This window comes from Rhinolophus sinicus, chromosome 1 (genome assembly GCF_057876585.1).
Source record: "Rhinolophus sinicus isolate RSI-liver-muscle chromosome 1, RSI-T2T, whole genome shotgun sequence".
Classification (NCBI taxonomy): domain Eukaryota; kingdom Metazoa; phylum Chordata; class Mammalia; order Chiroptera; family Rhinolophidae; genus Rhinolophus; species Rhinolophus sinicus.
This window is the reverse complement of record NC_142501.1, coordinates 115,512,545-115,566,867: the sequence shown is the minus strand read 5'-3', so window position 1 is coordinate 115,566,867 and position 54,323 is coordinate 115,512,545. Positions and strand designations below refer to the sequence as shown.

General features: G+C 39.0%; 2 protein-coding genes across 3 annotated transcripts; both read right to left on the bottom strand.

The window, feature by feature from the left end:
* Nucleotides 1-1,131: 1,131 nt before the first annotated feature.
* Nucleotides 1,132-40,047, bottom strand: OPTN (optineurin). 2 transcript variants are annotated; one of them, XM_088788936.1, is made up of 14 exons: nucleotides 39,873-40,047; nucleotides 33,211-33,387; nucleotides 32,341-32,543; nucleotides 28,546-28,719; nucleotides 26,353-26,426; nucleotides 24,186-24,320; nucleotides 16,540-16,642; nucleotides 15,210-15,325; nucleotides 13,745-13,894; nucleotides 13,272-13,365; nucleotides 11,706-11,864; nucleotides 6,802-6,932; nucleotides 5,735-5,817; nucleotides 1,132-2,091 (listed from the first exon to the last, which is right to left on the bottom strand). In XM_088788936.1, exons 2-14 carry the CDS (start codon nucleotides 33,374-33,376, stop codon nucleotides 1,964-1,966), a joined length of 1,716 nt encoding a protein of 571 aa, XP_088645062.1. In that variant the 5' UTR covers nucleotides 33,377-33,387; nucleotides 39,873-40,047; the 3' UTR covers nucleotides 1,132-1,963. The 2 variants fall into 2 exon arrangements, with proteins under 2 accessions (XP_088645062.1, XP_088645066.1); XM_088788940.1 differs by having other exon boundaries at nucleotides 5,735-5,814.
* Nucleotides 40,048-46,122: 6,075 nt separating this feature from the next.
* Nucleotides 46,123-51,425, bottom strand: LOC148759243 (ankyrin repeat domain-containing protein 26-like). The gene is made up of 4 exons (XM_088788927.1): nucleotides 51,236-51,425; nucleotides 49,990-50,060; nucleotides 48,699-48,836; nucleotides 46,123-47,296 (listed from the first exon to the last, which is right to left on the bottom strand). The coding sequence occupies exons 1-4, from the start codon at nucleotides 51,309-51,311 to the stop codon at nucleotides 46,304-46,306; spliced, it is 1,278 nt and encodes a 425-aa protein (XP_088645053.1). The 5' UTR covers nucleotides 51,312-51,425; the 3' UTR covers nucleotides 46,123-46,303.
* Between the last annotated feature and the right edge of the window lie 2,898 nt (nucleotides 51,426-54,323).

The window sequence follows — 54,323 nt, the reverse complement described above, 5'->3', positions numbered from 1 at the left end:
TTGTATATTTTGGGTACTAGTCCATCAGATACCTGTTTTTTAAAGATTTATTCCCAGTCTGTGGCTTGAGTTAGCTTTTGTTTAAGGTGTAAGGTCTCTATCTAGATTCAAATTTTTTTTGCATGTGGATGTCTAGTTGTTCCAACACCATTTGTTAAAAATACTATCTTTCTTCATTTAATTGTCTTTCTCCTTTGTCAAAGACCAGTTAACTATCGGGGTCTATTTCTGGGCTCTCTATCCTGTTCCATTGATATATCTGCCTATTCTTTCACCAACACCACAGTCTTGATTACTATCGCTTTATTGTAATTCTTAAAGTCGTGTAGTGTCCTCCAATTTGGTTTTTCTCCTGCGATATTGTGTTGGTCATTTTGGATCTTTGGCCTCTCTCTAAATTTTAGACTCTTTTTTTGATATCTGCAAACTAACTCGTTGGGATTTTGATTGAGATTGCACTGAATTTATAGATCGGGTTGGGAAGAACTGACATCTTGACAATATTGAGTCTCACTATACATGAATGTGGAATATCTCCCCATTTACTTAGTTCTTTCATCAGCTCTTGTACACATTTTATTAGATTTATACCTATTTCATTTTTTAGGGCTAATGAAGATATATTTTGATTATATATTATTATATTTTTGGATTTTAGATATTATATATTTAGATATTTCGATTATATATTTCGATTATATATTTAGGGCTAATGAAGATATATTTTGATTCCTGTTTGATTCCCTGTTTGATTCCACGTGTGTGTGTGTGTATTAAATCAAGTTCATCTAGGAGAGATTCTTAGGACATAGCCAAATAGAAGAGATATTTTAATTTTCTCTTAAATGTTTTAGGATCTAGATGCATAAGGTCATTGTTTATTTTTATGGCTGACCCAGTATTAGCTACTCTCAGTGAACTATACATTTATAAAATATGGCATAGCCTATCTTTTCACCTCCTTGGCAAGAACAATTTCTAATTCAAACAGCATATATGGTTCTCTAGTAAAAGAATTTGCTCTTAGTCATAGAATTAACAAAACAGATCTATATTAAGTAATAAGCTTATATGAAGCGGAATCCAGAAAATACATTCTATGAAATTAGTCAGTCACATATGAACAGTATGAAAGATTCAAAAGCAAAATTTTATTTTGCAATAATTATTTTTGTGATTATGAATATATAGTCTGATTCAGGAAGAAAATGAATAAATAGCTGTACTTTTTAGAAATGAATAAACTCTCTATTGTACAAGCCCACATACCTACAGCACAATGAAAGAACAAAGATAACTTCTTTGTCCTCTGAATGGTTATGTCAAATCCAATGAACCTAATTTATCTACTTCATGTGTGCCAATATTTTATCCCTTTGTCCTGACAATCAAGTAAAAGCTCAGAGTGCTCACATGAAAAGAGCCACATCATTCCTAACTTTAGTACAATTACTGTGGCTGCAGTAAAACTACAACATACATATATGCACATAACCCCAAACAGATTTGTCTTAAATGAACGAAGAAAAATAACAATACAATTTATTTCAGAAATATTTTGAAGACATTTTTCTTTATGAAATCTGTGACCACTTCATTTTTTCCTGCCTCCTTAAAAGGTTCTTAAGGTTTATAAGTGAGGCATCTTCCATTTAATTACATTTACTCCGTCCCATGACGTCACACGCTAATTAACTACATGAACAGTCAGTGCTCACATAAACTGAACATTAAAAAAAAAAAAGACTCTATTATCAGGAAAGTGGTATGTTAAGGATTCTACTGTGCGACTTTATGGAAATACACAAAAAATGGCCTACGTGGAACATACCAATTTTCTATCTCCTAAAACAAACATAATGAGCAAAAATATGTAAGTGAAAACAAATAACACAAAAGTACAACTCTTGGAGGAAAAAAGTCTGACATTGACCAACAGTTTGGGGAGGTGAAGTGTCAGCACTTAAATGATACAGTCCATGACGTGAATCTGTAATGTATCTATGTCAGGCAGAAGTTCTCCACATTTGGGGCAAGAATGAATCGGCATATTCTGTTGTTGCTGTTGCCGCCAGTTCCTATCCTCAGCTCCTGGGAACAAGCATTAAATGAAATGTTACTCCATTCCTTCCATGTTGTAAACAGTTTTGTTTGATTAATTTGAATAACAGATGGTTAATTTTAACATCAGTTAAACTTTGTAATCAATGCCTACTGGGAAGTGAATCCAGGTTATTTCTGTCTTTAACTTTAACACACAGAGAGAGTATCTCCAAAAATAGTACCCACTTCCCTACTATTTTAGGATTTTGGCTCTCTTTTAGGTTCTAGGTATGTGAAAATATGTGGTTTCACTTCTAGATACAGGGCAAAACATGTTCTAGTAGAAACTAGAATATTTGAGAGAAGGTAAGAGGTAGATGAGGGTATAAGCTAAAGAGGAGGAGAGAATGTGGGAAACATCATGAGCAGAGGTAGCATGGAGAGGTGGGATCCTAGAACAGTATGTACCTGCTCAGACGCAGGGACAATTAAGTTTATTCACAGATAATTTTGAGCACCCTGTGAAATGGAAAAGAAGGATACAGACATGATGGGGTGTCAAATAAGAAAAGTGACAGCACAGTGCATGAGGGGAGTGCCTGGCTGTGTCATACACAAGGTGGTGGAGTGACAGGACAGAGAAAGGCACCTGGCTCAGATTGCTCTGTGCAGACAGCCCCCCTGGATGAGACCAATTCCACTTGAGAGGAGACTTAAGAATGTATAAGGGTTATCCAGCCAAAGTAAGTGAGGAAAAAGAATTGAAGAATGAATCCTGTCATTTCCCCCGATTTTGGAGTTGGACCAAGGTTCAAGTCTAAATCAAAGAATGCTCGAATTAAGCCTTGACTCTAGGTGGGTCTCACATGTGCAAATGGTGACGGATGCTGGAAATCACTTTGGACTCCTGGGGCAACTCCCTGATCTGACATGTCTGGATGGAAGCAAGCCACTGTGGTTTTTCAGAGTCTCCTCCCAGGTTTCCAGACTCTTTCAGCCCCCAAAATGCTTGTTTTTGGAGGATGACAGTAGAGGTAACCTTTAACATGGTTATTTGATTTTGAACATATTATATGAATTGAATAATATGTGAGACTATTACAGATAGTTTGTGTTCAGCAAATTTTAGAAGCATCCTTGAACAGAAAGACTGATCACAAGGCATGATTTCTGATTTAGGGAGCTGTCTAATGGTTTCGTTGTTCTAGATTAGGGGTCAATAAACTTTTTTTGTAAAGGACCAGAGAGTAAATATTTCAGTATTTGCAGGTCATATAATTTCTGTCACAACTACTCAACTCTGCCATTGTAGTATGAAAGAAGCCCTGTGACACTATGTTAACCAAAGGGCATAACTATGTTCCAATAAAACTTTATTTATAAAAACAGGTGACAAGCCAGATTTGGCCTGTGGGCTGCAATTTGCCAAACCCTTCTCTAGATGACAACCAGCAACCCACCAGGCACTGTTGACTCTTCATTTTAAACTCTATTGCATCCATTTGTACCTTTCTTTTTGCCCTGATCTAGGTTTCAAGACTCCGACTGGGGCTGTTGTATCAGTCAGCTACAGATTCCCTCTCCCCTTTTGGCTCTTCACTATAAAATAAGCTTAGTCAGTTTTCATTGTTAACACATCACACCCATTCCCGCCTTTGCTCTTTTATTCTCACACCATACTTGTCTAAATCCTAGCTTCAAAGCCCCCACAGATCTGACCATGCCTAACGCCCATTTGGTCCCCTATGCTGAGCCAAGTGTCTTAGACCAGGGTAGACTCTTAGATGGCTACTGATGACATCGATGATGAAATAAATCGAGATGGGCTCTGGCTTAAGGCAGCTTTGTTAGGAAACTAAAAGAAAAAAAATCTTAAAATAGTCTCTGAAATATTGTTTTTTATAAGACAAAAAAGCTTATTAGGATAATTATGAATAAATTTGCACTTGGTGATGATTTTTAGATTATAAATATAAGTCAAAGAGTCTTTGACCAGTCCTTTTTCCTTTTAATGTAAATAGGCATTTGCCTTATATAGTTACGATGAAGGAAAATCTTCCCCTAACAAATGCAGGTACAAGAGATTGCCCTTTTTGACCCAAGACAATTGTATAGATACTTCTAGATATGAGGTGTAGTGATCTTCCTAGGAAATTTAAAATCAGATTACAGAAAATGCATGGCAGTGCTCAAGTGGGTACATGCAGAGAAGAATGTAGCTTTACTGTTGATGCTAAAAAACACCTGAGGCTAACATTTATGTCAGTTCAAAGGCTGCTACCTCTGCGTATATCCCATGAATACTATGTTTACTTGTAGCCTGAATTACTATCTTTAATATTTACTTTAGCCTATTTTTTCCCTGTAGAAGAACTTTGGTGGGGGCTTCCGGGGAGATGGGAGGTAAAAGGGATACTTAGAGAAATTTCCCCAAGATTTAACAGTTAACTATACATATTATTTCCTTGCTGCTGATAACATTGTGATGTAGTTCCATTTCAATAGTCAGTTGGTATGTGGAAGGACTTAGACTGGTCCAGCATTGTAAAAAAATTAAAGATCCAGTTTTACGTGAAATTCAGGATGGCATCCTAAACCCAGAATTTTCTTTCTGGCATTGCTATTAACTTTTATTCTTGCTACATCAGTCTTTGATCTTTCGAGTTTTGTTTTTTATTTTCATATCTAGTATCAAGGATAACACTTCCCTTTCAGTACTATTAAGACAGTGATTTATTATAAATTACAGAACATTATTACTAGCATATTAAAACCATATAATAAACACAGCACAATACTTTTAAATAGTGTCATAATCAATTTCACTCTGGAAATTAAAATCTGGATGTAGTACATAATTAAGTGACAATCTATTCCATGAAATACTGTGTAGTACTGAAGGGTCAGATAGGCTTGGATTCCATGTCCAGTTCTGCCTGTAACTCGCTTTGTGGTCCTGAGTTATTTAACCTTGTCTTCTGGAAGATGGTGGTAACATAACATATACCTGATGGACTTTTGTGAGGATCACATGAAATAATGTGTATGAAGCGATCAGCGGCCACGCAGGCCACGCATAGTAAACTCTCAGTAAATGGTAGCATTATTATGTGCGTAACACCAGGTAGTCGGTGAAGATACAAGCTCTGAGGGAGCTTATTTAAAAGAGACTTAAATGCACATTTAGAATACGTAAGTAATTATAATATAAATAGCAGGTAGTACTAAAACAGGAATAAAGTGCTTTGGAAATTCAGGAGGGAGAGGTCACATTCTGTTGGATTCACAGATATGGTATTTGAAATGGGTTTCACAGATGGGTAAGAGTTCATTGGAAAGATTGGGGAAAACAAGGATGTGAGTGAGGGAAGGGCATCTAGGTCAGAGGCGAGTACATACAGGTATACAAGCATAAGGCAAGTGCCAGGAACAAGGAGTCATTCCGGTGACTAATTTCTGTGGGGAAATTGAGTGACAGAAGGCGTAAAAGTTTGGCTATGGCAGGCCTTAGTGCCAGTGTGAAGAGTCTGGTCTGGATTCTTTAGGTAATGTATGCAGATCAGTGTACTGTGGAAGTAAGACTGATGGGTGTTATATTTTTGGCAGCTTGATTTGGAATCCCTTATATAGGATGTAGTGGAATATTTTTTCAATCATCTACTTCGAAAACCTAGAATCACACATGACTCACCTCTTTGAACGAGGTAAGCCTGCTGGTCGGGGTCACTGGTTCTCGCCCCATGACGGCTCTGCATTTCCATCAAAGACTGCCTACTGGGATTAAAAGCAACACTCTGTGATAGTCTGAAACCCTGAAATATGACAACGTTAAGCAGACATTCAACAGAAGTATGAGGGAAAAAAAGAGCTGAACTATAAGGCCGAGGTGCACAGAAACCAGAACTTTAGATTAACTTGCGTTGTAAATATTATTGGCACTAGGACATGATATAGTAAAAGTAAATAACAATTAAGATCTAAAAAATCTGTTAGGAAACAACCAAATTGTCCATTGATAGGGGAATGGATTAGACAGAGCAATTAAACAGAATGAATTAAATCTGCATATGAGTATACATAACAGAATTCAAAATCACAATGTTATGTAAAGTGAGTTGCAAAACAATACTTACAGTGATCATTTTGTAACTTAAGTGCACAGAAATCAGTATGATCTTGATTTTACATAGATGTGTATATATGTAAAAGTATACAACAGATGGGGATGCCGCCCCACAAATTCCAGGCATTATGGGAAAGGGAAGAGAGGAATATTATGAGGGATGGGAAACAAAAAGACTTCAACTTCATCTATAACTCCTTTTTTAATAAAAAATATACTTTAAGTAAATAACTGTCAGTTCTGGATGGGATACATGTTGGTGTGTATTTTATTCTCTATATTTTTCTATTTCTATTTCAAATTTTTCTCAAAATGAAAATTTAAAAGACAGAAGTAATTTTAGAAGTATTTTCTTTTAAGACATATTGCAGAATTAAAGAGTTAGGACTATTTCATCCATGACAATGTCAAGATATGACTTCGAAATTCATAATGTCATGTTTTTATAGCTTATCTAAAAGCAAAGAACTTGATCATGTTCCCACAAGACACTGCCAGGCCTTATCAGTCAAACTAAACGTTAGGAACACAATCAAGTGAAGTAGATTCAGAGTGACTCTTATACGTGTAGCTCAGATTAGGAAACATCTCCTAGAGCCCACGCTGAAATGTGCTAAGTCTTCCCCTCACCTTACCTGTCTCCATCTTCGAAAGCATTATTGTCTTTCAGCAAAATTGCCAACTGCAATGCCAGTTGCTCCTTTTCTTCATGAATCTTCTCTCTTGCTGCTCTTTCAGCATGAAAGTCCGAACAGTAAACCTCCATCTGTTTGAAGAAGACACAGAAGTTACTGTCTACGCGATGTGGATTCTCTACAGCTCACCTGTCGATGAGGTGAAGAGGCAGGGCTGCAGCCTGAGATACACCTTGTAAATGACGGGTGCAGGTTCCAGCTAGAAACCAGTGTAGTGACCATAACTTTCCAACTATCTTCAAGTAGAAGACACAAGTTGTGTATGTGTGTGTGTGTGCTTTAAACGGTTAGAACCTGGCAATTACCCTGACATAGGTGGTTTAAGTACTGTATGTTCTATCAATTCAGTAAAATTCTCTGGTCTCTTTTTAAAAAGTAATATTCTGGATTAACTTAAGATAGTAAATGGTTTATTTTTTCTGTCAGGTATATTTATAAAGGCTGGCCTTTAGCTAAATTTAAAACAGTAATAATAATAAGTAGATGCTTTTTATTGAATTCTGTGCGAGGTTCTATGTTGACTATCTTATTTCACTTTATCAAAAATCCTGGAATGTAGAATTGCTATGTTCATTTCACATTTATAAGTTTAATAGCACTTAATCTTGGGGAAATTAGTTAAATGGTCAAATAGGCATTTGAACTCATTTGAAGCCCACATACCTCGGACTCTTCCATATACCATGTCTCTTCCCACAGTGGCTGCCAGCCTCCAAGATGGCTCCAGTGATTCTCACCTCTTGGTATTCTTAACCTCTGTGGTCCCCTCCCACAATGAATAGGGCCAACCTGTGCAACTACTAGGTGTGTGGCTGCTGAGAATAGGTCATAAAAGATGCTCTGGCTTCTGCCTTGTTCTCTCCTGGACCACTTGCTCTTGGGCAAGTTAGTGGCTGTCGTCATATCATGACAGTGCTGAAGCAGCCATGTGGAGAGACTCATATGTGGGCCTCCCACCTACAGCCATGTGAACCATCTTGGAAATGGATCTTCTAGTCTTGAATGCAGCCTCAATTCTCTATTAAGAGAATTGAGAGACCATGAGCCAGAATCACCCTGCTAAGCTGCTCTTAGACTCCTGACCCATAGAATGTGAGATAACAGATCTGTGTGAGATAACAGATGCTTATTGTTTTGGCTGCTAAGTTTGGAGCATAATTTGTTACCTAGAAATTGATAAATATTATGCCATGAGAGCAATTTCTTCAGTTACAAAATTGTAAAAATGAACTACTTAATAGAGAATTGAGCATTATTCCAATCCCAGTTTTTAATTTTCTATATTTAAAATTAGGTTTTTCTTTTCAAATGTAGTGGTTCTTGGATAACAATTTTAATCCATTACTTCTTTAAATAAAATTGATAAAATTTTAAATATTCACAATTGTAGTTACAAAGATTTATGTAATAAAGAAATTGTTTTAAGGGACTTTCTGCCATTTGCAAGTAATCCAATATTTTATGGTTTCATTGATGGATCATGGGTTTTTTTGAGTCAGACCCAACTTCAAGTCAGAGTCTCACTTCTATCCCTTATTAGCTTTGAACTGGGTCTTTGTTTTGCCCATTCCTATATCCCCAGCAGTGAGAACACTGTCTGACATACTACAGATGCAGAATGTGGCAGAAGTACACAACTATGGCATCATGAGGTACCCAAACAAAAGAAATGCTATAAAAGAGTGCAGGTTGAGATTCTATTCCTGTAGCAATAAAATTAAAGCCCTAAGTCCAATCAACCACCTCCATATTTCCCTGGGTTGGCTGCTCTGAGCAGCTAGAAATGAGTTATGAATGTAGGGAATAATAAACTATTGACATTGTTAAAAATAATCTGTTTATCAGATTAGGAAACATTTTGAAAAATGATGCAAAGATGTGGGGAAATAGGAGCACTCATCTACTTTTGGTAAGAGAATAATTTTGGTTGTGCATTTTTGGAAGGTAGCTTAGTAATAATACTTATTTGACTTGAAAACAGGCGTACCCAATGACCCAACCATTCTACTTTTATGTCTTACTACAGGGTCCACAAGTGTACAAAGACATGTTCAGTTCAGCATTGTTGATGATAACAAAAATATTGGTATAACCTAGATGTCTATCAGTAGAAGGCTGGTAAATCATGGTAATGCACACTTTAGAACACTGTGTAACCATTAACAAAACAACACATGGCTGTGAGTAATAACAAGGAGATATGTCCAAGACATATCATGAGTAAAAATGTTGTAGTATAAAAGGTATAGTGTGATCCCATTTTTAATTAAGCAAACAAACAAAATAAAAACAGAATAGGCTTAACTATACACTTACTAATATGAAATTTGGGGGAGTTAGAGTTCCACTTCCTACTTTCTACATTTATGTGTAGTCTAAAAATGTTATAGTATAATGAATAGTAGTATTTATATAATTCAGAAATAAAAACATTTTAGTACCTAAAACTACTTCTGAGATCTCTAGTTATTTAATAAGAAAAAGGTTTCCCTCCCCTTTTTTGTGATCTTATATCTCAAGCAGGATGTATTGTCACTCATAAACTCTCCGTGAAGTGCTCCACTGATCAGTAATCAGAATGAGCTAAAACAGTCACAATAAGGCAACTGTATACAATTCTCCCACAGAACAATAAATGAAGAAATGTACCTTAACTTGTTTTTATGAGGCCAGCTTAACCCTGATATCAAATCGTGACAAGGATATTAACAAAAGGAAAATTCTAGGCCAGTCTTAAGAATATAGAAACAAAAATGCGAAGCAAAATATGAGCAAACCAAATTTGGCAATATATACAGAGGACAAGTCAAGTAATGCAAAGTTTAATATTTTAAAAATGAATGAGATTTACATTAGTAAATTAAAGGAAAAAAGCATATAATGATCTAATTATATCATTATATGAAGCAAAAACATTTCCTAAACAAAATTCAACATCCACTCAAAATAAAAACTTTTAGCAAACGAGGATAGAAGGAACTTTCATAAATCTGATAAGTGATGTTTACAAAAAGCCTATAGCAAACATCACACACTTAATAGTGAAATGTTGAAAGCATAGCCTCTGAGACTGGGAGAGGCAAGACTGCCTGGCATCTCCATAGTTATGTTAATAATATGGGACTGGGGTCCCAGCCAGTGCAATAAGGCAAGAAAAAGAAATAAAATGTAGAACTGGAAAGAAAAAAAACACACACACAAAAAAACCCTGTCATTATTCAAATTATATAATTAATGTACAAAGTTAAAAAAAATTAAATATTATTAGAATTAAAATGTGAATTGAGAACGTTTATTGCATACAAAGTATTTCTATTTAACAACAACTCTTAGAAAATGAAGTTTTAAAATAATGCTATTTATAATAGTATCATCAAAATATAAACTATCTCGGAATAATCTTAGTAAAAGAACAAAATCTCTACTAAGATTAAAAATATCACTGAGTAGAATTAAAGAAGATATGCCATACTCATGGATTGAAAGAACCAGTGTTGTAAAGATATCAATTATCTCCAAATTCATTTACATATATTTAATATATTTCTAATCGAAACTCCAGTAGGTTTTTCTGTGTTATGGAAAATACCAAGTGGATTATAAAATTTATATGAAAAAGGGAAGGAAGACCTAAAGTCCTGTTGAAGAATGTCAGTGAGGTAGGAAGGCTTATTCTACCAAAATTCAAAACTTTCGATGCTTTATAATGAATCAAGACAGTATGGTACCAGAGCAAGGATATATAGAAGGCCCAATGGACAGTATAGAGTCCAGAAATAGACCCATGGGTACATGGACACAATATATGACAAAGAAGGCAGCAGAGTACTTAAGAAAAGATGCCCTTTTAAATAAATGGTGCCAAGTCAACAGGATAGTCATAAAGGAAAAAAATATAAATCTTTACCCTTACTTCACGCCATATAGAAAAGCTAATTCCAGGTGGCTTCTAGATCTTAATGTAAAAGGCAAAACAATAAAATTTTCAGAAGACAATATAGGGGAATATTTTCATGGCCTCGAGGTAGTGAAAGTTTTTTTAAACAGGATACAAAAGTACTAATCATAAATGATAATAAGATAAATTGGACTACAATAACATTAAGAACTTTCATTCATCAAAAGACACCTTTATGAGTGAAAAGGGAAATCACAGGGTGAAGAAGTGTGCAATGAATATAAAGAACTCCTATAAAATCAAGAGAAAAGCCAGCAAACGAGAAGAAAAATGGGCAAAGACCTGATTGGGCACTTCACAAAAAGGGATACCTAAAAGGCCAGTAAACATTTGAAAAAGTACTCAATCTCATTAGCCACTAGGGAAGTGCAAATTAAATGAGACACCATTATATACCCACCAGAATTTTAAAAAATAAAAGTATTGATAATACAAGTGTGGATACAGATGTAGAGCAGTGGGAACTCTGTTGATGGCAGTGAAAACTGGTACAACCACTGTGGAAAACTGACGTTATCTGTTAACATCGGTTCATGCATACTCTATGAACCCGCAATTCCACTCTTAGGTATGTACCCAACAGAAATGAAAGGACAGGTGAACAAAGAGACATGCAGAAGAATGCCAGAGCAACATTAATCATAATGCCCCAAACTGGAAATAACTACCTATCAACTGTAGAATGGATAACTTCATTGAGCTACACACTTAAAAGTATGGTGCACTCTCCACATGTACATGATATGCTTCAATAAAAAAGTTTTAAAAATCATACTGGTAGAAATAATGTAAAATCAAAAACCTTATTTTAAACACCATCACTTTCCCATTTGAGATTGTAAGCAGGGTTGGCCTCACTGAGCTCATGTTTCAGAATGTAACTTACCTGCGCCCTAAGAACTGTCATGGTTTCCAGGTCTTCCTCCTGCATGGCAATAGTCTGCTTCATCTCATCCATTTGAAGCTGCTTGGAAGCCAGGGCCTTCTCTGCCAGTTCCAGTTTTTCTTTTAGTTCCTGCAGCACCACCTTATCCACTTTTTCTGACTAAAAGAGAAGTTTATTCCAGAAATGGTTTTGAAATAATTCAACCTATTTTAGTAAGATACTAGATGGTTTATTTTTTTTAATGATTGGCTCTAAATTTTCTGTTAACTAGTAATGATAACTTTGATAACTTACTCAAAAAGTTGTATTCATGTAACTTAATGGCTTGCAAATAATAATTTCCTAATTTAAGACAATATTAAAAACAGAAAATACTAACAAAGGAAATAATAACAAACTCTGATCTCTGAGGTTATAACTTGCTAAGGTTACTATTTTCCCACTCACATTACTCTTACTTTGTGAAGTCAGTGGAAAAGAAGAAACATGTTTTAAATTAAAAATGCACTAGGTCCTAAAGAGGAACAATAGTCTATTAAAGGATAAATGAAAAAAAAAAGTATTTTTATAAGGATATAATTCAAAGCTTCCACTGTCTTTATTTATTGCAGCTTTATTGAAGTAAAACTGACAATAAAATTTGTAATAAATAAAAAGGTATTAAAGTGTCCAAATGTGATGATTTGATATACATATACATTGTGAAAGGATTCATCCCATTGGGTTAATTAATACATCTGTCACCTCCCATGTTTACCCATGGTGTTAAAATTATCACACCATGCTGGGCATATTACTAACTTAAGTTGTAGCCTAAGTCCAGGGTCTCAAGTTTACTGACAGCAGGCAAGCTAGCCTTGGAACCGTTCCATGCAGCAGACAGCCCTTCTCAGCCCCAGCCAGCAGTCTCACTATGCACTACTCACAGTAAAGTCCATGCTGTCAGCTCTCCTATAAACCCACCCACCGTGAGAAATGCTAAATAAAAGTTAACGCCCTGAGATTAGCACCACCTTTGTACACAAAGCACATTATACAGGCATACCTTGTTTTATTGCACTCGCTTTATTATGCTTTGCAGACACTGTGTTTTTTACAAATTGAAGGCAACCCTCCACCAGCAAAAAGATTACAACTCGCTGAAGGTTCAGATGATAGCATTTTTTCACAATCAGGTATTTTTTATAGCTCGATGAATTTTTATGTATGTTAAAGTATTTTTTAATTAAGGTATGTACATTTTTTTTAGACATAATGCTACTGCACACTTAATAGATCACAGTATAGTGTGAACGTAACTTTTATGTGCACTGGGAAACCAAAAAATTCACGTGACTCGCTTTATTGCGGTGGTCGGGAACTGAACCCTGAGTGTCTCCAAGGTAGGCCTGTACATACGTAGAACATCAGAAGTTATAAGCACTTAGACACAAGAAATCAATTATAAATTGAAAAACAATTTTGAAACCAGATTAGTTTAAGATTAATGCAACTACTTTACATATAAAATGTTCAATAGTTTCTGTTCCTTACTAGCTTATGAAAGTAATTTTTTTCTATGAGTACCTCTTTCCTTTTTAGTTCTTCAACTATTTTCAATGCATTATTATATTCTTGAAGAAGCTTGTTGTGTGTCAACTGTAGAGTGGCTAATTTGGACCTATTTAAAAAGAAATTGAAAAATGGAATCTTGGGAACATAACAGAAACTTAAAGCCTTGCCTCCCAACCTTCTTCTGAACACTCAAGTAGCAAAATCTTCTCTTTCACCTTTCCCATGCCACCACCTACAAGCATTTTCTTACTCTCAAAGAAAATACTTTTTTCCAAAAAAAAAAAGTCAAGATACGATTACAAATCATTTTCATAATTTTGTTATCATAAAACTTAAATTTTATCTCCTCAGAAAAGTCTCCTAGTACTCCTTCAAATAAATAAAAGGGAAACTTTTTAAATTTATTCTCAAATCCAAATTCCAATTCTGTATAAAAGAGCTATTCTATCTTTTAGCAAGCAGTCATTCAATCACGGCATACTTACTTTTCATCTTCTGTTTTTGCTTGCTCCATTTTGATTTCTGATCGCAGGCTTTCCACCTGCAGCTCTAACTTTTTGTTATTATAAACAAGCTCTTGCTTTTCATTCTGCTCTGATGGTGTTGCAGAATTTTTCCTTTCAAGAGCTTGACATCTAAGAAAGACCAAATTTTCATGAGGATAAACAACACTCCTTTATTTCTCAGTGGCGTTTAAACAAATCCCAAGATTATGTAGCAAATACAAAAGGTTTTAGGATTGCATTTTTCAAGGATTTAACAGTACACAATAAAATATTTTATCCTCCTTGCTTCTTTACTAGAAGCAAGTAGTATTTCCAAACCCTTCGTCTAACATAAAAAAGCACAGATCTAAGACCACACAAGCTACCGCACACTTGGAGTAATTGTGTTAAGTAGTCATGCAAATGTATTTTTGTTATTCAGACACAAACCAAAGTAGTAATTGGCTAAAGGTGCCTCTCATATAGTGATCCATGGATATCTTTTATATTTTTAAAAGGGTTCTGTTAAGCACAAAAAAATGACTTCTGACAAAGATTCAATGGGGGGAAAGGAAGCGCCCTAAGTCCTTGTAAAGATCAGAAAAAGAATTTCCATATATTAATAGCAGATATGAACCAATAGTAATCATGGGCAAGGGAGTAGTGCCAAGCACGTGAAACATTGTCTCACTTAATACATTATGACGTGGAATTATGACATACATTTTACAAATGATAAAACTGAGGCTCAGAGAGGTTAAATAAATAACTTGCCCAAGGTAATATCACAATTAAGTTGTAGATTCATATTTCAACCTAGGTCTGTCTGTCCAAAATACTTAGCGTTAGCTGCCATGCTGTACCAGATCACCATAATACCCTGGGAAGTGAAACTCCAAGGAAACATACGCGTGCACCGTTGTGCTGCAAATATGATATGTTTGCCAACTAATCCAAAAGAACAACGTCAACTTAGCTTTCCTCAATTTTGGGCACCTTCTTACATCAAGAGAAACCAGCAAATGCAAAATTCTCAACTTATATATTGGCATTTATAATTGACGGAAAATGAATTTTTTTTCTAGATAAATCTCACTCAAGTTCTTCTTGCTCTTTGCAGGTTTATGTTTGTTCACATTAATGTTGTCAGTTCATGTAAGTTGCAGGAAATCTGGCTCACTGCTTTTTATAAGTCCTCATATAGGCTAATATGCTTAACAAATGTCCCTAAACAGTAGAACCAAGAGTCCCTTGGGCTCCATTACCCCACATTACTACAAGTATTTCATGTTTATATATTAACTTGTTCATTAACCTGACCATTAGTGTTTGCGGAATTTGTACTTTAATTAGGTCTCTACTTTTAGTCCGTAACACAGTAACAAAAGTATGTTTTTATGTAATAATAGATTTTGTAAAAATATACATTTTTTGAAGGAAGATAAAATTTATCTCTTATTCTTACTTTTCTTGAAGTCTCTTCTTCATTAGCTCAGCTTCACTGAGTTTCATATGAGCCTCTTGAAGCTCCTTCAACAGGGTTGTCACCTGCAGTTTCAAGGCTTCCACTTCACTTCCAACCTGTCATAAAGGAAATCCCAAACACGCATATGTGATTCACATCATAGATTAAATGAACCTCTTTTTGAGGAAACAGTGTTACCATTAGTTAAGACTGACTGGTGAATTGATTAAACTTTTGACAATGAATGCCCTAACATCTTGTATGAAAAGAAATGTTGTGGACACACTCTGTTTCCTCTTAGAGCATTAACTGATCAATTTGGATGCACTTGTGATGATGATTTGAATCATAATCAAAATTAATCCTGATCGTGATTCAGGGGATCACAGACCACAGCGGTGTCCAAGCACGATCTAACTTACCCAGTTAGCAACTCAGACCCATATTCCTGGCTGACTCACGTTTCTAGTTTACTCAACTGTTTTCATCATACTGCCTTTTTCCTGGCAGCTCTAGAATTTTTGTCAAGGAGTTTTATGGTGCCTTGCAAGTTTCAGTACTTTTCTATTATTGGTTATCGAATTAAGTTTTAGTCAACTGGGTACTATTATTCACAGGTTGTTTCTTCATCTCAGTTTTCTAAATGTTCTCCATTCTCTAGAAAGTAGGGGTCTTAGCCCACAGCATGGCATACAGTAGGCATTCAATATGTATTTGTTGAATAAATGAATTAGCTAAAGTGCGTATTTTATGTAAATGCTTTCCACGTGGGCTACCTGTGGCTCTTACAACTCCCTAGCTTCATCGACTTTCCCTAGGTTTAAGACTGTGTTTGCAGACTCCAAGACAGTCAGTGAATTGCCATGGAACACTGACTATGTAAAATGAACCTTTCTCATTCAAACTCTCTTATTCAAACCAGCAGTGGGATAGAACTCAGATCTTTCATGTCTACCTCAGTTTCTGAGCCATATCCACAAATGGTCTCATTAGAAAGTGGACAACATTCCTTTGTCATTTAGGGGGCCTGTTCACTTAGGAATTTAGGAGAGGAAATCAATCCAGAAGAGACAGAGGAGTGATTTCCTAGAATCACTATGGCCAGAACACATCTCACTACAATTTACAATAAGTGAAATTCAAATCAGGACAAGGAAATAGCGAAATAGAAAATATTCAATGTTAAAATTATTTCTATATTTCTAAAGCCAACAACACATCACAAAACAACTCTAGCTTCTACACTACTCTTATGTCCATCAGGGCGGTGGAGGGGGGGGAAGGGCAATCTGGCAGAAGGTGAGAGTAGTCTTAGAATCTCAGTACCCACAGTTTCTGTGCCTTTTTCCTCTTCTTTCTCTTTTTCTGTGCTCTCCTCTGTCTGGGTCCCAATCTCGGAACAATCATTGGCTTTCTTTTCAAATTCTGAAACTCTAAAAAATTAGAGAATAAAGAAAAGTTACTTTCTCTTTGGTTCAAGAGGAATAACAATTGCAGAAGCACTAAAAAGAACATTGTTCAAAATCTGGATAAAGGACCAGTGGTTTTCCAAATCTCTCTGCATTCACTATATTAGCTTCGGTTTAGCTTGCATCCTAAAATTGGCTAAAACTGATTTAAGAGATGAATGCATAGGCATAACTCATCTTGAACACTGGAAAACACTGCCTCTTTTCATGTAAGTATAATACTCAGAAATATTTTTAAATTTTGTGTTTTTTTGTGTGCACACATGTGCATGCATATGTATTACATGAGTGTGTGTCCTTTACAAGGATTCAGCAGAGAAGAAAAGACTTTTCCTTTTTGGACCCATCTGAACTTACAAGTCCCTAAAAACAAACAAATGTAGCAACATCCTTCCACTGAATCATAATCACAGGAAAGCCATCTCAATACAAATGAAACAGAGACTTGTGGTTAAAGATGGTAGACTGATTATATGCCTGAAATTTTTCTCCTATCCTGAACCCCACTAAAATGACTTTTAAAAAGCCAAACACCTACAAGAACAAAGAGAAAGGGAGAGGGAATCAGAGCCAGAAGATCTGAGAAGCATATTATGAATGGGAACTGACTTGGCAGCCTAAGAAGGCTCAATCTGAAGCCAACCGTAGGGAGAGCCGAGATGTAACACGATTCACACTATGGGACCCAAAAGGCTCAGGAGTCAGTGACAACAGGTACCTCTGGACTTGGGGATAATGGCGGAGCACATTTAGGAAGAACTAGAAAATTGTGAAATAAAAGGTCTTTGGACTCAGAGACATAAATCAGAGTTGAGGGCTTGGGTTCCCTACGGAAAACACGGGAGCTTACACACAGAATCCCGAGACCCTCAGTCTTCTCTTACTCATCTCAAGAACCCTGACATCTAGGAAAGTTCCCTCCAGACAGGAAACTAAGTTTCCTCTGGAGTATGTGACTAGGAGGAGGCAAAAAGATTTAAAGTTCCTGACCTGGGGCTCACCAAGGAAACCTCCCAGCCAGATCTCCCTACACACGCACACAGTGCTTCAATCAGCTTCCAATGCCCCCTGTTAAATCTGATCAGACAGCCACGATTACCAGACCTTTGAGGAACACCTTAAAATGAAACAGAAAAAAGTAAACCAAAAGGAAAAAACAATTTACTGAAATTAGAATATGCCAGGGGAGTGGGGTAGCCAGGAGGAACTTCCAAGGAACTATCATTAATATCCTTAGAGACACAGGAAACACTATAACCATAAAAAAAAGTAACGCTATAAAAAAGGAACATTCAAAGGACACCTCCCCCAAAAAAGGAAGATGAAAGTTGATCAAATGTATCAGAAAGGAGGGGAGAGAGAGAGAGTGAGAGAGGGAGAGTGAGAGAGAGGCGGAACAAAAAGTTAAGAAAATTAGAGGATTGGTCCAGGAGGTCCAATTCAAAATAAGAGTAGTGCTAGAAAGAGAGAACAGAGAAAACTGAGGGTAAGAGATTATCCTTAAATTAATTCAAGATCATTTCTCAAGAACTGAGGGATACGAGTTTGAAGGGTGAAAGAGAGTCCAAGAGTGTCCAGAACAAATAGATGAAAAACAGGCTCACAGCGATGTACACGGGAAGTTCCATCCCAGAAGATTAGGAACATGACTGTAACAGATTTCTCAGCAGTAACATCAGGAGCTACAATAAAATGAAGTAATGTGTTCAAAATTCAGAGGGAAAATTATATCTAGTATACAATTTTATATTGAGCCAAACTATCCATAAAGTATGAAATGGAAAGAGAGATTTGCAGATCTGCAGATTTCAAGAAATAGACTCCTCACATATTTTTTCTTAGTAAATTAGTGGAGATGTGGTGAGCTATATTTGAAAAAAAAAAAAGTTTTTTAAGAGTAAGAAAGGCACTGGATTAAGGGAACAAGTGATCCAGCACAGGAGAGATGAAGGAATTCCACAGGACGATGGCAAAAGGAGATTACAAGATGACTGCAATACAGCAGGATCTACAAAGCAGCCAGGCAAGACTCCAGCAGAAAAGTCTTCAAGAAGAGAATACTACTAGACAGTACTAACATGTTCATTGGGGAAGAGAATGGGGAAATTAAGCAAATTTAAAACAGGTAATTATGCATAGAGGTAAAAAAAAGTATAAAAAAGGAAAAGTGGTCAAAGCACAGAGCACAGATTAACTGAGAAGTGTGCGTTTGTGTGTATGTGTATGTGTGCATGCACAATAATGTAAACACTGGTTAGTGATCTGACTAAATTCCAATGTACTGTAATCAATTTCAGAGTTGGGCAAGGAGAGGAAGAAGGGTCCAGAAGCATGTGTGTGTGATGACGATGATGGGGATGAAAGACAGTTAAATATTCATCCTTCATAGTGGGAGATCAATAAACTATGTTGAAAACAGGGGGGATATTTTAAGTGGCAATTTAAGCCTGATATGTGGAGGTAAATATGGAAAGAACCAGCTAAATTTGTTGAAAGTAGTTATCTGGGGAAGCAGGAAAAGCAGGTGGGGCGTGGCCCAGGAGCTGCAGTTTTTCTATACAGAGTTGTGGAACAACCGATTCTTAAACTGTGTGACAGCAAAACTGGTTTTTAAAAAAGAACTTAGTGGTGATAAAAAGTAAAACAAACAATATTGGTATCTTGCAAATTGCCAAACCTAACTGGGGCACAGGCTCAGTTCCTGGCTCAGCAAGTAAGTGGGTTAGGAGCCATTTGGTGCAGGGTTGAAGGAGAGCCTTTGTCATACCACTCACACATCCACAGTGTTTTGACCTACATTTGAACTACAGCTTATTTTCATTTTCTAGGGCGAATTTTCCAATCCGGGTTGAATTTCCTTGCTGCTTCTCAATTCTCCTGGGTCACACTTCTTACACACTTCCCCTCTCCTTACTGGCTGTCAGTTTAAGTTTGTTTAGAAAACACAAATTACGTGACATATTAAACTTGACAAACAATGAAAGGAAGACAAATCTACTGTTCCCTCTCCCCACAAATCACCTAAAATTTTTCAGAATAAATTTCATACTGTCTAAATCCCTATTTCTTCTGATTAATGAAAATGAAGATTAACTTTATTTGAGAAAAACACATGCTGAGTCTTGGGATGTGCTTTCATCGTATCTTACATAGTATGTAAATCAAGCCAGGATGTTCAGGTATCAGGGATTTTAGTTCTAGGTTTCAGCCCTACCTTAGTTAGGAGGAACTCGTCAACCTGATACCCACGTAGAAAACATTAGTCTTGGCAACTACTCACTGACTTACCGGTTGTTAAATACTGAGAAGGCTGGCTCCCAAAGCTGAATTTTAATGCAACTGAGAAAGGGACCCTTGACAGGGTACTCAAGGTGAGAGAGTGAAACACCCATCTCAAAGCAGGCCTGACTTCCTAGCTGCCATCTGAAGAGCTTCGCCTCTTAGCTACCAGACAGAAAGCTTTCCTTATTCTGAAAGCAGGAATTATATATATTATATAAAAGATCAGGGTGTATGATTAGCAAGTTCTTAAGTTTATACTTCTATTATCATTATTATTATTTTAAACAGGGACACTTTTTTTCTTTTTTCTTTTAATGTGTTTTTCTTTTTCTTTTTTTCTTTTTTTTTGTTGTTGTTTTTTAATTGGGGAACAGTGTGTTTCTCCAGGGCCCATCGGCTCCAAGTTGTCCTTCAATTTTGTTGTGGAGGGCACAGCTCAGCTCCAAGTCCAGTCGCCCTTTTCAATCTTAGTTGCAGAGGGCGCCACCCACCATCCCATGCAGGAATTGAACCGACAACCTTGTTGAGAGCTTGCGCTCTAACCAACTGAGCCATCCGGCTGCCCCTCCACCAGCTCAGTGGCAGCTTATTGTCTTCAATCTAGTTGTGGAGGACGCAGCTCACTGGCCCATGTGGGAATCAAACTGGCAACCTTGTTGTTCAGAGCTCACACTCTAACCAACTGAGCCATTCGGCCTCCCCCTACACTTTAATTATTAAAGCTAATCATGTTGTCTAAGTAAGGATGAATTACTGGCTGACCTTGACACTTAGAATGGTGTACAGAACTCAGGAAAGGAAACGTGCCTACGAAATAGAAACACCAATTACTCATGACTATTAAAAGTCTCCTTCAAAGCATACCATCTTCTTTTTAAAAGTCAGCCGTAATAAGGTGTAAAAAGAATGCTTTTGTTTATGTATTTGTGCATTATTATTATGTTTTGGGATTTGTCAAAAAAGCAGGACAAATATTGTACTCCATTAGAATACATAGTACTAGTCTTCTAGACGTCCACTTCCAAACTTTTCTAAGCAGTAGGACATGGGAAAAAACACACCTAGGATTTATAGCAACCATGACTTTTTCACCTTTGAAAAGAGCTGACAACCAAATAAGTCATTGGACAAGAGCCAATGTGTCTTCCAGGTTAACCTCATTCTGAATAAATAACTTGTTTCCTATTTTAAGAACAGATTTTCCTATAGTTAAAAATTTTAACTGCTTCAGATAGAAAGTGTTTTTTATAATGCTATAATTTTAAGATTAATGACCCATGTATAATGTCTGAGAGAATTAACTATATCATAGTATATTTATGATTAAATGTCACATTACTGGAACCCTAAAACTATTTTTTTTTAAATTAAAGTTCATTGGCGTGACAATTGTTAGTAAAGTTACACAGGTTTCAAATGTACAATTCTGTAATACATCATCTATGCATCATGTTGTGTGTTCACCACCCAAAGTCAGTTCTCCTTCCATCACCATATATTTAATCCCCTTTATCCTCATCTACCAGCCCCTTCCCCACTTACCCTCTCGTAAGCACTAAACTATTATCTGTGTCTATGAGTTTTTTGTTTCTTATTTTGTTTGTCTTGTGGAACCCTAAAACTATTGCATAACCTTCCCCATGTCTTATGTGGTCTAGCACTTTGCATTTCTAAAAAGTGAATTCCTATAGGAATCCATTGGCTTCCCAACTTTATAAGATACATTTTACCCCAAAGTGTGTGTGTGCAGGCGTGTGCACATGTGTGTATACCACAGTCTATGAAGCCAGTATTTCCCTTATATTAAATCCAGACAAAGACACCACAAGAATAGAAAACTACAGACCAATATTGCTTATGAATATAGAGGCAAAAATCCTTAACAAAATACTAGCAATCCAAATCAGCAACATGAAAAAAAAATTATAAACCATAATCAAGTGGGATTTATCCAGGAATCAAAGGTTTGTTTAACATCTGAAAATCAATGCAATACATCATATTAATGAAGGTTTAAAAAATCCCATACAATCATCTCCACAGAAACTAAAAAACATTTAACAAAGTCACAAACCCTTTCATGATAAAAACTGCAACAAACCAGAAATAGAAGCAAGTTTCCAAACCTGATAAAAGCCATCTATGAAAAACTGACCGCTAACAGTTACCACATTTGATGGTGAAAGAATAAAAGTTACCTCCCTAAGATTAGGAACAAGACGAGGATGTCAGCTTTCTCCACTTTTATTTAACATTGTGTTGGAAATTCTAGCCAGCGCAATCAGTCAAGAAAAAGAAATATCGTGGTTGGTAAGGAAGAAGCAAAATTATCTCTATTTGTAAATGACATGATCTTATATATAGAAAACACTAAAGGAATCCACTAAAAAAATTATTAATGCTAATGAATGAGTTCAGCAAGGTTGTAGGCTATATGATCAATATACAAAAATCAGTTGTATTTCTTCTACACACTAGCAATGAATAATCCAAAAATGAAATTAACAATTTCATGTATAATAGCACCAAAAAGACTAGAACATACAGGAATAAATTTTGAAAAAGAAGTACAAGACCTGTATGCTGAAAACTATAAAACATCACTGAAAGAAATTAAAGATGACCTAAATAAATGGAAAGACACCCCATGTTCATGAATCAGAGGACTTAATATTGTCAAGATGGCAATGCTCCCCCAAAACTTGGTTTTCTAACAAAATCCCAGCTGGCTTTTTTATTTTTCCTAGAAATTAACAAACTTACCCTAAGTTTATGTAGAAATACAAGGGACCCAGGAGAGCCAAAACTATCTTTTAAAAGAAGAAAAATGTGGATGACTCACATTTCCCAATTTCAAAATTTACTACAAAACTATTATAATCAGGACAGTGCAGCACTGGCATAAGAATAGACATTTGGATCAATAGAATAAAACTGAAGGTTTAGAAATTAACTTTACCTTTATGGTTAACTGATTTACAACAAGGGTACCAAGACAATTCAGTAAGGGAAAGAATAATCTTTTCAACAAATGGTGTTAGGACAAGTGGATATCCACACACAAAAGAATGAAGTTGACCCCTAAATCACACCATAAAAAATGAACTCAAAACTGGATCATAGACTTAAATATAAGTGTTAAAAATATAAAACTCTTAGGAGAAAACATAGGAGTGAATCTTTGTGACCTTGAGTTAGTCAATGGTTTCTTGGATACAAAACCAAAAGCACAAGAGACAAAAGAAAAAATAGATAAGTTGGACTATGTAAAAAAAAAAAAATTGTGGTACAAATGATACCATCAAGTAAGTGAAAAGGTAGTCCACAGAATGGGAGAAAATATTTGCAAATCAAAAATCTCATAAAGGACTTGCATCCAGAATATATAATGAACTCTTATAATAAAAAGACAATACAATTTTTTTAAATAGGCTTTGGATTTGAATAGATATTTCTTCAAAGATATACAGATGGCCAACATGAAAAGATACTCAATACTATTAGTTATCTGGGAAATAAAATTAAAATCACAATGAGATACCATTTCACATTCATGAGGATGGCTATAATAAAAAAGACAGTAAGTAACAAGTGTTGGTGAGGATGTGGAGAAAGGGGAACTCTCATACATTGTGGGAATGTACAATGGTGCAGCCACTATGGAAAAGTTTGGTAGTCCTCAAAATATTAAACACAGAGTTACCATATGACCCAGCAATTCTACTCCTAGTGATACAACCAAGAGAATTAAAAAAAAAATGTTCACACAAAAAACTGTATGAATGTTCAAAGCAAACATTATTCATAATAGGCAAAAAGTGGGAATAACCCAAACGTTCACCAACCGATGAATAAAGAAAATGTTGTCGTCATACAATGGAATATTATCTGGCAACTAAAAGGAACGAAGAACTGGTATGTGCTATAGCTTGGATGAACTTTGAAAATATTATGCTAAATAACATAATATTTAAGCCAGTCACAAAAGACCACATATTACATGATTCCATTTATATGAAATGTCCATAACAGATAAATCTATAGAGACAGAAAGTGGATTACTGAGAGGAATGGGGAATGACTGCTAATGGGTACTGGGTTTCTTATTTGGGAGAAGACATTAAATGTATACTTTAAATGGATGAATTGAATGGTATCTTAATTATATCTCAGTAAAGCTGTTAAAAAAGCAATGTATGCATGTTTTAAGTTACCTATTTCATACCTTTCTTTGGCTTGCTTAAGTGCTTTCTCAAGTCTCTCGACCTTCTGGTTTCCTTCCCTTAGACAAAGCAGGAGCTGGCTCACAGTTAATTCTTCAGATTCCAAGTAATCCCTGGCACTTTGTGCAGATCTGCTCCTATATCAAGACGGTATAAAGGTTTTCATCAGAAAACAAAAATGTTCAACTCTAAGAGTGTAACTGGAACCACCTTAAAGGAACGGCTTTCCAGTACACTCTCCAGTTAATACTCATTTACTGAGCAAGCACAGCTGGCCCTACGACCCCCAGTGACCCAGGCCTCCAGGCCTCCGTGCTTTCCAGGGAAGGGGTGGGGACTGATGGGTAGCCTCGCCTTACATTGCACCTGCTCAGCTTCTCCAAATGTCACTGTGCCTACCACACCACACAACAGGACACACAGAAACAGCAGAGCAGAGGTAGTCCTGGTTTCTGATGCCCAGCTCTCCTAGAGAACTAATCTCAAAGAGGACACAAAGCACACAAGCACACGTGCTGCCTGTGGTGACACGCACATCACTGGCCTTTCTCCAACGTGACAGAAGCCATCACATTCTCAAGTCAGGAGAAGAAAATCAAATAATTAGAGCAGAGAAACGTGGGTATCGTTGGCATATCAAATATTTTTCTCGATTTCAAAATCTGATTAAATCAAGAGGCAGTTCATGACAAACCCCCACCACAACTAAACACCCCATGACTATATTGTTGCTAATGGCAGCTGTTCTTTCAGTAATCTACTCAAGTTCACACGTCTAATAAACAGCCAGGATAAAATCTCGGTTCCCGACTCCAAAGGTCAAACTCCAAACCTAGAAATCAATCTCTGTCTCCTTTAATACACTTTCAAACAGGGTAAAGATGCCGCAACAAAATAATAATAATAATAAAACACAGCTGCGTGTCTTGAAAGAGGAAGTGGTCTGTGCATGTGGATATAAATGAGGAGGAAGTGGCTTGGAAATTTCAAACAAGGCTTTCTTCCTTCCTACCACTTCCAAGAAAGTCTTTTGCTAATAAAAGTGCAATATGGGGGAAAGCTGAGGAATTTCTAACGAAAAAGGGAATTAACTTTCATTTATGCCAATTGCCCTGCTTGATGAAAGAATACTATCTAATGCTTATTTTCTCACTTATACAAAGGCTTGGGAGCATAACGGAAAAACACACACACCCACTTGCATGTTTTACAAATACATTCATCAAGTTATAGAAAAATATTAAAAGTCTATGAAGGAGGAGATCCTTAGAGAAACTGTCAGATAACTGTGTCTTTTAACAGGTCTAATACATTAGTAACCCATTTACAGAGGATGAGCGCACAGCCCATTCTGGGGGAGTACTACCTGCAAGAGTCTCAGGGGCCCAGTTCCTCAAAGTCCCCCCACCATTTAAGAGGTCTGCTTCCTAATATCTTTTTTTTTAAAAATATTATTATTATTTTTTTATTTCAAGTGTGTTTTTTCCAGGACCCATCAGCTCCAAGTCAAGTAGTTGTTTCTATCTAGTTGTGGAGGGCGCAGCTCACAGTGACCCATGTGGGGATCGAACCAGCAACCTTGTTGTTATGAGCCCTGCGCTCTAACCAACTGAGCTAACCGGGTGCCCCCCCTAATATCTTCTTGGGACAAGTCAACTTGAGACTCCAGAGATAAGATATCTGGGCACTTCCAACCAACACCCAGTGACTCAGAGCAGTGGCCACCATTGTTAGAGAAGATTACCCAGTAGGATTAGTCACCTTGGGTCATCTTGGTGTGTGCTCAGGAATGAACACGGCAGAGAATCTGGAAACATCCCACTTATCAAGCTGGGCAGCCTGCACTGGTCAAAGTGCACTGGTGTGCAAATAAGGAAACATGGGTATTTTGATGGAGAACAAGTTTGTTTTCTCTTCTGATCTGATGGGAGATGGAACACTTTGAGTGGTGAGCGTTGCCCTAAAAAGGCACCAAACATGGCTTTTATTCTCTGCCAGTTTTGACTGCAACATCAAACAGCATCCAAACCGAACACCATTGCAAGGCCCTGGTATCACGCAGTAAGAAGTGACTTTCCAGCCCATCATGTGTGACCTCGCAGTGGGGAGCTGGAAGTGACATGCCTGCCCAGTCTGCCTGCCCAACAGCCCTAGTCTTTCTTCACATACGTGTCAATGAAATCAGTTCTTGCGGGCCCAGAACTTGTCTTCATTTCTTTCACTGCCACATGTGCTTCTCCTTCCTGTACAAGCAGAAATGAAAGGGATTTAACACATGTCTGCAAGACAAAGTATCAAACAGCAAAGGCAAAAGATCAAGAATTTTGGTGACACGCAAGCCAAGGATCCTACGAAACATTTAGATGTGAGACGCTTAAATTTGGTCAAGTGGAATGGAAATGTACCCTTCCCTCACCCCACGTGCCCTATCAGGATAATAAATACCTCGTCGAAGGCTGGGCTCCTGACCCTATAACATGAAAGCTTATCTCCTCTCTCTCCTTGGCAGTTCCCTTCTTTCCTAGATTAAGGTCACACAGAGTTAGTTACAACTCCACATACCATCCCAGTACAGTCCTTTAAAATGCAAAATGCTAGAACTTGCTGAAGCAAAGTTGAAAAAGAGGCAGTTTTCTGTGAGCAAGGTTCACAAAACACAAAGTCGGCTCCCATTAGAAATCCTGTGTATCTTGGGCCATTTAGGAAAAAAGAACATCAGGACCACTTAAATGATTGGAAAGATATTTCTATTCTAATGACCTAGTGGGAAAATCTTCCAAAAATGAAGACAGATTGTTCTGAGTAATTTTGATTGGGACACTCTTCCTAAATCTTGGGCAATGTGTTCCAGTTCACAGAAGCAAGGCAAGAAAAACAGGTTTATACTAAAAATAACTGTCACTCATCAGTGAGGGAACATATTATTCTAACCGTGCACTCTGAAGGAAGATGGCTCATTTGGAAACTTCTGATATGCTCTTTGGGCTTCCTGAATTTTATCAGTTACTTGTAGAAGGTTAACACTCTGATCAACCTTGTGCTTTATAATCTTCAGTCATTTGCAGAAAGGGTATTCTGGCAAAGGATGCTTTTCAAATGGTATTTTAATTCTCTTAATTTTGACTACTATTAAGGCACCTAAAATTTATTAGGGGGCATGGATAGCAAGGTTACTAAGAGCCATTTTCCAACTCTATTAATCTTCAGTGCAGCAAATGAATCAGATTTCAGATACACCAAATAATTCAGCTTTTTGTAAGTTGCTCCCCACCCCCCCTTATGTACTAAGTGTACTTTTCTTTCAGAGACATGTACTTTGACAAAGCGAAAATGACAGTGTGCATAACAGGATTTCACCCTCATGTGTTTTTCTCCCTCACGTTTCAATCTTTTTTAGTAGCAACAAAAAAGAGGCCCCTCTGTGGTTTATCCGGCTCTATAGTAGAACACTCAGACACAGCTGTGACGGACGCCTCATATGTGCTTAGAAATGGGGTGGGACCTGCCATCTGGCTCAGCTCACTTCAATATGGGTGGCACATGAATGCGAGTTTCATAGCACTGGCTTCAAACTCTGTTCTCAGAGGTCCCAGAGCAGCTGCTGTTAGAGAAAGTTCCTCCACCTGCAACCAGAGCAGCTCTGTTCCTTCTTTTCTCCACTTCTGATTTTTAATAAACCAGGGTACTAATTTATAAGATTGAGTTTGAAAGCATGGTTCTATTATTAAAAAGTTTTTTAAAATTTCTTTTGTTGGGGAATATTGGGGAACAGTGTGTTTCTCCAGGGCCCATCAGCTCCAAGTCATTGTCCTTCAATCTAGTTGTGGAGGACACGACACACTGGCTCATGTGGAACTCGAACCGCCAACCCTGTTGTTCAGAGCTTGTGCTCTTAACCAACTGAGCCATTCCGCCGCCCCTGAAAAGTGTTTAAAAGGTCTTAATTTACTGCATCCGGCCACCCCTGAAAAGTGTTTAAAAGCTCTTAATTTACTGCATCTGATCATGATTCTGCTCACCTAAGTGAAATGCTGAACACAGCTTTGAAACCTGGTCTGAAAAAGTTTATGTTTTTATTTTTAGGTCAGTGACATAAAGGTCTGATTTGTCAGGACACACTGGAAAAAAGAAGGATGGTCTCTTTTGTCATAAAAGGTAGTCGATATTTTTCCATTTCAGCAATGATCACCCTTACAAGCATTATGTGATACTTAAGAAATAAGAGCCAATTTATCTTTGCTACACGGAAATTTTCCCACTACTTGGCTCCTCTGTGTTGAAAAGAAATGGTGGTATTTGTATCAACTGTCCAGGTGAGGTTTTGTAATTTGCTTAAAACAAAACCAAAGCCAAAACACTTACAGCCATCCTAATTTCAACAAAGGAGTCTTCAGAGTGGCCGCTTGAGTTCAGCTTGAGTTGTAATTCAGACACAATGCCCAGCAGATCTGCCTTTTCTGCTTGAAGGCGCGCCACCTGGGTCTTTAGCTGTTCCATTTCCTGTTCTGCTACTGCCTTGGGGTCCCCAGTGGGGTCCTGGAAATGACGAGGAACAAAGCAAATTAACTAATCAAACTAAGAACCTGGCTTTCAAACTCAAGTGCTCCACACCCACTGGGAAGGCAGTTTTTCAACATCTTTGTCACCTATGCTTTACAACAAATATTCCAGCTTGTCCTTGGCAATTTATTTTGACATAACATTTAAAATGAACATTTTCATATCATTTTCTTGTATTCAAATAATAGCAAATTAAAATAACCTCATGAAAGAAAGGCTTCCTCAGCATGCTGGAATAATCTGGTATTATGAAAATAACCAACCAGACCTTGGCAATGGTAGACTTGCAAGTTTTAGTCCAGAATATCAGAAAATAAGGACAAAATGCTGCCACAATTTAAACTCTTGCCTTTTATTTTCCCCCACAAATGCACACCCACACCTTCGCTCCCCATACCTGTCATGTCCACTTAGAAGTCAAAGCATCAAGGACATCACTTGGCAAGTAACAGGGAGAACAGACTCAACGCCACACTCAGCTAATCAGTGTACGTGCTGCCATGAGCACATTCACTTAATGTCTTGGCCTCAGTTTACTTGAGTTAGAAAGAAAGACATGGCACACAGGGTCTCTGGTCTCTTCCAGCTCTGACCTTCTCGGCCTCTCTGATTTCCTCCTCAGGAAACCTTCACTACTCTTGAGGGCATGGCACCACCAGAAATATGTACACTTGAGATTGTCAGAGGAGGCAACACATCAGAAAACTGACATGCACCGCACACATACCCCTCTCTGTGACAGCTTTCCTAAGGGATGGTAACCAGGCCCAAAGGTTCGCAGTGGAACCAAAAAGTATCAGAAGGGCATGTGCCTGGAACATAAACCAGCTCGTCCATGAAATGTTAAAAACTGATGGACGGGTATTAGCTTGCAGCAGGGAGGTGCCCCTCCTACCATCGAGATCATGCTCTTCCTTCATTTGCAGCATTTCCTTGCTGGGAAACTAGCACAGGACTTTGAGCAAAGCAACTCCTTGTGAAACGGAAGAGTCAGGTCTGCAAGGAAAGATTAAGAGCCTGTGCCATCTCTCTTAGTAATGACTCACACCAAAGAAACGTACATGTAAAGGAAGGACAACATACAAGGAAAGGTACCACTGAGCCTGGAACCAGGAAGCAAACAGATGAAGGCAAGACTACATAGGATCATTAGGAATCTTCACATTTACCCACCTGATCTGTCAGAGAACATTTTATGGAATGGATTTTTCAAAACTACCTTGGCAGGAAGGTAGGAAATAGAGTTTTATTTTTTTTAAAAAGGAAGAGGCTTAGAGCTTTATTTGACTTTTCTGTCTCCTTATAAAAGAATGTTCCTGGAATGAAGTTTTAAACAAGTGTCTGAGGACCAGGGCTATAAGGCCGTGACACTAGAACCTCCGACTGTCAGGTTAATTTTCTTTTTCACAATTCTGAGCATCTCTTAAATGCCTTTGAGAAAATATGAATCTATTTGTTTGGCCATAGACACCTTGTACTCTAACACTTTAAATGTCTCTCTATTTTACCCCCGAGAGTCTGTTCACTGACTTCCTGGACTAGAACTCCCATGGTTTATTTTCTAGGATCTCAGCCCCAATTCCACCATTTGTCACACTGTCCTCACTTTTAGTCACTTACCATTGACTTTGTGAAACACAGCAACTTCTCTGTCTTTCTCTGTATTTAGATAATATCTCCATCCTACTGTCCTAGCAACGTGCCCAGTTCATATCCCATTCTATAATCCAAGAAGAAAAGCCTGTCTAATGACCTTCGCCTAGCAGTCTGCAATTAAAATTTAAAAACTACTCTGTAGAGACATTATATAAAGTATAATTCAGTGAAATCAAACAGAACCATTAATGCCTCTGCCTCACCCTGAGGATTGGAAGGCAGATCTCTAGAGGAAATTTCCAACTCTCTTCCCTGTGTAGGACAAAACACTTGAGAAGCCCTGATGCTGAGGGGGGATTCCCCCCTGTGGGAACAGTGGCAAACATGGGCCAGCATGAGTGAGACAAGTCCCAGGCCTTGAGAGCTTTACTAAGTGAGGAAGATGACCGCCTAAATCTAAAAACCACCTCAAGGGAGGCAAGGGGTCAGCCTGGGAGGCACAGTTTGGGGGGGAGAAGGCTGATGACCAAGGGTATTAAAGAGCCCCAAGTATCTCATTGTCGCAAATACCCAAGTCTTGTGTCCCAAGGACTCGTTTCTGAGTCCTGCTTGTAGCTCACTTCGACAGATCGCCTACACTGACACAAGCTGTCCACAGTTTCAACTTCTGATCTCAACTTCTTCCAATGCTGGGATCTGTAAGAAAACCTCCAGGCAGACAATCTCAAACTGCTTCTGGAAGCTTCCTTTTTGGCTTCAATGTGCTAGGTCCCAGCCGGCTGAAGCCAACTGTCAGTTCACCTCCCAAAAGCCAAGGGAGGAAAACCATATAAGACATTTTCTTCCAGAGAATAGAAAATTACTCATATGTCCCAGGTGTAATCATTTCTTCAGAGTATTACACCTCAAAAACATTCAGACAATGAGCGATTTCCCCCCAAACGTGACTTAATGCTCTTCCAACTGGAAGACACGTTGAAGCATCAGATGTGGTAAGCCTTATCCACAGTGAAACATTTCCAACACTAACATAAATGTATTAAAGCTCAATGTTTCCATTGTCTCACGAGCACGAGTTGATGAGTAGATCACTGATACCAACTGATACTTTTCTAAACAACTTTTCATTCTTTAGATTATTCTATACCATCCCCTTTTCATTACTTTCTTTCCATTTTATTTCTCTGTTCACATTCTTTACCCATTCAAGGAATTAGAGATCATCAAAGTTCAAAGTAAAGTCTCAAGAAAGATCACTGATATCTGGAGTTACGTCCTCCCTGAATCAACCCAGTGCTCTGTCCTCCAAAGAGTTAAGTTCCAGGTTTGGAAGAAAATGAACAGCAGTTGTGTCCATGTAAACAAATAATACCCAGTGAGCGTTAGCAACCAGGCAGAGGCTGCTCACGTGCTCTGCTTTGTTTTTCACTAACATCTTTGATACCCACTCTTGGCTGTGAGCGTATTTCCCAGGTTCTTTGGGTCAATGAAAACACGGCAACCCTGTATAATCTTCTATCACAATATGACATTTGTTAAACCATCTTTCAGAAGTAAATGTACAATGAAAAGTGATGAATCTATCTTAGACAGAGAGGAAGGACAAGGTCAACAAGTAACACTTCTGAGTAACAGATTTCTTAAAATGCAATTTTATATCACAGACACACACTAAAAACACACTTGGATGGTTCTAGGTAGAGGTCCTTCTGCACTGTCTGTAATGAATACAAAATGTTAGTTTATAACTGCAACATTCTTTTGACTATAATCAATACGGTCAAAGCTTTACAAATTTCTTTCCCCCAACAGTGATTATTCATGGCCCTTAAAACTGCAACCAATCTTCTCAGCAAGAACACTTCTTTCAAGGTAATGCAAAACATCTGTCTAACCTGAACCATGAAAGGCTTTGATCTAGAAGTCTAGACAAATAAGGTTCTACAAATAAGATACTACAAATATTAGTAAAATAAAATCACAGCCAATCAGTCTGCTCACCTGGAATGACATTTCTGTTTTCCCTTTTAGTTTTCCAAGTTCTTCCTTCAATTTTTCATTTTCATGACTCAAAGCCATTAGTCGTTCTTTGGCTTCTTTGCTCTGGATCTCAAATAACAGGCGTTCTTCTTTCTGTTTCTCTGTCCAGGCTGAAAGCTCCGCAAATCGTCCTTTCATAGCTTGGTTATTTAGCTTCATGGCTTCTGTATGGGGTTCAGAGTGAGGGTGTCACACACCACGGGACTGATCCTGACTTCATGAATCTCACTGCCCCTCAGACCCCTTCACCAGGAGGCTCTGGATCTAAAGATGCCATGTTGGGCCTGGGCCTAAGGGTCAGCCAGAAGAAGACTGTAGCAAGATGAGGGGCTTTTGTTTTCAGACAGGACCAGCGGGTCTAAGGGTATTTCTAGTCCTCATAAGACTCAAGAAAATAAAATTGATTTGGTTACCTCCATATAGCACAAGTACCTGTGTATAACTACAAAGACTAACCAGATTCAAACACAGGTCCTGCCAAAAGCCATGGCTTGAGATATTAGAATGCTTCCTCTTAACAAAGTAATGATATTTAGGACTAACTCTACAATAATAGCAGCCTTCTTTCGTTCTGTTTCCTTTCAAATTAACTAAATGTCATTATGCCATTTCCCTCAGACACATAAAATACTTTTTATTCTTACCTTCACCCAAAAGTAAACAATGAAAGCAGCTTTAGCCTTACTGATAGCTTAATTCTGTGCTCTTTCTGCCCCCAGGGAACCAGACAGAGAGCAGGGAGTTCACCAACAAGCCTTATTACAAAGGGTATTATTATATTCAGGAAGGTCCAGGGTGAATGGAGAAACACGGGGGCCAGGTGTTGCTTACCTTTCAGCTGATGGTTCTCCATCAGCAGCTCCTTCATTTGCCGCAGCAGCTCCTCTGGGGTGAATGTGTCCAGGTTCGGGTGAGCCAGATTGGGGGGTCCATTTCCTGTGGTTTCGTTGCGGTTGTCCCCCTTTTCAGTTAGGCAGTTAAGCTGTTGGTGGGACATGGCAACAGATCCTATGGAAAAGTTACAAACAGAAAATATACCTGTCCGTCCTCTGCAAGGGTTCCCCATGAATCACCCCAAATCCACTAGCAATTGCTAATATGTATTCCAAAAGTTGCCTACTTTCCCTCCCATCATATTTTGAATATTTTTTGACTCTTTTAAACAAAGGCTATCCTAGCTCAGTGTGTATGTGTGTGCACTTGGATGCCTGTGCATATGGGTGTGTAAAGGGGTACAGTGAGGAGCTGGGAAATGGAGGAGGAAAAAAAGGGCAAAAGGGCATCATGATGATCAGGAATCTTAGCAAGAGTCATTCAAGAGGATTTCCATATATATATATATATGTATGTATGTATGTATATGTATATGTATGTATGTATATGTATATCTGTGGATGTGGGCAAAGCATCAATAAGCTGATTTTCCCATGCAAATCATTCCATTCGAGTCTCCATATTGTGGGTGAATTGCATGGTATGTTAAGTATATTTCAATAAGCTGTTAATCTCCATATTTTATTTCTTGTATTTTTGGCTAAGAAGAAAGGGAGAACTAACACATTTCGGATGCTCACTATGTCCCGAATCACTGCATCAGACACGTCAGTTTCTAATCCTCACGGAAACTCAATTATATTTATTTTACAGGTGACAGAGCTGAGTTCACTGAGGTTTTATAGCTCTTCCAAGGTCACTTACGAAGAGGCACACCCAAGTAGCAAGGATGACTCCAAACCCAGACCTATAGGACCATAAAGGGATGACTGAATATTTAGGCTTCAATATTGGATCATTTTGCAAAGCACACTAAAAAGACTAAGAAATCTCGCCTAGTTATTGCATGTTCTGAGACTGTTTTAAGCATACCATTAACCTCTAGCGGGGGCAAAGCCGACGTCAATAAGAGACAAGTGTATCCCCACTCCACTTCTGTAGGGCCTATCACCTGGGCAAACAGAACTCTCTTCTCATGACTGGCTACATGCTACAGGCAAACATTTTCTTTTACACATTTCATGAAGAAGATGATAAGCCTTTTCACGAAACCCTGCAGTCAGTGAAGACGAGGAGAGAGAAGTACACTCTCTGATGTCTCACTGCATCATCACGACTAAGAGTGCTCTCCCAGTGCCCATACAAGAAAAGGCAACCAAACACACTAATGCAGGGCGGTACTTCCTCCCGATCCAACAGGAGGCGGCACCTGGGCTCTCTGGGGGTCCCCTGGAACCAAGAGACCGGCGACCTGCCTTTGGTCTAAAGGTACTTGTAGGAAATCAGAGATGGAGCTACTACTGGGACAGCAGGCCCCAAACAGTGTCACCTGTGTGACGTCTCCCTAGGGCAGCTAGCACAAGGAAAGGCATTCTCATGAGATTCTTTAATGAAGATGGCAATGTCGGAAGTAAAAAAACACTGATAAAGTACAATATTCAAGTGTGAGCCGTTGAAGTCACCAATGTGCCCCATATCCCAATTCGTTTAGCAAAGAGGATACTGCTGACGTGTGCTCTCTGATAGTATCAGGGGACGAGAACGAACTGCTTTTGTTTTCCACAATAAAATAATCTGGATTATTTTGCATAAAATAATTTGGACAAAAATAATTTGAATAAAGCCAGATTCTGGCTTTCCGTAAAATTCAGTTTTGTACAGAATGATGTTGGTGCTAACATTTCATAAAATGGGTTTTTACTTAGTATCGGTGTTCCCATCAATTTTGCAGAGGAATACTAAAATTCTAGGTAATAGACCGAAAGATAAAATCCTTGTAACGTGTATCATTTACTTGTCCACATTAAATTTCCTCAGGTATTCGGTGATTACACTACACTTCAAAAAAGTAAATGGAAATATTAAACAGATTTTTAAAAAAGTACCTAAGCAGGTATCTACAAATGTGTTTGGTTCCATTATTATATGCACACATTTCTCCTTAATAGTTTTTCCAAGAGAGGGGAAAGAGAAGGAAAGGAGAGGGGAGGGGAGAGGGAGGAAAGAAAACCACCCAGATATTTTTCCTCTTTGACTATCCTTTATGCCTCTACCAAGTCTTCAGACACACCACAAAGAAGTTAAACAGGTTCTAATTATTACACTGGTGCTTCTCACTTTTCCAGGTTGCCCAGATTTTATAAGGACACCAGGAAAAAAATAGGGTTATACTAAGGGAGACAGTAGAATAAACACTGGGTGCCAATAACCAGATGTGTGACCTCCAGATGTCACCTGACCTCTTGTGATGGTTAGCAAATGTGACTTATCTAGCAAATGGTCATTACAGTAGTTTTCAGCTCAAAAAGTGTTCTTAAGCTTCTAATAAGGTCACAGTCCAACCCATACCATTCAACACATGCACCCTAACAGCCTCAGGGCCATGCCACCCTCTCACACTAATAATACACATGCCTATCCTAGTTATAGTAAAGCCTTTGCTACTCAGCACTGTTAGGAAAAATTATTTGGTAATGCAGATGTCACAGTAAATAAACAGCCTGTATGCTGAATATAAGTATGTAAATACCAAAATTATAAGCATGTAAATGAGTACCAAAATTTTACTAACAGCAATTTAACTGACTTGTGGTGACTCAAAGAGAACTTTATGATTTTAGAATATTTCAAGGGGCCTCATTATGAATTATCACAGTACAGGGCATAAGTGAAAGGTCTCTTGGTAGAATGCCAGTGAGTGCGAGCTCAGTACTTACTCTGTTTTGAACAACACCTTGAGCTACTTTCAATGAAACAGAGATGTATTATACATCCTTGAACGCATCTTCAAAGGTTATGGAAATTGGAACTCAGCCATTTATCCCAAGGTTCTACCTGATAACAGATTTTTTTTTCACAAAAGTCCAACTAATGTGGATCTGAAATGTGTCATTTACAAGCAAAGGTGATATTTAACTACAGAAGGCTGAATTAATTTAACACGGGATTTGTCAAGATTTCCCTGATGAGGAAGAAGGAAAGCTGCCTAGCAGGTAAAAAGATCAAAAGCAAAATCTCGGGGATTTTATTCCCAGATCCACTATTTGAATACCTGATTACATATTTTTATCATTCTTAATTCTAGAGGTCAAGTAGTTCTAGTAATGACTTGACTTTGTAAGCATGAGCTTAAATCTCATCCCTGAGATGGGCTTTAAAATGATTCAGTCCAACTCCCTTTTCTGGCTCTGGTCCAAGATGGCAGATTAGAAATTTAACCCTGGTCTTGAATAACAACAACAAAAATGTCTTGTCTGGCTTTTGTGGCAGATGGTCATATAGACCAGGTGTAAATGACTTCAATGACAGAAACTATGAGCAATGACCTTAGCAGGCAACTGCCCATTATATTACAGGATGGTTCTGATCGCCAGAAAGTCATTTTGTATTGAACATAATCTGCCTTATACTGACTTCCCCCCACTGGACATTGAACCAGTGGGAATACTGTGTTTCCCTGAAAATAAGACCTGGCCGGGCAATCAGCTCTAATGCATCTTTTGGAGCAAAAATTAATATAAGACCTGGTCTTATTCTACTATAAGACCAGGTCTTATCTAACATAATATAATAGAATACCGGGTCTTATATTAATTTTTGCTCCACAAGACGCTTTAGAGCTAATTGTCCGGCTAGGTTCTGTTTTCGGGAAACACAATAATACAGAATAAGTCTAACCCTACCCTGGTGTGGTTGTTTCTCCAAATTTGCTGATTAAGTATTCATAGGTTCAATCCCCATGTGAATGAAGAAATTTTAAACAGTGAAAACCTGTTTGGTGATCGGAGACAATAGCTGGTTATTGGCAAATTCTGTTTTGGGTCCACAAGGAAGCTGAGCAACATTCCAAGACTGCATCAACTAAACCCATCACCACCCTGGGAAAAGAGCTCAAAGTGCGTATCCTTCTAGGGGGATAAAAACAACGCTCATCTTTTATGCCAGAAATGGTATTCTGATTTTGTAATTTGCTAATGTACGGAAAATGGAAATAGATCTCACCTCATTGCTCCAGGCAGAAACCTGGGAGTTGTTTTTGATTCTTCCCATTTCCTCTTCCTCCAAGTCTAATGGGTCACTAATGGGTCACCAAAGGCTGTCACTTCCGCCCCCTCTCCATCCTCGCCAGCTTAGGTCAGACCCTTCTTGTATTGTCTGGACTATAGATATCAACGTTGCACTCTACAAAGTACAGGATTTCTGCCTATTTTGTCCAAAGCACCTAGGACATTACCTGACATATTTGGGGGTCCAACAAATACTTGCTGAATGAAATTTCATAGCCTCCTACACAGTCTGACTCTCAGATCTTTCCCTCTCAGCCCCACTGGTTTCTTTCCCAATATGAGCTCATCCGCCTGCTTAAAACCCTTCCCATACAAGACAGAGGTCCAGTTCCTTCCTGAGTGAGATAAATAGGGCCTTTCAGGATCTGTCTGTCACTTAATCACCAATATCATCTCCTGTCGCCATGCCACTCACACCCAGAGGACATTACAGAGCTCACAGTTCCCTGCACTCTTGCTTCTACGCCCTTGTATCTGTGTTCTGCCCTGTGCTTCAAATGAATGGCCCCCTTTTGCCCTGACAAACAGCCACTGGACAGTTCAATGTCCAGCTCAAGTAGATGTCTCGTTCTTTCCTCTGTGTACCCAATAGCACGTTCCACCTGTGTTCCACCTCCCTGGCCCTTTTCTGCAAAGTGTTCACCCCATGCCCGTCCATCTTCCTGTCCAACTTAGGCCATGGTCTCTATTTCATTCTTCCAGAGACTGGCACACAGCAGGCCCTCAGGAAATGTTTGTTGAAATGAAATGAAAATATAGTTTAACAAGGTATTTTAAAGTCTAACACTAATGAAACACTTCCTGCTGTGTAGGTGACAAACCCACACGCTAGTATTATGAGTTTTACTACAGTTCTATGGCATTCACTTCCAGATTCTTAAATTCAACTTTTAAAACTTACCTTGAAAATCAGTACTGTTTTTTATATTACTATTAGGTTGGTGCAAAAGTAATTGAGGTTTTCGCATTCATTTTTAAGCTTTTAAACCACAATTACTTTTGCACCAACTTAATGCAAAGGTATCTGGACATCAATTCATAACATATATTCTGTTATTCAATCCTCATGTATATCAAAGTGAAAACAATGAAAACTTTTAATACATTTTTTTCTGCATGACATAGATGTTAATTTCAAAAAGACAAGGTTTACTTTTTTCCTTTTCCTTTGTATTTACTGTTCCATAGATTCCAAAGAACATAAAACACGGTTCAAGTATCTAGAAAACTCACAAGAAGCAGGGCTCGGAGATCTACTTAAAGGGGGGGCTTCCACAGTAAGGTAATAAATACAATGACCAGTTCCTTTCAACAATAAGTTTCTTTTGGTTTTTAGAGGGTTTATTTGGATTCCATAGCATAAGACGCAACCTGAGGTCAATTACAAAAAGACACTACTTTTATAATGCTGTTCACAATATCTAAAGAACTACTGAAACCGTCCCAGTAGAAAAACGGATCGTTCATCCCAAAGACTCTAATCATTGTCTCCTCTCTCCAGGGTAGTCCCTTCCAGGGCGGTCCCTGGCCCGGCCTCCTCAGGGTCTCCCAGCTGACTACAGACTGGGCAGGGCCTGAGGGTTAGCCTGGCCCCTAGACAAAGAGCAAGGGGGGTTTGCCGTTCACATTGCCACTTGCTGAACCAGATCTCAGGCTTTCCATGTCCTACCACCACCTTACGGGCCTACAGCTTTGGTTTTCCTTAAATATGTCTGTGGCACACATTTCCGTACAACAGTTTTCCTGGTGGAGGAGGCAGACGAACCTGGTTTCATTTTCTCTGTTCCATGTTTATTGTCTCCAGCTTACACATCTCCAACAGTAAAAGCAATTCCTCAGCCTCATGAAACATTCACATTCTCTGTCTAAATACAAGTATAAAAGTATGTATATACACATTTACATTTACACACACACACACACACACACGTACTAGACACAACGGTTTATGAAGATTCCTTTCAGGTGGCTGTTCAGTATCCCACCACCTGAGAGAAGTCATTTGTTCTCCAGTGTTCCTGGGCCGTTTCCTAAAGCTAGAGTAGTTTTCAGTTTTTCACGTCTCCCAAAGGTGTACCCTGAACCACTTCCCTTGTAATGAGGCACTAGCTGCACAGTGATTCCCAACCCGCGGGAGGGTATCACTTTAAACCCCGTTTGCGACCTACAGAGGAAAGTCACCTGCCGCCAGCCAGGCCGGTGCAGAGGGGGGAAGGGCGCTCAGGGATGGCCGCCCTCGCGGCCCTTTCCCACCAGGTGAGGATCCGCCGGGAACTGGAAACCCTCCCACAGGAGGGGACGCCCCACCCCTCGCCACCCACTCCCCTACTGGCTCAGGATGGCAGGGAAGGGGTCTGCGGGAACAGCTTCCAGGGTAGATAGAGAAGGAGCCACCGCCTCGCCCAACCCCTACCCGCCCCCGGCCCGGCTCACCCCGCGCGCGCTCCCGCCTTTTCCCGGTCACTGCTTCCTCGGCATCGTGCCCGCTGGGGGAGGCTCGGTACCCGGATGCAAACGCGGACCAGAGGACCCGCGGGAGGGCGGCGGCGGGGACTCGGGGAGCCTCGGGCTGACTTGCCGCCTTGCGACCCCGCCCAGCGACGCTCAGCTGACTGCCGTGTGGGCTTCCCCGCCTCCGCCGGGATTTTCCCGGGCTCCGCCCCCGATAGGCCCCGCCCCCGACAGGCCCCCGCCCCGCCCCCGACAGGCCCCCGCCCCCCGACAGGCCCCGCCCCACCGACGGCCCTGCCCCAAGTGTCCTTTCGCCGCTCTTCTCTGTGCCGACTCCCGCTGGCTCTAGGCGCCGACCGGGATAATGAGGATTGCGCCAAGGTGTCAGTGTGATAACCGTGACGAACGGCGTTAATTAAAATAAATTATTAATTAAACCATGTGTGCGGAGTCGTTCTTCCCTGCGGGGGTCCCTATATAAATCCATATCCACAGGGGGTCGCTGCACCCCGTGGCAAGAGGAGGATGGTCCCAAGCATCCTTGGAACTAGGCGTCGATCTCTATTAAAAGCCTTACATCTGGATATAGGTAACTGAGCACGCATGGCTTTCCACCTGATTTTACGCTTAAAATAGACCTTTCATTATAAACAAAAAGCCTGCAGGATGCTTTTTCCGCTTTTGTTACCAGGGAACAAAACACCTGGTTTTGTTCCTGGATGTGTCAGCTGCCCCAGGCAGGGGGATTACTGCATTGACCTGGATTGTACCTGGGAAGCAGGGGTATTGCTCTACTGGACCAGAGGAGGGAAGATGCTTCCGGATTTGTCAGAATTAAAAGGAAGGAAACAAGACGAGGAAGGAGGGAGAACCGCGCGAGTTTGCAGTGTAAGCACGGTGAGCAGGAATGAGCACACCTGACGCAGAAGTCATCTGATCTCAGCGGTCGGAGCACCAGGCAGGCAATGGGACCCTCGAGCAAGACTGGAAAACAGCAATTAGGGCGGGGTTGCAGGTGGTCTGGAAGAGTGTCTGGGAGCCGGTTTGCGCTGAAGACCAAGAAGGACGTCATACCTGGAAGCCTTGATTTTGGAATGAAGGAGCTGACGCTGCTGAAATCAGTGGGAATAAGCAGCGTGTGGATGAGCATCCACGCTGCTCACTGATGAGATGGAAATGAGCCGCAGGCACGGGGATGCGGGGGAATCCTAATACAAGTGGCAAGAGGCATATGCTCCCTTTCCTGGCATCCTGGAAAGATCCCGCAGGATTCTGCTTCGCTATCTAGACCGCCTGCTCCGGGCCGGCTCCTCCTGCCTGGCCCTTCACACCACCCTGAGGTTAACCCCCGGGAGCAGAGCAGGGCAGCTAGCGAGTTAGTAACTGCCCCCAGACTCACTTCCAGAGCGCCCCTCCTGGGCCTGGTAGGCGTGCCTGGGCTGAGTCACACTCCACTGGGCTTTCTTGTATTTTAAACCATAGTAAGGTAAGATGAACTGAGTATGAGAGAAGCTGGGGAGGGGGGAGGGGATAGGAGGGTGGGACTGGAGGAAGCTCATATGCAATGCTGCCCATGCTACAGAGTGGGAAGGTTGGGGATGAGTTTCTGGTACAGAAAGTGGTCAAGGGAATTTTCTCTCCACCTCCTTGCTCCCAGCAGGAAGGGCCTCTGAGGCATTGAGCACCTCCACCACTTCTTACTATGCAGCTATGTGACCTTGGACAAATTACACGCTGGCGCTGTGCCTCATTCGCTCTCTGTAAAATGGGGGCAGGACTACGGATCCCCAATAACAAAAAGTTCCGAGAACCAAACCCTTTCTTAATTCACTTAAAGACAAAACCTGACCTAAACTGATGTAAATAAAGCCTTTTACAGGCTTTAGACCACTTGTGATTATTTGTTTCCCTGAAGGCACATTGACTAGTTTGTATGAGAAGTGCTTCAGATCCTCTTGGGGAGTTATGTTATATAAATTCCAGGCATGTGTTACCTTGCTAACATCCAAACAATTCTGAATTCTGAATCAGAGCTTGCTGCAAAGGCTTGAAATCTACAGCACCTACTGCCTCGTGTCCTGGTGAGGATTAAAGGAAGAATGCATGTAAAATGCTCAGAACAATGCCTGGTGCAGTGTTAATTGTATTATTAGATTGCTAGTGTTAGAGCCGGCTTTGTTTCTCAGCCTGACTAGTCCAGGCGGTACCTCATTCCTCTGTCACACTTCCACGAGTAGATGGACTCTAAGTGCCCCTAAGAAAACTGAAACTGTACCTTGCTTTTAGCTGTTTGCTGATGTGGTTTTGTGGTAGGGTATTTAGGGAGGTACTCCTTCGTTTATGTAAATGATCTCTGTGCTCCTCCCCACCCCCTAGCTCCTTCTGTTTGAAGAAGGCAGCTAATCCCTGTGTTTCCTACTTCAAGGGCATTTGCACCATCCTTTTGAGAGAGCTCATTCTCACTAAACACCTTATATATCCCAGGTGTCATGGTGGGGAAAGGGGAGATAGGCTGGATGGGGTAGGGGGCTTTTCAGCAGTTGGAGAGAAGAATGACTACTCTAGAGTGGAAGGGGTGGGGATTGGTGGTCTCCTGAGCCCCTGCCGCACCAGGCAAGCTCTTGGTGTCACACAGCTGTGTGATGCATCTATTAGATCTAGAGAACCTGGCCCCACAGTTTTGGCAGATTCTGGAGTCCACACTTGTCACTGGAAATAATAGAGCAGCCTGCCTTCTCCTTAGAAGAACCCTTGTGTTGGGTAATGAGGGTATCAGCAGCAAGATGAATGGGCTGAAGAACAAGTGGTCCTGATTCCAATGGTACTGAAGGCCCTTCTAGATTTTTGCAAGACCCTAGAGAAGGAGAACCTCCACTCCAGGCCGCAGTGATGCCTGACAGTGGATCTCCCTACATCCCTCCTGGCACGGGCTGAGTGGAAAGTAAAGCTATGTAATATTTTTATGTACATCTGAGCTAGTAAACTAATATTCATACTTGGGACACCAGATCCAAAAGATCTACCTAGACCATGATTGTATATATATATATATGAAATGTCTGGAAAAGGGAAACAGAGAGACAGAAAGTAGACCTGGGCTTGGCTGGTGCTGGGAGTAGCTTTGACTGCAAACAAGCTCGAGGGTATTTTTGGGGTGATGAAAATATTCTAAAACTGGATTGTAATGACTGCACAACTATTAGTGTAATTAAAATCACTGAGTTTACAGTTATAATGGATGAATTTTGTGGCATGTAAATTATACTTCAGTCGAGTTGCAGAAAAACACCAAAAAGAACATTAGAGCCTGAGGTAAATAATCATATTGTCCCAGAAAGGATATGTCCCTTCTCCTGTTGGGCCAACATCTACTCAGTAGCTGAGCTGGTCTGGGCTTCCTTTGAGCTTTAGATTCAGTTCACCATTGACTCCAAATATCCTGAGGATGGGTTCCTTGAAAAGTTCAACAGAATTACCACATGACCCAGCAATCCCACTTCTAGACATACACCTGAATGAATTGGAAAGAGGGACTCAGACTGATTTCCTCTTACTCATATGCAGCATCTGCCTGTACAGTCTGAGGAGTGAGGTGTGAAATCGAGGCCTCCATCAGAAAGAGGCTCTGGGAGTAGACTCTCAACTGCCGCCAATTTGCAGCAGATTCAGCCAAGTATCTTGAATCCCAGGGAAAATGGCACCGCTTTATGAAACGCCAGAGAGTGTGTGTGTGTGTGTGTGTGTGTGTGTGTGTGTGTGTGGTCCTTGTTCCTCTCCTTCATCCTATGTCCCTAAATCATGAAACAATAAACTCATTGGGAAGGAGTTGGGTATTTATCCTTTAGGGGATTGTTGGTCCTCTGTGAATATTAAATAGGAATACCATAGTAATAATAGTACTTATTAATGGCTTCCTACTCCTTTCCCATTGCGTATACAGAGAAGCTGTCTTAGTGCCTGCCATCTTTCTATCAAATCAAGGCAGAACATGGAGTTAACATTAAATCTTTGTTTCCCTGTTTTGCTGTAAAACTGTTGAGTTCTTGGAGCAAAATTTTCTGTTAAAGTCTTAATTAGCCAGAGCCAGTGATTTGGAAAAATAATCATGATATCACAATTCTTTGTCATGGTCTGAAAAGTATTGTCATTATCTTCTATGTATGTTTGAGGAGTGAGAAATAGTCTCAGTACTTCATTTTCTGCATAGGTTCTTGCTTCTGATTAAATAATTCACCTGTCAGTGTTGACACACATGTGATTTGTCTGTTTTCCATCTCATTTATTTTTTCCACAATGAGACATCTCTCTTCTCAGTAGTCCCTGGTGGAGTAGGGGACACAGGCCTGGGTGTCAGGCTACCTGGGCCCAGCCTGAGACGCAGGAAGGGGCAGAGTACCCTGGGACTTACCTCTCTATCAGGGAGGTAAAGAGGCCAGGACAGATGTACTCTTAGCTTCCGTCTAGCTCTGAAAAAAACGTGAATTCCTTTTGGTTCATTGTATTTGGTGTCCTATTTCAGTAGTCACCAAATTAACTTAATTTCAGTTTACGCTTTTTGTTTGTATTAGTCAGGGTTGTTCAGAGAAACAGAACTACCATGTTTCCCCGAAAATAAGACCTAGCCGGTCAATCAGCGATAATGCGTCTCTTGGAGTAAAAATTAATATAAGATCCAATCTTATATTATGTTAGATAAGACCTGTGATCACATGCTCTGTGCTTTCCCCACTGCTCCGAATGCCCCATCTGAGAGCTCGCTCACAGCTGAAATCTTTGTGTTCCTGACACTCCCCGTCAGCACCCTTTAATGCTTAATGCTTCTACGCTCTCCTTCCCCACCCTGGACAATCTCACTGACCCTCATGGCCTTCGCATACCCTCCTCCAAGCTTCAGACGTCTGCAATCAATTGCTTGCTGGCATCTCAAAATCAACATGTTACAACCCCGAAATTCATTATCTTGGCCAAACTGTCTTGTCCTCGCTATTCTCCATCGCAACTCACGTCATTGACATTCACCCATTTGTATATATTGGAAATTTGGAGGCACCTCTGACTCTTCCCCCATAGTGAATTAATCATCAAGGCTTGCCCCTTGTTACTTCTTAACTTTTCTGGAATCTATTAGCATCTCTACCTCCATCAGTAATGTGCTGGTAAATGGTTAACCACCTGCTCTGGAGGGATGCCTTGCTTTACAGCAATTATTAATTTCTGTAGAGCAAATATTCCTACTGTGGATGATTTCAAGCTATCCAAGGTTTCACAGTCTCTCCCCCAAATTCCTGGAGACTTAATTGTCTTCTGTGAGATGATAAAAGCCAGCTCCCACGCACACTGGCCCCAGCTCCCATTGATGCTTTCTCAACCTGTGCGTCCTGCTCCGACCTTCTTTTGCCTCAGCCATTCCATAGCCCATGCCAAAGAGGTCTGCTCCAAACTGAGACCTGACCATGCTGGTCCCCTGCTGAGATGCCCTTGGGAGATTCGATCCCCATCTCCTACCAGCTTACGCATTCATGCCCACCGCACCCGTGTCATTTCCAGTCACCTTGCAGTGTTGTCCCTGTCACACTGCGTGTATGTCTTTCCTTGCTACCCTTCTCATGCTGTCTGCCCACTTCCATTCCCTTCCTCTGTTCCTGGCTTCTATCCTTTTCTTTGAGGCTCAGCTCAGTTGAAACCTCCTCCAGCCATTCTTCAGATTGGGTTGGGTGCCCCATCCCTGTTTGTCTATAATAACATTAGCAGGCTTTGATTGCTGCGCATACAACCTTGCACCCATGGGGCTTTGTTCTGTTTGTTTGTTTTGATCTTTTTTCTTTCTATTCTGTAAGCGACTTAGGGAGAAATCACGTATGGAGATTCTCACCCCCATCTCTACCCCAGCTTTATGGCTACAGAGCATAGAACAGTGGCTCTCTCATTGAAATCAATCAATAAATGCTTCTTAATTATCAAATGTGTGTGTGTGTGTGTGTGTGTGTGTGTGTGTGTGTGTGTGTTTGGGATATGGCGGAGGTTAACAGTTGTCCAATTATCTATTGCTATTAATCCACTTAATTGAACCCTTATCTCTAAAAACTCTGTTTGCATAGGAGCATTTCCATTTATCTGCTTCATAATGGTACTGCAATGTGGTAACAGAAAGATGAAAATTATTAGTGAAGCGGTCTAAGACCGAATCATTCATATCAATGTGTATCTATTAATAATTTATACCTTAAAATTTCATAGTCAACACAATGCCTTTACTCACAGGAAAGCACCTCACAGGTCTAAGTTTTATTGGCTGGATACAATGTATGCTTTTAAGCTGTTAGAGCAAATACATTTGTAATCTATATATTTTTAATATTCAGCTAGTTTTCAACATTCAGCCATCATCAAATATTTGAACACTGAATTTTCTTTCAGGAAATTTGAAAACTATCTTTCTGGATACTTACTTCTCTTTCTGATTTATCCTTTTCATACTGGCACATTCTTCCATTCAAGTGATTCAATTTGTTGACAAAATCCTGATGCTCTTTCAACATACGATCTTGTTTTTCACATTCAGCTTGAAGCGCTTTTTTGAGCTGCTGAAGCTGCTCTTGAATATTCATTCCTGAGTTTTCATTATTGTCACTTTTGTTGAACGCATCACCCAGTTGCCGTGGAAGAAGCATACTTCCACTTTGCAGGTCAGAACCTTTCTCCTTTGGGGATTCCGGCTCTCCAGTATATGTGCTCACTTTTCCTTGTTTCCTTTCATGCATGTGTTCAATTTTTTCCTCTTGACAATGAGTTTGGTTTGGGTCTTTCAGTACAGGTTCAAAAACCAATGTCCTTTCTCTGACAGCATATCTTGTGTGAGGGAGCTCAGTGTCTAAGCTATTGGATTTACTTTGAGCTTTAGAAAGCTGCTGAAAAAGAATCTCAGTGTTTTCTTTTAGGTTACACCTAGCAAACCTGATTTTGTCCATGAAATGCAAGCATTCATCTCTTAATCCCTGGAAAGCATTTCGTAGGTATCTTATTAATTGCTTATAAAGCTCATAATAATGGAGAGAAGCACTAGCCAGCATATAAAGGTCGGATTCCGCTTCTATTTTCAATCTTTCTTTGCTTCGACTTTCATTCTCCAGTTGAGAGTTCAGCATTGTATTCTCGGCTATTGGAACATTAAGCTGTCTGTTATATTCAAATATTGTTTTTGTTAGTGTTTTGTCATTCAGTTTTATCGTCTTTTGAAGATGGTCATCCTTTTGTTTTACATTTGCAGTGTCCTCAAAGTATTTTTTTTCCATTTCCTGATTCTGAGGTTTCAGTGTGTCCAGTTGCAGTCTTAGTATGGTGATTTCATCCCGCAACATCTGAATTTCACGCAACAGGTCTTTTTCTTTTTCGTAACTCTCAGAAACCTAAGTAAAACAAAGGAGACTTGTAGCTAGCACTCAATGAAACGGCATATCATGATATCGTCTGAAATTAAAGAAGAACCTAAATGTTTACATAATGAAAAGGTTGCAATAAATGGATATCCCATTGGAAAAATACAACATTGAATGCAAACCTCCAACTTTATACAAGCATAAATTCCCCAAAGTTAAAAAAAATTTAATGTAAGATGCTGAATCCATGAAAGTGAAAAAGAGAACTTTAAAATCATAAGAGAATTTTAAGAGTCTCAGAACTGGAAAGGCAGCAAACCCAGAAGGCATGAAATAAAAGAGTAAGAAGTTTGACTACATTTTAAAATAGAGGTTACCGTCTGAATATACACCTATCCCACAGTAAGAGTATTCACTCTGCATATATTTGGACTGATTACATTTCCTAGAATTTTTTTTCCAAGAATACTCAAAATATATTTTACTTTTCTAATATTTTCAGAGTCACCTATAAGATTAAATCTACTAATCACTGATAAATCTAGGCATTGCGCTAAGCACTTCTTTATACATCAATGAACTCATTTCGTTATCACAATCTCGAACAGAATGATTAAAAAGATGAGCAAGGTCAGGATTTTCCCCAGGACTTTGGACTCTACAATAGTATGCTTGCTGCTCTTCTAGTGTAAACATATAAATTCAAAAGACGCCTTAGATTTCAAAATACTCAGGGAAAATAAGCTAAAAATTATAGAGCTCTTCTTAGAAAATAGTGAGATTATTTGCTGCTGCAATAAGTGTTATTTCCCTTTCATGATGTTGAAAGGAGAAATAAATGTGAAATAGGGGAAAATACACTGACTTCTTTGAATAAAATACTCACCAATAAATTATCACTAAATATGTATCACGGCATCCAATATCTTCAAAAGTTCCTAGTACTGAAGTAGGACTCTACTGGGAGCAAATTGTTACTTTTCTCAAAAGCAGGACAAGGAGATCTAAAAGACGGTCTCTGACCTGGCTATGCTTCTACTCCTTACAATCAGTGGAAGTGAAAACTAACCTCTCTGCTAACACAGCAAGGGGATGAAATCCCTGCCTCAAACTGAAACTTCTGTTCTCAGTAGCAATAGAGTTGAGATTGTAAAAAGCTCATTGATCCATGTAAAAAGTATTGAAAGCCTCCCCTATAGATGAGACATTGGGAACGTCACTACTTGATTGTTGGACATAAATGGATTTCAGTCAAGAATATCATTTATTGCAATGGACGGAAAATTTCACTTCCCCTAAAATACACACACACACACACACACACACACACCTTTAACATCCTCTAGAATTCCCATAGGTACAACATTGGTTTTCAAAATATGTCCATACACAAATACGCACACACATATTTGAAAATAACTAAACAAAATACCTCAGAATTCATTTTCTTAAGATTTATTTTTGTCTCCTTTTGTTGTTGAAGGCAATTGGTCAGAATTGCATCTTCTAATATTCTGTTGTCCTGTTCTTGAGAAAGTGGCCTCTGCGTGTCGTTTTCCTTTTGTACAACCTAGAGAATCGAATATGAACAAAGAAAAATTAGAATGTAACTAAAATTTAACTGTCAAAAATCTTAATCTACGTTTACTTATTCCTAAATTATTGGATTGTAAGTAGAGAGTGAAAAATAAGTTGCCTTAGTCTAAATTAGAAGAAAAACATGAACCCGCAAAACTAATTTTGTCACCGTTTGCACTAAACAATCGCTTATATGTTAAACCCACCCCAAAAATGAAATAGTAAATGATTTTTAATGTCACAGAGGCTTCCTCACTTAAAATAGTTCACCACACCACATCTTAAATAGTGAGCCCCTATAGTGAATTTAAGAATATCTTTTAAAGATTAATAACTGGAGAATAGGCAAACTTTAATTAGGAGCCCACATCATTAACATCAATCAGTAAGAGAAGTAAATTCCTACATATTAATACAAATTATACACTATGATAGTGTTATACATTGACATAGTTATCTGTTGCATCCAATTCTAACTTATTCAACACCCACTAATAAGAGCAGATCAAAAATTAAGTCACATTTACTGATTTCCTACACTGAAATGAAAGAAATTAGAAAGTTATTGTTTGTGCCCTAATAACCAAAGGTCCCATCCTGGAAGGCGTGATTCTCTTAAAAGTCAGTTGAGTTGATTGCATGACCCCATTCTCTCTCTGAATGTAGACTCAGACGTCCATTACACAGAGGTCACAAGGAAGAATCCATCTCTAACCTTGGCCTTAGTGACAAGCCATAGGGAACTGCACATTTTGAACCACTGACTCCTTTCACGTGAGCCCGAATCAGTGGCCATCATTTTCACATGGTTCATAATTTCAACTGTCTCATCACGTGATTCAATATTTGATGTTACTTTCTTTGTTATGTAAGGGAGTTATAAAAATTAAAGGAGCAAACAATATTCAGGACTTTATATTACTATTTTTTGCCTCAATTCAAGGATAAAGTTGAGCTGTGAATATGTATAGATGCTAACAATATTTTAAGTTTTCTAACTAGTTCAAATGTTATACATATCATTCAATTATGACCGTGTGACTCTAAAAGGCTAGCTTGAAAGGTAATTTCAATTGGACTCTATTATATTATTAAAGCACAGAAAACCATATTATACTAGAAATTTAAGCTTAAATTTTACATACACGTGTGTAGTTCTTTTCATTTCCATCAAGCCTCGCTTGCCCTTCCTCCGATGTCATTCCTAGGTGTTGTCCTGCTGACAAGTCTACATATTAGTTAAAACGAACTACTTAGAACAGTCAGATAAAAGCTATCATCTTTATAGATACAGAAAATAACATCTTATCAATTGAGAGTTCAAATTAAGCGTAATCTTTTCCTGAATACTTTACTTTACTTAAGAAATACTTCTAATTAGCTCACACTTCAACAAACCATTTGGGTAATATGTCACAAAGTAAAAGGCATACAAACGTGTCAAAAATGAATCCACCAATTCATTCATTGAACATCGATGGAAAAACAATCAGAAACAAAACGCAATTTAGAAATACAGGACAAACATATCGAATCGCACTATATACTCTGTTCTCTACCTCGTAATTGTACCTTTTGAACAACACCCTAAGATTCAACTGCAACGTCATTCATTGTTTCCACAATGACTGTTACTTCTGATGCATTTATCTGTGTACACCCTTCCTTATATCTGAAATGTTTTCCTCTACTATTCTGAAAATTTCTTTTCACCATTGAGTATTCACCACTGGGGTTTAAGGAAGAAGGGAGAGAAGAGGAGACAGACTGCGGACACAGCTGAGAAGGAAGTGCTATGCACTAAATTCTCAATGAATCCCAATACTGCTGCAAAAGTCAATTCTAAACTATATAATGCCATAGAAAATCCAAGAAATATTTGGTTGTTGGTTTCAAAGGTGCTTTTTCAGTTACATCGAATAAAGTTATAACCAATACTTGTGAATGCCGAGCTATAAAACTAAAGCTAAAAAACTGTTTTGTTTCACTAGGCAATCTTTAGATCTTTCTGAAGTTTGCCCATCTGGTCCCTATGTGGTACATATAATCCTGCTGCCCACTCCCCAGTGTACGCTAAATACTAGTCTAAAGGAAATCACCCTTTCACCTCATTCTCTTTCTTATTTCCATATGTTACTGTGCTTCAGGAAGAATGCCAATGTCTTGCTAAAAGTCATTCTGTTTGGTTGTAAGTTGCATAAACAGAGTAAACGTCAAGTAGATTTTGCCACAAAATGACTGTTGGAAAGTCAGAACTATGATGGGGCTACATAGAGGTGGGCTGGGGTTGAACACTTTCTGTATCTTTAGTTCCTTCTTTGCTTTCTCTGTTTTCTGGCAGTGGTGATTCACACAAGTCATGGAGCCTATGATTACCTAACAGAAACACACCTACAATCTGACTCTTTTGTTTGTCTATTACGGTCATCTGTCCAAACTCTGTGGATGCTGACAGAGGTTTGCTCATTGAGTGTGATGCAAACGGCCTTTTATCACCAACTTTCCAATCCCCGGATCTTTGAGAAGTTCCATGATCGAAAGTCAAAGAAGTAGCATTCCATTTGGAAGAAGCTGAAAATAAAGTTTTCATTTATTAGGAGGTAAAAATAACACAAAGTTGACCATCTTGAGAAACTTCCTTTTTCAGAGAAGCGGCCCCACGTCCTCCTTTTCCCCGAACACACTACTCCTTCCGAGCACATTTTATTTTAAGTGTCCTATATTGCCATTCTCATAGGTAAGTTTAATTCATTATTGTCACTCAGCAATTTGTATTATGTAATGTGTTTCCAATTAAAGCTTTCCTTAATAGTTAACATGGTGCCGGATGTGAATTTTTTTGTCGTTCTCAAAAGTCATGTCTAACCACTTATCTTAAGTTCAAATATGTGTGACAAACATGGGATTAGAAAAAAAGCTTTTAAAGCATGGTACTATTACAAATTAGAAACTACTTATTACAAGAAAATAGTCTTTTCTAAATGCTTCAAGATCTTCAGAATTCATTTTTTAACCCTTCCATAAACAGAAATTCGTATGACAAATGACAGACTTGGGTGACTTTGTTGTTTCCAAGTAAAAATACGATCAAACTAGGTCCACACTAGCTCCAAGGAGTACAGTGAACTATGAGACAGAAAATGAATATATAGCAAACTTATTTTCCTTTTGCTTTTTAAACAAAATTCTCACCTTAAATCTTAAAGACAAGTGAAAGAAAACCACAACTGTAGAAGAGAAGCTTTAAAACTATTTTATCATTTCACAACCAGGGAGCCCGTATATCATTTAAAACAGTAGTTTCCAATGTCATGTGAGAATCCCTGAAGTCCCAAGATCAGTCAGTCGAGGGGCCCGAAAAGGTCAAAACTATTTTCACAGAAACACTGACTGTCATTGGCCATTTTCACTCTCATTCTCTTCTAAGTGTACAGTAGAGTTCTCCACAGCCGTGATATCACAGCTCTGATGGTAACATCATAGGTCTGATGGTGACTGGCTCGTAGCTCTAATGGCTCAAGGAATGCATGCCTGTGTGTGCTCGTATTTTAAAATTTTCAGGTTTTATGTCTAATATTGTAACTATCAATGGAGACCACCGACAAAAGAAAATACTTTGGAATTCTCAATAAGCTTTAATAGCATAAAAGAATCCCGGGGCACAAAAGATTCAGAATTAATGTTTTCAAAGACTGTGTCTACCAGATATTCATTACTATTAATTACTTCTCTCATTTTTAATAATCAAAGACTCCATAAGTTCATGTACACGCACAGCCAGTGTCTGCTCATCAGAACATCTGGTTGGCTTAAGAGCATCAGTGTTACAACACTAAGAGGAAGTAAAGTTAAAACGCAATGACACGGTAGCAACTGAGGCTTACTCTGGGCAAACGACAAAATTCAAATAACCATTTGGAAACCCTGGAAATATCTTCCAGTGTGATAATTAACCCCTGAGAACCCCTAATAAGCACAGGGCTTCCAAACTGGGACTTTTTGGGGTATCGAAACAAGAGGAGAAACATTTTAGTGAAGTCACACTTTTAAAATCTCATTTTCTTATTCCTGTCCATGTCTTTTCTCTCAAACTTTGATAGCAACAATGACATCACGTTACTTATGTCAACTCCTTCAATTAAATTTGTAACAAAAAAAAAGGAATGAGGAAGAGAAGACTGCACGCATGCCAAATGTCCGCGCGTACTCCTTCCCAAAATTAAATTGGTGTTACAAAGTGCACCTGGTCTGCAGGGTTGCTCACCGTACTTTCCTACAGCTTCCTCAGGAACAGGATCTTCCACTTCAATGCTGGTCTGAAGGGGTTAGGAAACAAGATGATTAGTAACTCATGGACACTTCATACCATCTCTAGTTAATAATTCAGGATGAAAATGTTGAAGTTCTTACCTCCAAGAAAAGCATTTTTTGAAAAATACATATCTAAGGAAATATTTGGTTGGTGCAAATGTAATTGCAATTTTGCAATTTGTTCTTTACCTTTTAAACCCCAATTACTTTCGCAACAACCTAATACTTTGATAAGTGCACTTGATATAACCGTTAAATATTTCTAATCACAGCTTTGTTTTTAGTGCTAAAACAAGATACTTGCTTGACAAGGTAAGAAACCTTGGTGTATGTCCAGCTGAGTCTAAACTGAACATTTTAGAACCTACTTCATCTAGGTCCACAAGAGCTAGGAGAAACCGAACTGTTATTTGACAAAAATTTTGATAGAAAAAATCATTGACCCAAGTGGCAAAGAGATAATAAAAACTTTTCATTATATTATGTGTCAATAATTAATAGGAAAAATGTTACATATAGTTATGCAGCTTTTAAAAAAAGTATAATAATTTGTAAACAGGGAAAAATAAGAACATTTACTTATTATAATCATCTAAAATGTACCAGACACTTACCATGCACATTTTATTTCTTTCCCACACAAAACAACAAGTATAAAAATGGGTTGATGATGGTTACCCCACTTCCTCTTCCTGGCCATTCCAAGACGTTAGAATACAATGATGGACAGATGCGATCCATTGCAGTCTCTGTCCAGCAGGTTTTGCTTCTAGATCTTCACACGACTGGCTCCTTCTCATGCTTCACTTGGCAGTTTTTGTCATGCTCACAAAGATCTTTCCTGACCACTGATATTCCACTCCCACTCCTATTCCAACTACAACCATGCCCGACCCCCGACAATATTCTTTAACCCAGCATTCTCCATTCTCCTTAAATGACGCAGATATAGTGACTTATAATGGACTGTCGTTCACTTGTTTTTCTGCTTGTACAGCTACAGCTGTCCCCTGAACTTCTCCAGTCAGTGTCTAACTGCCTAGCACACAGCTGGTATCCAACTAGAAATTTACTCCAGGTGAAAACATTGAGCTCGCACCAACAAAGCCTCAAGTACCAAAACACTACACATCTACAGGGTATTGCCAAACACAGTCTCTGAAACTTA

What these genes read in the sequence shown, in the direction of transcription:
- OPTN (XM_088788936.1), bottom strand. Translation starts at nt 33,376, where the DNA reads ATGTCCCACCAACAGCTTAACTGCCTAACTGAAAAGGGGGACAACCGC. An exon ending in TTGTTGAAATTAGGATGGCT is followed by an intron (nt 26,427 to 28,545) that starts GTAAGTGTTTTG and finishes CTGCTTGTACAG; the next exon opens with GAAGGAGAAGCACATGTGGC. An exon ending in GCTTTCGAAGATGGAGACAG is followed by an intron (nt 5,818 to 6,801) that starts GTAAGGTGAGGG and finishes TTTTAATCCCAG; the next exon opens with TAGGCAGTCTTTGATGGAAA.
- LOC148759243 (XM_088788927.1), bottom strand. Translation starts at nt 51,311, where the DNA reads ATGAGCAAACCTCTGTCAGCATCCACAGAGTTTGGACAGATGACCGTA. An exon ending in ACAAAAGAGTCAGATTGTAG is followed by an intron (nt 50,061 to 51,235) that starts GTGTGTTTCTGT and finishes ACTTGTCAGCAG; the next exon opens with GACAACACCTAGGAATGACA. An exon ending in TTAAGAAAATGAATTCTGAG is followed by an intron (nt 47,297 to 48,698) that starts GTATTTTGTTTA and finishes TGTTTTACTTAG; the next exon opens with GTTTCTGAGAGTTACGAAAA.